The sequence below is a fragment of the Hevea brasiliensis genome, chromosome 2 (assembly GCF_030052815.1).
Source record: "Hevea brasiliensis isolate MT/VB/25A 57/8 chromosome 2, ASM3005281v1, whole genome shotgun sequence".
Lineage (NCBI taxonomy): Eukaryota > Viridiplantae > Streptophyta > Magnoliopsida > Malpighiales > Euphorbiaceae > Hevea > Hevea brasiliensis.
Window position 1 is genome coordinate 87315827 of NC_079494.1, and position 72089 is coordinate 87387915.

Consider the following 72089-nt stretch of genomic DNA (forward strand, 5'->3'; position numbering starts at 1 on the left):
CATCGCTTGGGCACCTACTGTTTGACTTGATTGTATTTTATTTCTAAAATTTTTATTAAATTTTTCTTAATAATATTTGAGTTGATTTAAGTCCCTCACTTAATTTAAAATATTTTTCCGATGTTCTAGCTGTCCGACCGACACCGTCACCGAATTAGAGAATGTACGTAGTTGTTACCGGGAGGGTGTTACAACTCTTCCCCTCTAATTTAAATTTCGTCCTCGAAATTTGCCTGATGCAAACAGTTGAGGGAACTGTTGCCTCATCGTTTCTTCACTTTCCCAAGTTGCCTCCTCGGTGTTGTGGTGCCTCCAAAGCACTTTCACCAGTGGAATCTGCTTGCTCCTCAATTCTTTTACTTCCCGAGCCAGGATCCGTAGAGGTTCTTCTTCATATGTCAAATCCGGCTGTATTTCAATTTCTTCCCTGGAGATGACATGTGAAGGATCTGAGCGGTATCTTCTGAGCATGGACACGTGGAACACATTGTGGATCTTGTCCAGCTCTAGTGGTAAAGCTAGCCTATAGGCCACTGGACCCACACGTTCAATGACTTCATATGATCCAATGAACCTAGGGCTTAACTTACCTTTTCTTCCAAACCTCAGCACTTTCTTCCACGGTGACACCTTGAGAAACACTTTGTCGCCAACCACATATTCTATTTCTTTTCTCTTCAGGTCGGCATAAGATTTCTGTCTGTCCGAGGCAACCTTCAAGTTGGCTTTGATTAATTTCACTTTCTCCTCATGCTTTCACTGTGTCCGCCCTACCGCTTGTCTTCGCCCAATTCACCCAACACACCGAGTTCTACATTTTCTCCCATACAAGGCTTCATATGGGGCCATTTGGATACTAGCTTGGTAGCTATTGTTGTATGCAAATTACGCGATGGGAGGTATCTATCCCAACTTCCCTCAAACTCAATGACACAACTCCTCAGCATATCCTCAAGGACCTGACAAGTATTTCACGTTATTGTTATGATTTCAATTCAATATTTGTATCAATTTCATTGGTTTCAATTGTTTACCTGGATTACTCTTTCTGATTGCCCATCCGTCTGAGGATGGAAAGCTGTGCTGAAATGGAGTTGTGTACCCAAGGACTCATGCAACTTCTTCCAGAATCTCGATGTAAACCTTGGGTCTCGATCAGATATGATGGAAAGTGGTATTCCATGCAGTCTAACTATCTCACTGATATACAATTCTGCTAACCTCTCTAGTGAGTAGTCAGTCCTAACTGGCAGAAAGTGTGCTGACTTTGTCAATCTATCAACTATCACCCATGCTGCATCATGTTTCTTCCGGGTGAGAGGTAGACCACTTACAAAATCAATGGTGACTCGATCCCATTTCCATTTAGGTATGCGTATGGGCTGTAGCAAACCCGATGGAACTTGATGTTCTGCCTTGACTTGCTGACATGTCAAGCATTTAGTCACATAGTCAGCTATGTCTTTCTTCATACCAGGCCACCAATACTGAAGCTTCAGATCATGATACATCTTTGTACTTCCTGGGTGCATAGCATATACACTAGTGTGTGCCTCTTTTAGAATATTGGCCTTCAATTCCCCATCATCTGGTACACACAGTCTTCCTTTGTAATACAGACACCCATTTACCTTCACCTCATAATCAGTTGCTTTTCCTTCTGCGATTTTGCTCATAATGGCCGTTAATTTTCCATCTGCCATTTGCCCATCCAAAATCTGCTGTAGCAGGTTTGGCCTCACTTGCAACTCAGCCAAAATAGCTCCATCTCGAATCAAAGTTAGACGGGCATTCAATGATCTCAAAGCTGTGATGGACTTTCTGCTCAAAGCATCAGCAACTACATTTACCTTCCCAGGATGGTAGTCAATTACACAGTCATAATCCTTCAGGAACTCAATCCATCGCCTCTGTCTAAGGTTGAGCTCCTTCTGGGTTGGCAAGTATTTCAGACTTTTGTGGTCCGTGTAAATGTAGCACTTTTCCCCATACAAGTAATGCCTCCATATCTTCAGTGCGAAGATAATTGCTGCGAGCTCTAGATCATGGGTAGGGTAGTTCTGTTCATGTGGCCTTAGCTGTCTGGAAGCATAAGCGACCACCTTCCCCTCTTGCATCAATACACACCGTAACCCATTATGTGAGGCATCACTATAGACCACAAAGTCCTTTACGGACACTAGCTGTGTTAACACTGGTGCCTCTGTCAACATAGCCTTCAATTTCTCAAAACTGGTCTGACACTTGTCATTCCAGCCAAATCTGACATTTTTGTGTAACAACTTGGTCATTGGAGCAACTATTAAGGAAAATCCCTTTACAAATCTTCTGTAATACCCAGCTAGTCCCAATAAGCTTCTGACCTCAGTTGTATTCCTGGGAGGCTTCCATTCCATCACTGCTTCTATTTTCTTGGGATCCACCCTAATCCCATCAGCTGACACTATGTGTCCAAGGAATGCAATCTCATCCAGCCAAAAGTCACACTTGGACAACTTAGCATACAGCTTCTTTTCTCTTAGGGTTTGCAGAACAATCCTCAAATGCTCATCATGTTCTTCCCTGGTCTTGGAATACACCAGAATATCATCAATAAAGACCACTACGAACCGATCTAGGTATGGATGGAAGATACGGTTCATAAGGTCCATAAATGCCGCTGGTGCATTTGTTAAGCCAAAGGGCATCACCAGAAACTCATAATGCCCATACCGGGTCCTGAATGCAGTCTTGGGCACATCTACATCCTTCACCCTCAACTGATGATACCCTGATCTGAGATCAATCTTAGAAAATACTCCTGCCCCCTTCAACTGATCAAACAGATCATCAATTCTAGGCAATGGGTATTTGTTCTTCACAGTCACTTTATTCAACTGCCGGTAATCAATGCATAGCCTCAAAGTCCCATCCTTCTTCTTTAAAAACAGCACTGGAGCTCCCCATGGTGACACACTGGGGCGTATGAACCCCTTATCCAGCAACTCTTGCAACTGAGTTTTCAACTCCCTCAATTCAGTGGGTGCCATCCTATAAGGAGCAATGGAAATGGGTGCTGTACCCGGCAGTGTCTCAATAGCAAATTCAACTAAATTCAACTTCCCTTTCTGGTGGCAAACCAGGCAACTCTTTGGGAAATACCTCTGGGAAGTCTCTTACTGTGGGTATGTCACCCAGGTTTGGCTTAGCCTGCCTAGTATCCACCACATGTGCTAGGTAGGCTTCACAGCCTTTTCTCATCATTCTTCTTGCAACTGTGGCTGAGATGACATTGGACAAGAAATCTGTCCTTTCCCCCACAACTGTGATCTCATTACCCTCTGAAGTTTTTAGAGAAATTCTCTTCAATTTGTAATCAACTATTGCCTGATGACGTGACAACCAGTCCATTCCCAATATCACGTCAAACTCGTGGAAGGGCAACTCAATCAGGTCGGCTAAGAATTCATACCCCTGAATCCTTAACGGGCAACCCTTGTATACTTTGTTCACCACTACACTGTGACCCAATGGATTAGTGACCAGAATGTCTTGGTCACTCTCCCCTATTAGTATCCCCCTTTCTACGGGTAAGTTGATGCAAATGTAGGAATGAGTGGATCCTGGATCCACCAATGCATGCACAGGTGTAGTGTAGGGGGAGAACGTACCCCTGATGACGTCTGGGGCATCTTGCTCCTCCTGAGCTCTCAGGGCATAATTTCTGGCAGGTGGTCTGTTATCTGGCCTCTCTGCTGGCTCAGATGTAGGCCTCTGAGATGGTCCCACAGCTTCGGATTTACCAGACCTTCTACCCCTTGGTGGTGCAGGAGCAGGTCTGTCTGCTTGTGTTGGAGCAGCTGTAGTAGTTCTGCGTGGATAGTTCTTCAACTGATGCTCTGTTGACCCACACCTCAAGCAAGCACCAGTTACTCTCCAACATTCCCCCTTGTGCCATTTCAGGCAATGCGGACATGCAGAAGATGTTAGGGCTGGTCCCCTGAACCCCATCCCTGGAGAGCTGCCCACTGATGGTGTGGACTGACCTCTCCTAGGGGTGATGTGACACCCCTTACCCGTGTACTGTATACCCGAGTAAGTAATGCCACACGGTGTACCGGCATACTCTAATATGCCTTAATTAATTTTCATCATAATTTTGAATATAACTTGTAAAATATAACTCATTTAAGTCATTTATTGAATTCATAATTTATTTGAGGTTCCGAAAATTTTATAGAAAATCCGGCAGAATACCGGCTAAAAATGGGGAAAATGGTTCTTCAGAACCTGTTAAAAACACTTCCAATAAACAAATTCATTCATTCTCAACTCCAATATCAACGCAAAACTCAATATCAAGATTTCAACGTTTCAATTTCTATTCTCATTCATCACTCACATGTGATGTTCACATATAAATCACAAGTAAACATTTACTTTTCCATTAACAAATACAATTTTCATAATTTACATATACATCAATATACATTACACAAGTTTAATTACATATGAAGAAAAATCAAAATTAAGTTACAAAATGTCAAAATGACACCTAGTGTCCTACCAATGCACAGCAGAAGTTGAGGTGACACAGACATCGAGCGAATCGCGGATGGACTCACCCACCGTGGTCTACTGGGCTCACGATCGTGGTCTCAGTACCTACGCGTGGCAAAAGCAACGCGCTAAGCAATAATGCTTAGTGGTGCAATAATATAATAGAAGAAAATAGCAAGAAAATGAATGTGTATAGAATGTGTATGCTTTCTTTGTTTGGTATTGGTATATCCATTATTTCGTTAACGTTGTTCACTTTTATTCATTTGGTTGCCCCAAGTAACCTACACTAGACGACCGGACTGGATAACGGGTAAACTGGCACTGGGTACCTAGTACCTCGGGCCGTCACACCATCGGTCACATATGCATCTCCCGGTGTAATGCGAGCTAACAAGTCAGAATAATATCAGGCACAAGGCCAAGTCTCAATACAAAGTCAGAATGGCTAAAAGCCATGAAATCACGGAATGGCATATTGCCATGTGCAGTACTGCTAACTGAACCCTATTGGCATGCCAAACTATCCAAATCAATCTTGTTAGGTATACTAGGGCATTTGAAACTTTTAAATTCTTTAATTTGTGAATTTCAAATTTTTGGTGTCACTATTCATCATTGGTCAACAAAAATGTTGACTTTTAGAATAAAAATGTGTACATTGACTTTGGCACTCCCAACATACCACATTTGGTGTTTAAAACTTGTTGGCATTAAGTGTTAATACCATTCCAAAGTGTAACTCAACCCAAGCAGAATTTTCAGTTTTGGTGAGTCAACATCACTGTTCCATTGGACACTGTTACTGTGGGAATTTGACGAAATGTAAAACATAAAAGTTGTTCCTTATTTTGTCTAGTTGAATTTACTTTTTTGAATCACTCCATTCGGAGTTTTGTAGCTCCAGATATGGTCCAAAAACCACAGCTGGCCGGATTCCCATTCTGCAGAAAATACCATATCTACAAGATGCTTGAACGATGAACGTCCACTGCCATTTGTGTTAGGTTCTGGCCATAATTTGGGGTAGGTTCCTTCATGAAAGTTGTTTGTCTATGTCTTAACTTGTAGCTGTAAACATTTTAGGTCAATTGACCATATCTACAGTGAGTTATGGCCAAATGAACATTTACTGTTCATTTGGTCAATTCTGCAGAACCAGTTGCAGGGTATCCGGATTGGGGCCAAGTTTTGGTCCTCTTGCTTTGGTCTTTTGGGCATGGTTTCTTCAGCAAACATGTGCCATTATAAGCCTAGTTTCATGTCCAATTGGCCAAACACCAATTGGACTAACACAGCCCAAGTTATGGCAGTGTAAATGGACTGAATTTTCAGTCCTATGTCGCTTGTCCTAGGGCAGCCTGCAACCTCATTTTGGAATCCTATTTTTCAGTCCATTTGTTGGTAAAATTACCTAAAATGGTCACTAATTAACCATTAAAATGTTCTCTAACAATTTCCTAAGCCAAGTCACATTTTCACCTTTCCAAACCCTAATGTCCAACTAAATTTACTCATAACATTAATTAACATACTTAGTTTAATGTCTATGTATATTAATACCTTAACCATCATTTCTAGCCACTCTAATTTTATTAAAACAATCAACCTCATACTTCCATAGGGTTGCCGAAAATTTAAGGTACCATAACACATGTAATTTACTTCAATTCCTTAAAATTTCTTAGCTCAAAATGATGTTCTAACTAGGATTTAAAAGAAGGAGAATGAAATTGTAGCACTAACCTTGAGTGGCAGAATTTTCCAAGTTAAATCTTCACTTTCCTTCACTTTCTAGGCAGCCAAACACTTTCCCAAGAGATGTGGTTAGGTTTTAATGAAAGGGTTTAGAGTTTAGTGGAGTAAAATCAATGAGAATTGAAGAAAGAGATGAAAAAAAAATTTTTCATGGGAGAGGGAGACTTGATTTCGGCCATGGAGAAGTGAAATGAAGAAGATGGCTGTTTTTATTTTGTTTTTATCTCATTTTAGTTCATTTTTATCTCTTTTATTAATTTGTCAAATTGTGATTGGTGGAGCTTTTTAAATTGCATCACCATATGTCATAAATGGGCATTTTTATGGATTTTTCTTTTCTTTTCATCACTACTCAATTTCAATTTAATTTCTAGTAATGTTTATTCACATTTAATGTTATATTAATTATTTACTCAACTGGACAAGTCGGCTAAAAATCACCTCGGAAGGCGAAATGACCAAAATGCCCTCCGTTTGGCTTAACGGGTCAAAATTGTCTGTACCGATTGAAAATTTTTTCTAGGTATTTTCTTGGCATTCTAATGCCATAGGAACCTCAATGACCCTTCTCTGGAGTCCCAAAAATTATTTTACAATTTTTCCCCCGGGTCTAGGGCTCCTCGTTGCGAGAACCGTAACTTTCCTCTGGTTACCCATCGCTAGGGCACCGGCTCGTTTAACTTGGTTGTATTTTATTTCTAAAATTTTTACTAAATTTTTTTTATTAATATTTGAGTTAATTTTGGTCCCTCACTGAAATTTAAATATTTTTCCGGACGTTCTAGCTGTCCGGACCGACACCGGTCACCGGAACAGTAGAATGTACGGAGTTGTTACCGGGAGGGTGTTACAACTCTTCTCCTCTAATTTAAATTTCGTCCTCGAAATTTACCTGATGCAAACAGTTGAGGAAACTGTTGCCTCATCGTCTCTTCACTTTCCCAAGTTGCCTCCTAGGTGTTGTGGTGCCTCCAAAGCACTTTCACCAGTGGAATCTGCTTGTTCCTCAATTCTTTTACTTCCCGAGCCAGGATCCGTAGAGGTTCTTCTTCATATGTCAAATCCGGCTGTATTTCAATTTCTTCCCTGGAGATGACATGTGAAGGATCTGAGCGGTATCTTCTGAGCATAGACATGTGGAACACATTATGGATCTTGTCCAGTTCTGGTGGTAAAGCTAGCCTATAGGCCACTGGATCCACACGTTCAATGACTTCATATGGGCCAATGAACCTAGGGCTCAACTTACCTTTTCTTCCAAACCTCAATACTTTCTTCCATGGTGACACCTTGAGGAACACTTTGTCGCCAACCACATATTCTATTTCTTTCCTCTTCAGGTCGGCATAAGATTTCTGTCTGTCCGAGGCAACCTTCAAGTTGGCTTTGATTGATTTTACCTTCTCCTCAGCCTGTTTCACCAGGTCTGGCCCTACCAGTTTGTCTTCGCCCAATTCAGTCCAGCACACTGGAGTTCTACATTTTCTTCCATACAGTGCTTCATATGGGGCCATTTGAATGCTAGCTTGGTAGCTATTGTTGTATGCAAATTCTGCCAGTGGGAGGTATCTATCCCAACTTCCCTCAAACTCAATAACACAACTCCTCAGCATATCCTCAAGGACCTGACATGTATTTCATGTTATTGTTATCATTTTAGTTCAATATTTGTACTAATTCAATTGGTTCAATTGTTTACCTGGATTACTCTTTCTGATTGCCCATCCGTCTGAGGATGGAAAGCTGTGCTGAAATGGAGTTGTGTACCCAAGGATTCATGCAACTTCTTCCAGAATCTCGATGTAAACCTTGGGTCTCGATCAGATATGATGGAAAGTGGGATTCCATGCAGTCTAACTATCTCACTGATATATAATTCTGCTAATTTCTCCAGTGAGTAGTCAGTCCTAACTGGCAGAAAGTGTGCTGACTTTGTCAATCTATCCACTATTACCCATGCTGCATCATGCTTCTTCCGGGTGAGAGGTAGCCCACTTACGAAATCCATGGTGACCCGATCCCATTTCCATTCAGGTATGCGTATAGGCTGTAGCAAACCCGATGGAACTTGATGTTCTGCCTTGACTTGCTGACATGTCAAGCATTTAGTCACATAGTCAGCTATGTCTCTCTTCATACCAGGCCACCAATACTGAAGCTTCAGGTCATGATACATCTTTGTACTTTCTGGGTGCATAGCATATACACTGGTGTGTGCCTCTTTTAGAATACTGGCCTTCAATTCCCCATCATCTGGTACACACAGTCTTCCCTTGTAATACAGACACCCATCTGACTTCACCTCATAATCAGTTGCTTTTCCTTCTGGGATTTTGCTCATAATGGCCATTAATTTTCCATCTGCCATTTGCCCATCCAAAATCTGCTGTAGCAGGTTTGGCCTCACTTGCAACTCAGCCAAAATAGCTCCATCTCGAATCAAAGTTAGACGGGCATTCAATGATCTCAAAGCTGTGATGGACTTTCTGCTCAAAGCATCAGCAACTACATTTGCCTTCCCAGGATGGTAGTCAATTACACAATCATAGTCCTTCAGGAACTGAATCCATCGCCTCTGTCTACGGTTGAGCTCCCTCTGAGTTGGCAAATATTTTAGACTCTTCTGGTCTGTGTAAATGTAGCACTTTTCACCATACAAGTAATGCCTCCATATCTTCAGTGCGAAGATAATTGCTGCAAGCTCTAGGTCATGGGTAGGGTAATTCTGTTCATGTGGCCTTAGCTGTCTGGAAGCATAAGCAACCACTTTCCCCTCTTGCATTAATACACACCCTAACCCATTATGAGAGGCATCACTGTAGACCACGAAGTCTTTTCTCGACACCGTTGTGTTAACACGGGTGCCTCTGTCACAACATAGCCTTCAACTTCTCAAAACTGGTCCGACATTTGTCATTCCAACAATCTGACATTCTTGTGTAACAACTTGGTCATTGGAGCAGCTATTAGGGAAAATCCCTTCACAAATCTTCTATAATACCCAGCTAGCCCCAAGAAGCTTCTTACCTCAGTTGTATTCCTGGGAGGCTTCCATTCCATCACTGCTTCTATTTTCTTGGGATCCACCCTAATCCCATTAGCTGACACTATGTGTCCAAGGAATGCTATCTCATTCAGCCAAAAGTCACACTTGGATAACTTAGCATACAGCTTCTTTTCCCGCAGGGTTTGCAGAACAATCCTCAAATGTTCATCATGTTCTTTCCTGGTCTTGGAATACACCAGAATATCATCAATAAAGACCACTACGAACCGATCCAGGTATGGATGGAAGATACGGTTCATAAGGTCTATGAATGCCGCTGGTGCATTTGTTAGGCCAAAGGGCATCACTAAGAACTCATAATGCCCATACCGGGTCCTGAATGCAGTCTTGGGCACATCTACATCCTTCACCCTCAACTGATGATACCCTGATCTGAGATCAATCTTGGAAAATACTCCTGCCCCCTTCAACTGATCAAACAGATCATCGATTCTAGGTAACGGATATTTATTCTTCACAGTCACTTTATTCAACTGCCGGTAATCAATGCATAGCCTCAAAGTCCCATCATTCTTTTTCACAAATAGCACTGGAGCTCCCCATGGTGACACACTGGGGCGTATGAACCCCTTATCAAGCAACTCTTGCAACTGAGTTTTCAACTCCCTCAATTCAGTGGGTGCCATCCTATAAGGAGCAATGGAAATGGGTGTCATGTGCAGTTGTCTCAATAGCAAACTCGACTTCCCTTTCTGGTGGCAAACCAGGCAACTCTTCAGGAAATACCTCTGGGAAGTCTCTCACTGTGGGTATATCAATCAAGTTTGGCTTAGCCTGCCTAGTATCCACCACATGTGCTAGGTAGGCTTCACAGCCTTTTCTCATCATTCTTCTTGCAACTGTGGCTGAGATGACATTGGACAGAAAATCTGACCTTTCCCCCACAACTATAATCTCATTACGCTCTGGAGTTTTCAAAGAAATCCTCTTCAATTTGCAATCAACTATTGCCTGATGACGTGACAACCAATCCATTCCCAAAATCACGTCAAACTCGTGGAAGGGCAACTCAATCAGGTCTGCCAAGAATTCATACCCTTGAATTCTTAACGGGCAACCTTTGTATACCTTGTTCACCACTACACTGTGGCCCAATGGATTAGTGACCAGAATGTCTTGGTCACTCTCCCCTACTAGTATCCCCCTTTCTACGGGTAGGTTGATGCAAATATAGGAATGAGTGGATCCTGGATCCACTAATGCATGCACAGGAGTATTGTAGAGGGAGAACGTACCCCTGATGACGTCCGGGGCATCTTGCTCCTCCTGAGCTCGGGGCATAATTTCCGCAGTGGTCCGTTATCCGCCTCTCTGCCGCTCGAATCTTGGCCTCTGTGATGGTCCAACAACTACAGATTTGCCAGATTATCTACCTCTCTCTGGTGCAGGAGCAGATAAGTCTGCTTTTGTTGGAGAAGTAGTAGTAGTTCTGCGTGGGCGGTTTCACCGATGCTCATCGACCCACATCTCAAACAGGCACCAGTTACTCTCCAACACTCCCCCTTGTGCCATTTAAGGCAGTGTGGACATGCAGAAGATGTTGGGACTGGTCCCCTGAACCCCATCCCTGGAGAGCTGCCCACTGATGGTGTGGATTGACCTCTCCTAGGGGTGAACTGTGGCCTGGGCCCCTGAGACTGACCTTGGCCTTGTAGTTGAGCTGAACTTTGTGCAGGAGGACCCTTGAACTTCTTCCCAAATGCAGGAGCTGAGCTAGACTGACCGGGTCCCCTCTTCTGCTGTCTCTCCCTTCTGGTCTGCTCACTGATTCTCACTTTTTCAACCCTTATTGCCGCTTCCACTAGCTTGCTAAATTCTGTGATTCCCAAGGCAGTGAGTTGTATCTTGATATTGTCATTCAGTCCCTCTTTAAATCTCTTGCACCTTTCAGCTTCATTAGGGACTATCTCCCTTCCATAGCGGCTTAATCGGACAAATTCCTTCTCGTATTCGGCCACTGACCACTGCCTCTGCCTCAGATTAATGAACTCTCTCCTTATCTCTTCCAGGTATACAGTACCCACATATTTCTTCTTGAATTCGAAGAGGAAAAAGTCCCAAGTTACAGCTTCTGGCTGCACTTCACTGGACACAGTGTCCCACCATTCGTAGGCATCGTCTTGTAACAAGGATACATCAGCTTCTAAGTTCTGCTCTGGGGTGCAGTGAAGTTGTTTTAAGACTCTGCTCATTACGTTTCAACCAATTCTCACGCCACCGAGTCATCTTCTCTCTTGCCATAGAAATCCACCGCCCCAAACTTTCTTAGCCTTTCCAGGTGTGATTTTGGTTGTGGAGCTGGTAGTGGTGGTGGTGCTGGCATTACTCCGGCCATTTGTCTAAAGAAGTTGGCCATTTGTTGGAACATGGCCTGTGGAGGCTGAGCAGGCTCTGCCTGAGCTGCCGGAGTAGGTTCTCCCTACCCCAGCCTCACCAAGCTGGTGGAGCATGACTCTCCACTTCCTCCTCAACTGCCCTCTGTGATGTAGGGTCCATATCCTATTCAAAATAAGAAAAACAAACAGATCTGCATTAGTGTCACCTCGACTCTTACAAATGCAATGCATGGTATGGACTCAATCTAGGACTAGAAACGCCTAAACCGTGCTCTGATACCACTAAATGTGACACCCCTTACCCATGTACTGTATACCCGAGTAAGTAATGCCACACGGTGTACCGGCATACTCTAATATGCCTTAATTAATTTTCATCATAATTTTGAATATAACTTGTAAAATATAACTCATTTAAGTCATTTATTGAATTCATAATTTATTTGAGGTTCCGAAAATTTTATAGAAAATCCGGCAGAATACCGGCTAAAAATGGGGAAAACAGTTCTTCGGAACCTGTTAAAAACACTTCCAATAAACAAATTCATTCATTCTCAACTCCAATATCAACGCAAAACTCAATATCAAGATTTCAACGTTTCAATTTCTATTCTCATTCATCACTCACATGTGATGTTCACATATAAATCACAAGTAAACATTTACTTTTCCATTAACAAATACAATTTTCATAATTTACATATACATCAATATACATTACACAAGTTTAATTACATATGAAGAAAAATCAAAATTAAGTTACAAAATGTCAAAATGACACCTAGTGTCCTACCAATGCACAGCAAAAGTTGAGGTGACACGGACATCGAGCGTAATCGCCGGATGGACTCACCCAATGCGTGGTCTACCGGGCTCACGATCGGGGTCTCCAAGACTCTACGCTGGCAAAGCAATGCGCTAAGCAATAATGCTTAGTGGTGCAATAATATAATAGAAGAAAATAGCAAGAAAATGAATGTGTATAGAATGTGTATGCTTTCTTTGTTTGCTATTGGTATATCCATTATTTTGTTAACGTTGTTCACTTTTATTCATTTGGTTGCTCCAAGTAACCTACACTAGACGACCGGACTGGATAACGGGTAAACTGGCACTGGGTACCTAGTACCTCGGGCCGTCACACCATCGGTCACATATGCATCTCCCGGCAGGTAAATGTAACGACTAACAAGTCAGAATAATATCAGGCACAAGGCCAAGTCTCAATACAAAGTCAGAATGGCTAAAAGCCATGAAATCACGGAATGGCATATTGACATGTGCAGTACTGCTAACTGAACCCTATTGGCATGCCAAACTATCCAAACCAATCTTGTTAGGTATACTAGGGCATTTGAAACTTTTAAATTCTTCAATTTGTGAATTTCAAATTTTTGGTGTCACTATTCATCATTGGTCAACAAAAATGTTGACTTTTAGAATAAAAATGTGTACATTGACTTTGGCACTCCCAACATACCACATTTGGTGTTTAAAACTTGTTGGCATTAAGTGTTAATACCATTCCAAAGTGTAACTCAACCCAAGCAGAATTTTCAGTTTTGGTGAGTCAACTTCACTGTTCCATTGGACACTGTTACTGTAGGAATTTCAAGAAATGTAAAACATAAAAGTTGTTCCTTATTTTGTCTAGTTGAATTTCCTTTTTTGAATCACTCCATTTGGAGTTTTGTAACTCCAGATATGGTCCAAAAACCACAGCTGACCGGATTCCCATTCTGCAGAAAATACCATATCTACAGTAACAGGAACAGTAACTTCCACTGCCATTTGGGTTAGGTTTTGGCCATAATTTGGGGTAGGTTCCTTCATTAAAGTTGTTTGTCTATGTCTTAAATTGTTTCTGTAAAAATTTCAGGTCAATTGACCATATCTACAGTGAGTTATGGCCAAATGAACAGTTACTGTTCATTTGGTCAATTCTGCAGAACCAGTTGCAGGGTATCCGGATTGGGGCCAAGTTTTGGTCCTCTTGCTTTGGTCTTTTGGGCATGGTTTCTTCAGCAAACATGTGCCATTATAAGCCTAGTTTTATGTCCAATTGGCCAAACACCAATTGGACTAACACAGCCCAAGTTATGGCAGTGTAAATGGACTGAATTTTCAGTCCCTATGCTGCTGTCCTAGGGCAGCCTGCAACCTCATTTTGGAATCCTATTTTTCAGTCCATTTGTTGGTAAAATTACCTAAAATGGTCACTAATTGACCATTAAAATGTTCTCTAACAATTTCCTAAGCCAAGTCACATTTTCACCTTTCCAAACCCTAATGTCCAACTAAATTTACTCATAACCTTAATTAACATACTTAGTTTAATGTCCATGTATATTAATACCTTAACCATCATTTCTAGCCACTCTAATTTTATTAAAACAATCAACCTCATACTTCCATAGGGCTGCCGAAAATTTAAGGTACCATAACACATGTAATTTACTTCAATTCCTTAAAATTTCTTAGCTCAAAATGATGTTCTAACTAGGATTTAAAAGAAGGAGAATGAAATTGTAGCACTAACCTTGAGTGGCAGAATTTTCCAAGTTAAATCTTCACTTTCCTTCACTTTCTAGGCAGCCAAACACTTTCCCAAGAGATGTGGTTAGGTTTTAATGAAAGGGTTTAGAGTTTAGTGGAGTAAAATCAATGAGAATTGAAGAAAGAGATGAAAAAAAAAATTTTCATGGGAGAGGGAGACTTGATTTCGGCCATGGAGAAGTGAAATGAAGAAGATGGCTGTTTTTATTTTGTTTTTATCTCGTTTTAGTTCATTTTTATCTCTTTTATTAATTTGTCAAATTGTGATTGGTGGAGCTTTTTAAATTGCATCACCATATGTCATAAATGGGCATTTTTATGGATTTTTCTTTTCTTTTCATCACTACTCAATTTCAATTTAATTTCTAGTAATGTTTATTCATATTTTATGTTATATTAATTATTTACTCAACTGGACAAGTCGGCCAAAAATCACCTCGAAAGGCGAAATGACCAAAATGCCCTCCGTTTGGCTTAACGGGTCAAAATTGTCTGTACCGATTGAAAATTTTTTCTAGGTATTTTCTTGGCATTCTAATGCCATAGGAACCTCAATGACCCTTCTCTGGAGTCCCAAAAATTATTTTACAATTTTTCCCCCGGGTCTAGGGCTCCTCGTTGCGAGAACCGCAACTTTCCTCTGGTTACCCATCGCTAGGGCACCGGCTCGTTTAACTTGGTTGTATTTTATTTCTAAAATTTTTACTAAATTTTTCTTATTAATATTTGAGTTAATTTTGGTCCCTCACTTAAATTTAAATATTTTTCCAGACGTTCTAGCTGTCCGGACCGACACCGGTCACCGAAACAGTAGAATGTACGGAGTTGTTACCGGGAGGGTGTTACAGGTGAACTGTGGCCTGGGCCCCTGAGACTGACCCTAACCCTGTGGTTGACCCGAACTCTGTGCAGGAGGACCCTTGAACTTCTTCCCAAATGCAGGGGCTGAACTAGACTGACCCGGTCCCCTCTTCTGCTGTCTCTCTCTTCTAGTCTGCTCACTGATTCTTACTTTTTCCACCTTTATTGCAGCTTCCGCTAACTTGGTAAATTCTGTGATTCCCAAGGCAGTGAGCTGGATCTTGATGTTGTCATTTAGTCCCTCTTCAAATCTCTTGCACCTTTCAGCTTCATTAGGGACTATCTTCCTTCCATAACGGCTTAATCGAACAAACTTCTTCTCATATTCGGCCACTGACAGCTGTCTCTGCCTCAGGTTAATAAACTCTCTTCTTCTCTCTTCCAGATATACAGTACCCACATATTTCTTCTTAAATTCTGAAAGAAAGAAGTCCCAAGTTACAGCTTCTATCTGCACTTCACTGGACACGGTGTCCCACCACTCATATGCATCATCTTGCAGTAAAGAGATGGCAGCTTCCAGGTTTTGCTCTGGAGTGCAGTGAAGTTGTTTTAGTACTTTGCCTGTTCTGTTCAACCAATTCTCGACTGCAACAGAGTCATCTTCTCTCTTGCCATAGAAGTCCACAGCTCCAAACTTCCTTAGCCTTTCCAGGTGTGATTTCTGCTGTGGAGCTGGTGGTGGTGGTGGTGCTGGCATTACTCCGGCCATTTGTCTGAAGAAGTCGGCCATTTGTTGGAACATGGCCTGTGGAGGCTGAGCAGGCTCTGCTTGAGCTGGCGGAGCAGATTCTCTCATGCCCCCAGTCTCAGCTACTGCAGGTGGAGCATGACTCTCCACTTCCTCCTCAACGACTCTCTGAGATGAAGGATCCATATCCTATTCAAAATAACAAAAACAAACAGATCTGCATTAGTGTCACCTCGACTCTTACAAATGCAATGCATGGTATGGACTCAATCTAGGCCCAGAAACGCCTAAACCGTGCTCTGATACCACTAAATGTGACACCCCTTACCCATGTACAGTATACCCGAGTAAGTAATGCCACACAGTGTACTAGCACACTCTAATATACCTTACTTAATTTGTGTCATGCTTTTGAAGCTAATTTATGAAATATGATTTATTTAAGCCATTTATCGAAATTATTATTTATTTGGGGTTCCGAAATTTTTAAAGAAAATCCGGCGGAGTACCGGCTAAAAATGGAGAAAACAGTTCTTCGGAACCTGTTTAAAAACACTTCCAAATAATTTCCAAACAATCCCAACTTCAATTTATCAACAATTTCTCAATATTAAGATCTCAACAACATTTCAATTCCAGTTCTCAATCATCCATCACATGTGATGATCACATATAAATCACAAGTAACATTTACATTTCCATTCACAAGTACAATTTTCATAATTTACATAAACATTAATATACATTACACAAGTTTAATTACATATGAGAAAAACAAAGTTAAGTTACAAAATGTCAAAATGACACCTAATGTCCTACCAATGCACTGCAGAAGTTGAGGTGACAAGGACACTGTGCAGAACTGCAGGATGGACTCACCCAGTCTGTGGTCTACTGGGCTCACGATCGGAATCTCCAGTACCTACGCGTGGCAAAAGCAACGCGCTAAGCAATAATGCTTAGTGGTGCAATAATATAATAAAGGAAAATAGCAAGAAAATAAATGTGTATAGAATGTGTATGCTTTCTTTGTTTGGTGTTGGTATATTCATTATTTCATTAACTTTGTTCACTTTTATTCATTTTGTTGCCCCAAGTAACCTACACTAGACGACTGGACTGGATAACGGGTAAACTGGCACTGGGTACCTAGTACCTCGGGCCGTCACACCATCGGTCACATATGCATCTCCCAGGTAAATGTAATGCCTAACAAGTCAGAATAATATTAGGCACGAGGCCAAGTCTCAATATAATATCAAAATGGCTAAAAGCCATAAAATCACGGAATGGCATTTTGCCATGTGCAGTACTGCTAACTGAACCCTATTGGCATGCCAAACTATCCAAACCAATCTTGTTAGGTATACTAGGGCATTTGAAACTTTTAAATTCTTCAATTTGTGAATTTCAAATTTTTAGTGTCACTATTCATCTTATTGGTCAACAAAAATGTTGACTTTTAGAATAAAAATATGTACATTGACTTTGGCACTCCCAACATACCACATTTGGCATTCCAAACTTGTTGGCATTAAGCATTTTTGCCATTTCAAAGTTTAAACCAACACAAGCAGAATTTTCAGTTTTTGTGAGTCAACTTCACTGTTCCATCGGATACTGTTGCTGTGGGAATTTGAAGAAATGACAAACATGAAAGTTGTTCCTTATTTTGTCTAGTTGAATTTCCTTTTTTGAATCACTCCATTTGGAGTTTTGTAGCTCCAGATATGGTACAAAAACCACAGCTGGCCGGATTTGCATTCTGCAGAAATTACCATATCTACAGTAACATGAACAGTGACTTCCACTGCCATTTGGGTTAGGTTCTGGCCATAATTTGGGGTAGGTTCCTTCATGAAAGTTGTTTGTCTATGTCTTAACTTGTTTCTGTAAAACTTTCAGGTCAATTGACCATATCTACAGTGAGTTATGGCCAAATGAACAGTTACTGTTCATTTGGTCAATTCTGCAGAATCAGTTGCAGGGTGTCCGGATTAGGGCCAAGTTTTGGTCCTCTTGCTTTGGTCTTTTGGGCATGGTTTCTTCAGCAAAAATGTGCCATTATAAGCCTAGTTTCATGTCCAATTGGCCAAACACCAATTGGACTAACACAGCCAAAGTTATGGCTGTGTAATTGGACTGAAATCTCAGTCCATTGCTGCTGTCCCTAGGGCAGATTACACCTTCACTTTACCATACTATTTTTCAGTTCTAATTATGGTAAACTTACCTAAAATGGTCACTAATTGACCATTAAAATGTTCTCTAACAATTTCCTAAGCCAAGTCAAATTTTCACTCTTAAAACCCTAGCTCAAATTCAAGGGTTAGACCAATTACCTTAGTTAGCATACCAATTCATTATACTTGTGTATATGTACCTTAAACATCATTTCTAATCCACTCTAAGTCCAACAAAACACTCATTTCTATTCCTTCAATAGGGCTGCAGAAATTTATGGCATTCATACACATAATTTTTATTCATTTTAGTTACAATTCCTTACTTATTTCAAGTCCCTTAACATAGAAATCAAGAGCTTTAGGTGTATATATGCACTAACCTTGATTAGGGCAGATTTTTCCTCACTCAAAACTTCACTTTCCTTCACTTTCTAGGCTGCCAAAAGCTTGTTTAAGGTGTAGGGTAAAATTTTAATGAAGTGAGGTTAGGATTTTATGGTGAAACAAGGTAGGAATTTGAGCTTGCTTGATTGAACTTCAATGGAGGGTGGAAGGGAGAGGTTTCGGCTGCACTAGAGGAGAGAGGGATGGCTGCTGGTTTTTGGTCTTCTTTAATCTTTATTTATCTCTTTAATTTGTTAGTCAAATGGGTGCTTAATTGTGATTGGTTGGTAATTATAAATGACATCACCATGATGTCATAAATAGCCCTTTTTCCTCAATTTCTTTTCTTTCCTCCACTACTCATTTTCAATTTAATTTCTAGTAATGTTTATTCATATTTTATGTCATATTAATTATTTACTCAACTGGACAAGTCGGCCAAAAATCACCTCCGAAGGCGAAATGACCAAAATGCCCTCCGTTTGGCTTAACAGGTCAAAATTGGCTGTACCGATTGAAAAATTTTTCTAGGTATTTTCTTGGCATTCTAATGCCATAGGAACCTCAATGACCCTTCTCTGGAGTCCCAAAAATTATTTTATAATTTTTCTCCCGGGTCTAGGGCTCCTCGTTGCGAGAACTGCAACTTCCCTCCGGTTACCCATCGCTTGGGCACCGGCTCGTTTGACTTGATTGTATTTTATTTCTAAAATTTTTATTAAATTTTTCTTACTAATATTTGAGTTGATTTTGGTCCCTCACTTAAGTTTAAATATTTTTCCGGACGTTCTAGCTGTCCGGACCGACACCGGTCACCGGAACAGTAGAATGTACGGAGTTGTTACCGGGAGGGTGTTACACTGAGTGGCATAACTTGCTCGGCTACACTGTAGTCGAGTAAGGGGTGTCACATTTAGTGGTATCAGAGCGCGGTTTAGGCGTTTCTGGACCTAGATAGATTGCATATCATGCATTGCATTCATAAGAGTCGAGGTAACACTATTGCAGATCTGTATTTCCTGTTTATTTTAGGTTAAGGTATGGAATAAGAGAGTGAAGAAACAATGAGATAGCGAATGTAGATGAGAAGGAGACTGTATTTAAGATGAAAAAGGATGAGTACATAATTGTTTGAGGATGAGATTGAGACTAAGGAGAAAGTGAAGTAGGATAACACGGAAATGTGAAGAAATAAAGAGGTAGTAGCTCCTCGGCTATTTACACTGGGTAAATTTCGAGGACGAAATTTAAATTAGAGGGGAAGAATTGTAACATCCTCACTTTAGCTAGTCCAAATGCAGTCTCTTAGGTGACGATGTTGGTCGGACAGCTAGAACGTCCGGAAAAATATTTAAACTAAAGTCAGGAACCATAATTAACTCAAATATTAATAAGAAAAATTTAGGAAAAATTTTTGAAATAAAATACAACCAAGTTAAATGAGCCGGTGCCCAAGCGATGGGTAACCAGAGTGAAGTTGCGGTTCTCGCAACGAGGAGCCCTAGACCCAGGGAAAAATTCATGAAATAATTTTTGGGACTTCAGAGAAGGGTCATTGAGGTTCCTATGGCATTAGAATGCCAAGAAAATATTTAGAAAATTTTTTCAATCGGTACAGACAATTTTGACCCGTTAAGCCAAATGGAGGGCATTTTGGTCATTTCGCCTTCAGAGATGATTTTTGGCCGACTTGTCCAGTTGAGTAAATAATTATTATGATCTAAAATATGAATAAATATTAGTAAAAATTTAATTAGAAATGAGTTAAAGAAAAAAGAAAGAAAAATCAAATAAAAAGGCATTAATGACATAAGCTTGATGTAATTAGAACCCCTTAGCCAATCAAATTAAAGGAAGACATTTATAATACCTAAATGGGCAGAAAAAGAAGACCATTTTAGAGAATTTTCTGCAGCTACTCTTCTTCCCCAATAAAACGTTTCATGCTTCTCTTTTCCCTTCTCCATTTTCATGCTTACAAAGCTTGAATCCACACCCTTTCTCACCTCAAAACCCTAAGTTATCTTCACTAAAATTAATCCACACACCCTAAGGAAGATTTTGGCAGCCAAGAAGAGGAAAGAAAGTGAAGGTTTAACAAGTTGGAAATTTTATCAAATAAGGTTAGTGCATATTAACTTCCTAATCTTGTTTACTTATTGAAATTTAGTTTGAATATGAATAAATAATTAAGAAATTGAAGAAAATCATGTGTGAAATTGAAAAGCAAATTTTGGCCAGCACTTATAGGATGAGGAATTGATGAGTTTTATTGGGCTAAAACCTAAATACAAGCTTAGATAATGACATATGAATGATTGATGACCTTAATTGGGATGTGTTGCATGATTCATGGATTGGAAGCTAGGGTTTTGGGAGAGAAAAATTTGATTTGGCTTATGAAATGGTTAAAGAACATTCTAATGGTCAATTAGTGACCATTTGAGGTATGTTGACCATAATTTGAGGTGCATTAGAGTGTTACAAACTGAAATGGTAGGCTGCCTTGTGAGTGCAGCAGGGTGGCTGGAATTGCAGCCCACTTGGACAGCCATAACTTTGGCTGTGTAAGTTCAATTGGTGTTTGGACAATTGGACATGAAACTAGGCTTATAATGGCACATTTTTGCTGAAGAAACCATGCCCAAAAGACCAAAGCAAGAGGACCAAAAGTTGGCCCCAATCCGGACACCCTGCAACAGCACCTGCAGAAATGACCAAATGAATAGTAACTGTTCATTTGGCCATAACTCACTGTAGATTTGGTCAATTGACCTGAAATTTTTACAGAAATAAGTTAAGACATAGACAAATAACTTTCATGAAGAAACCTACCCCAAATTATGACCAGAACCTAATCAAATCATTGAGCAAAGTGAAGTTTACTGTACTGAGATTTCCAGAATTTTCATTTGAGCAGCAATGTTTGGAGGACTATAACTCTCTTTAGAAAACTCGGATTTAGGCGATTCTTGAACGGATGGAAACCTAAGGCATAGTAGAACATTTCATATGAAGAAAGTTAGACCAAATTAGGAACTTAACTTGATTAAATTACTGACCAAAGTTGGATCAAAATCTGCCAGAACCCATGATAGCAGCATGAACAGTGCACGTAAATAGTAAACTTATTTTGGCCATAACTTGAGCTACAAAACTCCAAATGGAGTGATTCAAAAAAAGAAATTCCAACAGTAAATCGACCAATGAAACAGTGCAACTTCGGAGCACCAAAACCGAAAATTGGCAATTTTGCCAAAATGACCCAAGCTTTGAGAAAGTGACCAAAACCAACAAGTTTTAAATGAAAAATGTAGTATGTTTGAAGTGCCAAAGTCAATGTACATATTTTCTATGCAAAAGTCAACATTTTAGTTGACTAATGAAGTGAATAGTGACATGAAAACTTGAAATAAGCTTGGAAATGGATTTGGTAATTGATTCCAACAAGTTTTAAATGCAAAATGTGGTACATCGGGAGTGTTAAAACCAATGTACCTATTGTCTATGCAAAAGTTAACATTTTTGTTGACCAATGAGGTGAATAGTGACACCAAAACTTGAAATTCAAAATTTGAAATTAGAAATGCATCTAGGGGACTTTAAATTGCAATTGGCAATTAATACTAGTAAATGTAAAACTCAAAATGTGGGATCTTGGTGTAATTAGAATTAATATATCCATTAAGTATAAAAAGGTCAACATTTTGGTTGACTAGTATGGTGAATAGTAATCAAAATGATTAGTGAATTAAGATGAAGACCTAGAACCAATTCTAAGCTTAAATGCTTAGAATTGTATGACAAATATGGACTATGCATCCTAGTCAAAATTGTTAAAAAGAAATTTAGGCCATAAATTTGAAATCCATGAAATATTCATGGATTACTTGAAACATGAAAAATAAGTCACCTAATTGATGTGAATAGAAAGTTAGGGCATATATGCCCATCACAAATGGAATTCATAAAATATTAGTAACTCAACTTGAAATATAAAATTTGTAATTACATAAGTAGACTCTTGAATGTATAAATGAGAAAGGAAAAATGTTTTGAATACAATGGTACATGTGAACCATTGTTTAGAATTGGGATCAATATGAAGAACATAATGAATGGATAAATAAACCATATTAATGTATGAATGAGACATTAGTTCTCATTATTGTAAAGAGGAGAAGTATTTTGAGTACAATGGTATAAAAGGATAATTGATGTGAATTGTGATCATATAAATGATCAAATGAATGTATGAATTATGATTGAAATTTATCATGAAATAATGAAGTCATAAAGCACAATATATTAATATTTTAAAGTATCAAATGCCCTAGTATACCTAACAAGATTGGTTTGGATAGTTTGGCATGCTAATAGGGTATTGTTTTAGCAGTACTGCGAAAGGCTTTATGCCCGTATTCATGGCTTTTATGCCCGTATTCATGGCTTTTATGCCCGATTATGTGATATCATGGCTTTTTAGCCATACTGACTGCATACATGGTAGACGTTCTGCGTCCCATGGTATGACGGCCCGAGGCACGCGGTGTCGGTGCCAACGACCCGTTATCGATCCGATTTTCTATTATAGGTTACTTGGGCGATCAATTAAAGTATTATTCAATTCAGACTAAGTTAAGTTAAGTATAATGAAAATCCAGTACAATTAAATTAAGTATTGAATGAATAAGCAAAAGAGATTAGCAAAAGAAAAATAACAAAAATATAAATTGCAGAACCGTACAGACTTGAAATACAATACAGATAGAATAAATTATATACCTGCTAGTATTACTGAAAAGTTATAAACTAAGCACTTCCAAAGAGGAACAAACTAGTATATAAGATCGTTGATACTAGAAATACTATACCAAATTAAATTGATTCTTGAGTATCTAAATTATCATTTATTTCTTTCTTTACTTGTATATATTATTTCTGGTTATATTATTGCACCACTAAGCAGAAATGCTTAGCGCGATGGAATTGCTTCCTCGCGCAGGTACTGAAGGTAAAACCAGTAGACTGTCGATTGAGATTTTTGGAGTCCAGATCTGCAGAAGTGTCAGAAGAGTTCAAGATTGTCACCTCCTCAGCAATGCATGTAGATAGGGCTCATTTTATACATGTTATGTATATTGTTCATTCCTAGCACATTGTAAATTATTTGTATATCTTGTACAAAATAAACTCATGTAATTAACCTATGAATTATGGAAGCTATTCAAAGTAAGTATTTTAGTATGTGAATTGAATTTGAGTTATAATGAGATTATACTTGTGAATATTGAGATATTGAAAATCTAATGAGATTTCTGAGAAATCTGGATACTGTATTGAGATACATTATGTTTGAAAATTTTTGAGACTATTAAGTTTGAGAAATTGAGTATATATTGAAATTGTCTTTGGCAGGTTTAGAAGAACTGTTAGTCCAAATTACAGCCGACACTTTGTCGGATTATCGTTAGAATTTTTGGAATTTCCAATTTAGTTAGATTTTGATAAAAGTAAAAATAGCCTAAATCTTCAATAAAGTTTTTGAATAAATAAATCAAGGACTGTAATGAAATCAGATAAAATAGAGTGCTCCGGCACACTGAGTGGCATAACTTGCTTGGCTACACTGTAGTCGGGTAAGGGGTGTCACATTATTTTTCTTTAAAAAAAATTATGAGCATTTATTTATTTAATCAAAATTTTCTACTAGGCCTTATTGGCCTTAAAGAGTCCAATTTGGTCTAATTAGCTTTTTTTAACAAAATAAATTCCCAAAATTAAAATTAAACAAAAATAAATTTCATTTAAATTTAATTAAATATTTTTTACTCTTCAAAATTATTTTCTCCAAGAAACATGTCAGAATATGATTATCCAATTTTAAAACCTTTAAATATATCTCACAGTCATAGAAATTTGTCATCATTGGACTTTTCACAATCTCAATGTACATGCCCATAAGGTCACACAAACAGGGGTCTACAGTTTGGCACACCCCCCCCCCCCCCTCCCCATTTTGGTGAAATTTGAGATTAATGTGAAAGTATTACTCAAATTTCGTCAAAGTGACAACACAATTTGTTTTTAATAACTATTTGAAAGCAAGCATGGTATCAGCTATAAAGATTGAGTATATCTTGCTTTATCGATATACCATCTATGATACTCGTCCACAAGTGTACAATTTTGTATAAGTAATAAAGAGTGAGTAGAGTGTCGTCCCATAGGAATTGTCTTTAATTATCAAAATTTATGTTAATTTTGATAATATATAAAATTGGAATGAAAGAAATTAAAACAACTCAAGCTAATATTAACTAAAATTAACTAACAAAAGAAATAGAGATAAGAGTTTAAAATCAATTAAAAGAAGGCTAGAGATTTTGACTTCACTTAACCCATTATGTAATTTTACTTAATTTTGTCATATAATTAATTTAACTATCTTAGCAAGGGTAATAACACAAAAATATCTAATAATCCTTTATAGGCATTATTAAAGCATTCAATTAACCAAGATAACCCAAATTTCCCAATAGGAATTATTTGATTAACCAAAGCATAAAAAACCCAAGTTAACAAAATATCCAATAGTAATTAGACTTAGTTTCCACTCTTAGCTAATTAACATAATTAACTATGTTAATGGTTACTCTAATAAGACTCATAAGATACTTCCTAGCCAAGTTATGAATCAAAGATCTTTCAAGCATTATTTCAAACACCAAAAAGCATTAAAATCAAAACAACCATTAATTGCTAAAATAGAGAAAATATATTAAAATTGATAAATCACTCAAAATTGATAAATCACTTAGGTCAAGCTACATCAAAATCTCTAGCTAAAGTATTTAGCCACTCATATTAACAAAAAAAAAAAAAAAAAATCAAACTCTATAAAATCCAAATCAAACATCATCAAATAAAAATGGATTCCTATCAAAAAGAAAAGAAAAGAAAAGAAGAAACCCCATTATGGTTGATGGTGAAAATCTCCTTTTAAGAGCCAAAACTTTAACAAATCCACTCTAAAACTTGATTCTCCTTTTTAGATAAATTCGAGAGAGTATTTAGGACTTTTGGTGTGAAGAATGGTGTGTGTAGCTATTAGAACCATCAAAAACCATTCTGATATCTCTCTCTCCTTTAGAACGCATGTCATGTATGTTATGGGAGAAATACTACTCATTCCATGATTCACGCTCTGGGTGTGCATGAAGTTGCATTTCACACTTGGGGTGTGAATCCTTATATGACCACAAATTCATGCATTTCCTTCATTTTTCTTCAATTTGTCATAAGTCTCACGCTCTGGGTGTGAATTGGCTCCTCTTTCATATCTTAGATATGAAAATTTAACTCTAAAAACTCCCAAATGAACCTAATTATTTCTTTGCAAAATTTTCTTCAATCAATGGCCATTTTTCACTTAGAACAATAAAAAATCAATAAAATCAAACTTAGAACAAATATTAATATGATTACTAATAAAGATAAAAATTAAAATAATCTTTATTTAATAATATAATGGTACAGTCAAATAATTAAACCAAAATTCAATTTAATATAATAATGGTATTTTTAAATAAATTCTTTCAATTATAATAATATTGATAAAATAATGTTAAAAGTTATATTTTATTATTTAAAAAAATTCAGGTTATTACATCAAAGTTGTGCAAAATGACTCAAAACTATAAATCAAAACATATAGACCAAAAATAAAAAATAAATGTACCCCCAAACCTAAATTTGGCATTGTCCTCATTGTCAACACATAACAACTCAAACCCACACTTAATTGAATTTATGCACATTCACACATAATTCATCATATTCAAGCACACTTCAATACCTAAAATCATTCTTTACAATTTCATAAGTCATTACCATCCCAATAATTCAATCATTCAACACATCACATAAACACAATATTTCTCAATCCAACACAAAGCAAGAGATCACCACATCCATTATTTCAAAGCAAAGTTTAGAGACACCCCTCTTTGTAGCTTTCCAAAATTCTCTTATGCTTTACTCCATCCATAGCTTTGCTTTGATTTTCTTTTCTTTTTAGTCACCTACAACCAATCAAATTTAACACCAATCAAGATTTAGGGATACAAAACTAAATTGAATTAAAATTAAACTAAAAATTAACACAATTTGAAATAAATTAAAAAAAATTAAAAGATATCACTTGGATTGCCTCCGAAGAAGCACCTGTTTTAGGTCTTTAGCTTGACCACTTGGATAATTACTCATCAAAGAGTGGGCTCTGCCAATAGTAGTTATCATGTAACACTACTTATGGGTCTTGGTTTATCATGCCCTTAAGATTGGCCAGGTTTAGAGAGATTTTGCATATAGCACCAACAACACTTGGCTTGGATTGATATGTTTGGAAAGAGTACTCTAATTTTTCCTTTAGCTTAGTGAGAAAATAGTATGGTGAAGGCGGTGTCATTAGGAGGTAAGGATCCTTGAATGGTGTATGTGGTAGTACCATCAATGAGCTTAAATTAATGATCTCACAAAAAAAATAAGATAATAATGTAGAAGAATAAAATAAAAAAGGAAAGAAATATCTAGATTACTAGCAAAATTAACTATTTTGATATTAAAGCACCAATCCCTAGCAAAGGTACTAAAAACTTGCTACTTGTCTATAAGTGTACGAATTCGTATAAGTAATAAAAAGCGAATATAGTATCATCCCATAAGGATTGTTTATAATAACCAAAATTTATGTTAATTTTACTTGTATCTAGACTATCAAATCAATTTGAATGAAAGAAAAGCTAATATTAACTAGAATTAAACTAAAATTAACTTAATTAAAAATTAACTAACAAAAGAAACAAAGATAAGAGTTTAAAATCAAATAAAAGAAGGCTAGAGATTTTGACTTCACTTGACCCATTATGCAATTTTACTCAATTTTGTCATATAATCAATTTAACTATCTTAGCAAGGGTAATAACACAAAAATATCTAATAATCCTTCCTAAGTATTATTAAACCTTTCAATTAACCAAGATAACCCAAATTTCCCAATAAGAATTATTTGACTAACCAAAGCATTAAAAACCCAAGTTAACAAAATATCCCATAGTAATACCTTAGTTTCCACTCTTAGCTAATTAACTATGATAATGGTTGCTCTAACAAGATTCATAAAATGCTTCCTAGCCAAGTTATGAATCAAAGATCATTCAAGCATTATGTCCAACACCCAAATGCATTAAAATTAAAATAACAATTAATTGCTAAAACAGAGAAAATATATCAAAATTGATAAATCATTTAGGTCAAGCTACATTAAAATCTCTAGCTAAAGTATTTAGCCACTCATATTAATAAAAGCAAAATTAAAATCTATAAAAACCAAATCAAACATCATCAAATAAAAAATTGATTCTTATCAAAAGAAAAAGAAAAGGAAAGAAGAAACTCTATTGTGTTGATGGTGGAAAATATCCCTCTAAGAGCTAAAACTTTAAGAAACCCACTCAAAAAGCTTGATTCTCCTTCAAAGATGGATTTAAGAGAGTATTTGGGATTTCTTGTGGTGAAGAATGATGTATGGAGCCATTAGAACGATCAAAAACCATTTTGATATCTCTCTCTCCTTTAGAACGCATGTCATGTTCATTATGGAAGAAAGACTACTCATTCAATGATTCAAGCCTTGGGCATGTGTGAAGTTGCATTTCACACTTCAGGTGTGAATCCTCAAATGACCACAAATTCATGCATTTCCTTTATTTTTCTTCAAATTGCCACAAGTCTCATGCCCCAAGTGTAAATGGGCTCCTCTTTCACAACTTGGGTACGAAAATTTAACTCTAAAAACTCCTAAATGACCCTTATTATCTCCTTGCAAAATTTTCTTCAATCAATGGCCATCTTTCACCTAGAACAATAAAAAGTCAATAAAATCAAACTTAGAACAAAAATATTCATATGATTACTAATAAAGATAAAAATTAAACATAAATGACTCAAAATTGATAAAAATTAACCAAATTAATTAAAATAAAAACTATATTTACACCATATATCACTCTATATGAGTTAAATTTAGGACTTTGAGTTATGAGACTAGCTATGGTCTCACAATAGTGAAAATCGAGTGTGTTTTACTTTGTCGATACTCTCTGTGTCATGGAAATAGCTATGGTTTCACAACAGTACAAATTAAGTGTATCTTGCTTTGTCAATACACCCTATGTGTCATGGGACTAACTATGGTCCCATAATAGTAATAACTATGTGATTCAAAATTTCAAGTGTATCTTACTTTGTCGATACCCTCTATGTCATGGGACTAGATACGGTCCGACAACAATGATAACTATGTGATTTGAAAAATTTATGGCTTTGTATTTAAAACTATGATCCCAAACTGCTTACGTATCACCTTTTTAAAGAGGAATCAGACCCACACATAGTTTGACACTTGAAAACTATAGTGATGCATTATTTTCTACGCCTTATGCACCTACAGGTGGCATGATGATGCATGATCTTTTATGCCTCATACAATTATGTCGTATGCCCTAACAAAGTCTAAGGACTTACCAAAAATTTGATTTGTGATTTGAAAATTGAGATGACTGGATCTCAAAAATTATCTATGATCTATGTGCTTTCTATCCTTCGTGTATACATGTTTATTTTCACTAGGCAATATCTTTGAAAATATAAATGGGAATGAATATCACTAGGGATTTTTTAAAAATTTCAAAGCTTTAATGGTTGTATTAGGGAAAACTCACTAGGGAAGTAAGAATCTTTCAAAACTTTTTAAAAAAATGCATACCAAAAGATGACCTCTAGGTCAAAATATAATTTTTCTTTAAAGTTCCTTTTCTTTCTTAATATGGTTTGTTATTCTAAGACCATGTTTTAGCTTATTCTGCTTGTGCATTTTCTTCTTTGTGCCCTAATTTTTTCTTGAAATATTCTTTCAAGTTTTCATTTCAATGGGCTTGCTCTAACTTTGGCCTAAGCTGCCCTTTTGGGTTTTCAACTTAGTGAGCTTTGTTTTTTTTTTTTTCTAAACTGCCTTTTTAGGTTTTCAATTTAGTTTTTTTTTTTTTGACTCAATCTGCTGTCAAGGAATTCATCATTGATTATTCTATCATGATAAAAAAAAAAACTCATTTAGCTGAAACATGCATTCGTACTACTTAATTATTTGATGTATCCTTTTAGACACAAGCATTTGCAATCATAATTAGATAGAATTCATTTCTTGTCATGTGATAAGAAAAACTTTATTAATTTGGGTACAATATTACCCTTTTTGTATTTAGTTTTGCCAAATTTTAACCTTTTAAAGTTAAAAATAAACTTTATAACCTACTGAATGAACTTTTCCAGTTTTTCATCCAGATTTTCACCACTCTCCTTTTGCCTAGATCACCCTTTTGAGTTTTCAGCTAGCATTTATTAATTTTCTTTTCTTCTCTCTGTTTTTTTTATCCTAACTTTTGCCTAGACTGCCTTTTATTGGTTTTCAGCCTAGCAGGCTTATCTAACATATAGTACCTTTTGAGCCTGTCAAGGTTAACTGGTTCCTAGAACTCATTTCCATCCAGGTCTAATATTTTCATGGAACCTCTTAGCAAGATCTTTTTGACAATATATAGGCCATCCCAGTTTAGCTTAAATCTTCCTCTTGGATCAAAGGGAATAGGTCGGGCTTGTTTTAAAACCATATCACCTTCTTTGATCTTTCTTGACTTGACCTATTTGTCAAAGGCCTAGGCTATCTTTCTCTGATAAGCCTACATGTGATGTAAGGCTTTCATTCTCTTTTCATCAATCATGGCCAATACCTTATATCTTTTTTGAGTGCACACATTTTTTGAGACTTTAGTATCAAGCATCACTCTTAAGGATTCAACTTCTATCTCAATGGGTAGTACTGCTTTAGTCCCATACATTAAAGAGAATAGGGTTGGCCCTATGGATGTTATTGTAGTAGTGCAATAACCCCAAAGAGCATAAGGGAGTTTCTCAGGCCAATCGTTATATGTTTTAATCATTTTTCTCAAAATAGTCTTCCCATTCTTATTAGTTGTTTTAACTACTCCATCAGTCTAAGGCCTATATGGTGAAGATTTATGATGCTTGATTTTGAATTTTTTAATTAACTCCAAAAAATCACCCTTAAACTGAATTCCATTACCTGAGACTATCTTGTGAGGTACTCTAAGTCAGCAGATTATATTTTTTCGAGCAAACTTACTCATTTGCTTAACACCCATTACTCTATAGGATTTAGCCTTGACCCATTTAGTGAAGTAGCCAATTGCCACAATTATAAATCTATGGCCATTATAAGCTATGAAAGAAATCTTCCTGATAATGTCTATGCCCCAAACCAAAAATGATCATGACGAGGTCATACTATAGAGCTCACTTAGAGGTAGATCATTCAGATTCCCATGGATCTGACATTTATGGCACTTCTTGACAAACTTAGCACAATCAGTCTCCATGGTAGACTAATAGTAAACCAACCCCAAAAATTTTTCTGGCCAAAACCTTTCCATTCATATGGGGACTACACATTCCTGCATGTACTTTTTCCATTATCTACTTAGCCTGCTTCTCTATCACATAGAAAAGCAAGGGTCCTTTAAAAAACCTTTTATAGAATTGCCCCCAAACTAGAGTAAATTGAGTGGCTAATCTACGAATTATAGCTCTATCTGTTTTGTTGGCTGATTATGGGTATTTCCTTACTTCCAGAAACCTCCTTATGTCTTAATACCATTTTCTTTCATCCTCTAGATCCAAATGTGCTACTATTAATCCTTTATAGCATGGAATCTTACAACCCTCCTCTTTTTCTCAATAGAACTAGTAGATGTTAGGTCACATCATTATGAGTTGGATGTTAATTATTTTTATAATTTCAATATTATTTATATTTTTAAAGCATGCTTATGCATTCACTTCTTATGCATTCACTTATATAAATATGTAAGTAGTTATTATGTTAGGAACATCCCTTATGTGTTAATATAATTTTTTCGTATGTTATGCCACATTAGGAATAAGTTAGAGCTTATATATGTATATATTGTGGATGTAGAAATCTCAAGGTAGGTATGGCATGAGAAATTTACCGACTCCTATGGATATGGATATGAACGGGTGAGACAGGAATGTGCACATATTTGCATTATATTATTGTTAGTTCTCACCACCTATGGAGTAGGTACGTGCATTATATTATTGTTGACTCCCGTAGTATGGACTAAGAGAACATGTTGTATTTCAGAGAGCCAATTTATGGGGTTGGCTCCCAATACCTATTTTATGTGTGTGTGTGTCGCTCTAATTTATCTCCTTGTGTGATGACTTAGGTGACTTAACAGTTTGACACATTTATTAATTTGTAGGAATGCATTAGCGTTAGATAGTTATAGAAAATTATGATTATAATCAATATATAACTCATTGAGTTGAACTCTCACTCCTATTTAATTATTATTCCCAAGTGATAGGTGGATTTTTTTTCTTGAAGTTAACCTACTTTCTTTCTTACTGAAAACTTGAAGTTGATGTATTAATTAATATTTATTTTATTTAAATCTAGAATTCCAAAGTAACTATAGTGATAATCCTTATAATATAAAAGTTATTGTATTTTGATTTATCATGTTGTGTGATATTGGATTTGGGGTGAGCTGAGCTCTCCATTATGATGTTGGATGTTATTATGGTTTATAAGAGTGAGTTGAGCTCCCCAACTATGATTTTGATTATGCTTATAAGTCGGGTGAGTTTTTCTCTAAGTTGGATTATCTATTTTATGGCTAGACCCTATCCATTAGTTTTTATAAATTGGGTCTTCCATTTTGGGCTTGGTTATTAGGTTATAGTTTATGTAGGCTTGCCACGTGCTTCAGGGGCCTTGTACCATCCTAAGTTCTAGTGCCAATTCAACCTAAAAGTCGAGTCATGATAAAGTTGGTATCAGAGTTTAGGCTCTAGATACATGGGAAATATTGTCTTAAGTTTGTCACATGTGGAGTATAGGATCTTGTTTCATCTTTTTTTGTAATTCCTTGCTTTTAGTTTTAGCATTATCCCTCAGTTAGTTTGTTTTGGTGTTTGTCTAGTGTCTAGGGCTTGATGGAGTATAAAGACATGAGATTTGAACTGAAATACTTGTTGAGGTCTACCATAGTGATATGTATCCTAAACAGAAATGTGATTAGTCAATGTAGGGCCATGTGGCGTGCCTAGTTAGTGCAAGGCACGAGTACATAGAAGTAAATTATGGCAGCATAGCTACCCTTTCTAAAGGTGTGAGTACCACTATGACTGTTGTCAATGGATTTTTAGATAGGGTAAGTTTTCAATATTAGTGTATTAGAAAGGGATAAAAGGTCAAGATACATGGTATGTCAGGATGTATTGTAGTAACTTATCCAATGCTTTTGATGTTTGTGCTGTAAGATACAAATTATAATATCAACATGGGATTATTTTGTAGAGCTGCGTGCATCCCTAATGCATTTCACAAGGATGTTTGTAGACAACTTTTATTTTAATATAATTATGCCATAACAAAATTCAATTTTTGCAGAGGAGGTAGGAAACTCCTAATTAGGGTTTAAAGCCCTTGAGATAAAGTATCAAGGGCTACAGTTGGGTGGTAACTAGAGTCAGTGACTTAGTTATTCTAACTTAAGCATAGAGCAATAGTTGCCATGAGATTAGAGGTTTTAATATGATTACAGTGTAGTGATGGCACTTACTAAATGATACCATTTATTTTCTAGTATGGGATATTGGATAATTTTGCCATTATAATGTACATTTTGCTATAAATTAATGAAGATAATATCATCTTTGTGTGGCAACAAGATGCAGAGTATGACTCTTCTCTCTAAAGAGGATAGAAGGTTATAAATAATGTTCATAGCCTATGAAGTGAGGTTCTAGGTTAGGTTACAGTATAATAGGAAAGACAAAAGGTTACTACTAATATAGTGACCTATGGAATGGCATCCTAGATAAGACTGTAGTGTGATAGAGAGCTAGTGGCTTAGGTACCAGAGAGAAGGTAGAAGTTCTACTATGGGAAATCATAAGCAATTAAATCATGATGGATGTAGAACCTTTAAGCTTGTGACATGAATTGGGTACCCAATACCTTAAGATCCAACTGATTAAATAGAATAGAAGATGAAACCCTGTAGATCCCTTCCTCAAGGTAATAGAGAGTAACCTATAGTTTGGCAGAAAGGAAAAGAAATCAAGCAATGAATGCATGGCTATTATTCACTAAGTTCTTTCCTAGCTTTTTGTTGCCTAAGATAAAAGCATCATCTAAGCCGTGAAATGGACTAGGGTGGCAAGTTAGTGAAGAAAAGTCATAGAATACTAGTAAATAGAAGAAGTACAAAAAATGAGAGGTTGGATAGTTGGTTTCAAATGCTGTAGAGAGATAACCCAAATTCTAGTGGAAATGCTAGCCAAAATGATCAAAGGACTAATTGTGGTGTAAATAAATAGTAGAGAAAGTAAAAGGTACAAGGTTCTAGCATAGCTATAGATTAAGAAGAAGATTAGCGTTAAGGGTTACATAAGTCAAAGTGCTAATATGGGCATGGCAAATGAGATGAATTGAAAAGCAAGACTAGAGAGTCCAGAATAGGACCACATTAGTGAGAATAGTGATTTGGGCATATAACCCAGAAGTGCAAGACTTAAAGTATGTTGTAGTTGGGGCAATGCCATAGGCCAAAATGTGGAGCTCAGAGTTGCAAGATTGTATCCAACTCCACCTATTCCCATTACCAAGGTGGGGTAAATAACAATGGGACAAAATCCCTTTAACCTATTGACAACATTAAGATATTAGGTGAGGAATGCAATAAAAGTGAGTAAAAGCCAAAAAGTGTATAATGGTATCCTAAACTGTCCTGTCAGGCTGATAAGTAGATTTAGTAAGTAGTAAGTTGATTAGAGGTCAACATAATAATTCAAATAAGCATGATGAGAGAGAAGAACAATAGATAATGACATAAAGGCTTTAGATTAGACTACATAGATGGTGAAATGGTAGTCAAAGGATGTTACAAGAAATTATGCGGACGTCTTTCATGTAACCCATAGTGTCACTTTATAAGGAAGCATGAGTGATAAAACAATAGTAGGGGATAAAATAAGAAGAGATAGGTATAAGTGGTAGCTATAAATCACTAGGTAGTGTAAAGATACTAGTAACGATAGCAAATATGATTGGAGTTGGTTTTTGAAGAATCTGTTAGTGAAAGGTACCTTCTAAAATGCAACATAAGACATGGACACAAAGACAAATGATAATAGGAATGGAAGCCAAATGGAGTATAAGTAGAAATAATAAATTATAAGATGATATTGTCGTCTAATAGAGGGTTGGTGAAGCAATATCCTATAGAAAGAGCATAATAATTGCAAAGAAGAGGCAAAGAAAAATAAGAGATATAAAGTGCTATTTGCATATGAGATTCAAGGGATGGAACAATTACAATGGGTAATTTGAGCCTAAAGTTTGGAAAGCTATAGGTAGTAGATGTGGCTATGTTAAGGAGAATAAACATGTAAAATATCTTTTCTAGGGGTGTGATAGAACACACATTTACCACTGCTATGTTAGTTCAAGTGGTACTATTAGTTTTAAGGAGCCTTATCTAACCATGATGAGTAATTTCCTATAAAAGGATAATAGGGGATGATGGTGCTTTAATGGTCAAAATGGGGAAAGAGTTATGAAAAGAATATTCCATGGTCAATTGCACGTGTTCCATAATATTGATAGTAGGCTAGGAGCCAATTGTAAAGTTAAAAATCCAAGAGTAATAGAGCTAGCAGTCAAGCTAGGACTAACAAGTAAAAAAAAAAAAAAAAAGGTTAAAGTTGATGATCATGGGATTGACATCTTCAAAGGAAAAGGCATAATGGTGAGAAAGGATAAGATTAAGGATAGACAACTAAGCATTACTAGTACTATAGGCTTGTAGACCCTTATTTTGTGATCAGCATGTGCATTGAGGTCGTGGGAAACCTGATGATGAAAATTATATGATTGTAAGATATAATTGAAAACATGGAACTGAATTATTAATTCCGTGGCATGATCTTGAAAAAAAAAATAATATGCTTTTTGGGAAATTAATTTAATTTAAATAAAATTTTGTTTTGTTTAAATTTAATATGGGTAGTTCTTAAATGGACCTAATTGAGTTTAATTGGACGCCATGGGCCTAAGAAAGCTTAGTTAGGAATTTTAAATAAGACGTGTTTAATTTATTTTTTAAAAATTAAAATAAGAAAATATCTTTTTCTCTATCCCTCTCTTCCTATTGGTTGGAACACCTCACCCATATCCCAGTCTCACCTAAATTCTTCAATCCCAGTTGTTTAAGTTATTTGAACCTTATCACACTAGGACTTCAAACCCTACCACACCTCTTTCTCACTCCCTATTGGTGTCTTTCCCTTTCCTTCTCTTCCCATTGTTGGAAACACCTCATCTATATTTCAGTCTCACCCAAATTCTGCAATCCCAGTTGTTTAAGTTATCTAAACTTTATCACGCTAGGACTTCAAACCTTATCACACCTCTCTCCCAAAACCCTATAAATACCCCACTAATAAAAAATATAGAAATAGAAGAAAAAGAAGAAAAAAGAAAGGAGGAGAAAAAAAAAGGTGGAGGAGAAGACAAAAGAAAAAAAGAAAAAAAAAATTAAAGAGAGGAATAGCCAAAATTCTTTTAGTTCTTCTTTCTTTCTAGTGATATTTCTTAAAGGTTAGTTCTTTTATCTTCTTTTCATGATCTATGCCATGTAATGTTTAATTCTATGTTTCTTGTTTTTAATTTATTTTATATGTTCATATAGATCATGTAATCATATTTAATTTGAGGGGATACACAACTCTATACATATTTAGTTTCTGTCTCTCGTATTTTTATTATTTTTCATTATTTCCTAAATCTGTAAAAAATTTGTAAAAATTATATTCATATTATACACGAAATTCTATTAATTTTAGGCTTAAGAATCACTAAAAAAGCTTTAATATTTTGTAAGTTATGCCTGTCTGAAGTTAGGGTTGCTGTAAAATCCAATTTGCAGGATACCCAACTTGTGGAACCCATATTTTTGTGTAAATCTAGTGTCTAAAATTAATTTCAGAATCTTATGAATCTTTTCCAATTAGTTTTGCATTCATATCTATTGTGGTTAATGAGTTATGAATTTTCCAAAAAAATAGTATGATTCTTTCACTTAGAAAAGTTATGATTTATGCAGATCATTCGGCTAGGGTTTTGTTTAATTTATAAATTTTATGATCTTGTATGATATGTAGGCTGTCTTTTGTAATTTCTTTATGATTTTTAGGCATGTCTAACTATTTTTAAAAAATTGGATTTCTTGCTACCGTTAATCTGCCAGAATTTGGAAATTATATATTTATGCAAGTTCTTGTATTTTCTTGGGTTTTAATTGATATTTGATCCATTTTTATGTGTTCTTTTAATTCAAGAAGTGTTATGAAGTGTTTGGATCATGTTAGAAGACTTAGACCATTAGTTAGTTGTAACTAATTAGGAATCTTAACACTTTAGGAGACTAGAGTTAGAATCTAATGTAAATTGTTATTAATATTTTTTTTTTCTTTTATTTTCTTTAGTTTCTTTATTTTTTATTGCAAACAAAATTAGTAAGTAGCCCTAAGGTAAGTACCAAAGAGGGCATTTTAGTGGAGCTTATGTGAAGCTAAACGGGAGTAAGCCAGGGATATCATTGCCATACTAGAAGAGAAGACCCTTTTTTAAGGGTAGCTTGCCCCAATGATAACTGCATTTACCAACAGGTAATTAGCTCTAAACTCCTCGAATAACCATAGGCATGAAATTGTAGTAATAATAGAATTTTTATTTGGTAAATTAAAATTAACTTTATTTTTATTTTAACTGACTTTTGTATATAATTAATTTAAATAAATACTTTGTAAATTAAAATTAATCTTGTTTATAAATTAAACTAACATTGGCATGTATAATAAATTTAATTTAACACTTGGTAATTGTAAAATAAATTTGCATGTTAGAAATCTTTATTAGGTTGTAATTGTTTGGGCTTTATGTGATATTAGAATAAATTACACATGTACATAATTAACTTAGTTCAATTATCCTTAGGATAACTTGGTGAAAATTAATTAATTAGGTTAAATAGAAATGTAGGGTTACTTAAAATTAAATTTTTTTGTAAATTAAATTCTCAATAATAAATTAATTTTAGCCATCTGGTAAATATCATTTAAATAATTAGCAATCCCATAGATAGGAATTACTTGTGCAAGAAAATTATGTGTAAACCACAACCCTTTTGTGAATTACTTGCATGTGTACGATTAGAATTGCATTTTTTATGATGAAGTTTAATAAAGGAATAATAAACAAGACTTCTAGAAACATTAGTAGAGGACTGGCACTCAAATCAACGAGGTTAGACCAGGCATAAGGGGTGCCTAACACCTTCCCCTTACGTATCCACTATCCCGAACCTAGACATTGGGCTATGGTAATGACGGTTGCGGAAACTCTGCAAGGAGTGAGTTGCCATCCATGACCCTCGGAAGAAACACTGATTATTTCTTGGTTATTACCCGGGTGGTGACTCCTATCTATCTATGCCTTTGTGGCATAAATCCTTAGTACCGTGGTTGTGACACCCCTTACCCGTCTACAGTGTAGCCGAGCAAGATATGCCACTCCGTGTGCCGGAGCACCAATTCATGTTTCAGTTAAAATTTATCCCTTTTAATTCATTTATTTTCAATTTTTGATAAATTTGAATTTTTTCGAAATTTTTATAGAAAATCCGGCAGAGTGCAGGCTGTAAATTGGAAAAATAGTTCTTTTGCACCTGTTTAAAAACACTTCCAATATAATTTCCAAATCCAAACTCCATTATACACATTTCAAATCAATCTCAAAATCTCAATCTCAAATCACAACATTATTTTCAGAATTTTTTTCTTTTCACTTCATTACTGGAAGCACATTCATAAATATTTCTCAACATAATATACAGAAAATTTCAATAATATGAAATTGCATATATTTATATCATCAAATAATTTCAAGAGTTTATAGTTACAATCCCAAACTAATACAAAATACAAAATACAAAATGCTACCCAAAATCCTAATTGTCACACCTTACCCCTCCGTAAGGCATAACATGATCCCGTAGAATACTTAATGAACTACCGAACTTCACCTACCGATAACTCATTAAGTACCCTACAAGGGATTTTAAAACGATTTTCTTACATTTTGGAAGTGGTGAGCATTTTGATGAGAATTAAAAATCATTTATTCAAGTTTAAATACTAGTAAAATTTTTTGTCCATTTTACTTTTGCCGCAATTTTTATAAAAATTTTAACAGAGTTCTGTTTGTTTTTGGAGGAAACCGTTCCTCAATTACCTGAGAAAAACACTCCCAAGATGTTTCACAACTCCCAACCACCAATAATTCTCAAATCAACTAAATTCAAGGCACTTCAAATAATTTCACAATACAAATCAAGATTTCTCATCTCAAAATATTTAATATCTTCATTAACAAAACATAAAGTAGGAAATTCATATGTACAAATATTAAATTATCGTAGAAAATCCAAAATAATATTATTACAATTTATTTACAACTGCTCAACTACATTGATACATACAACATTTCCATATTTACATCAAAATTATCTACAAGGGCATAAAATAATACCCGTACAAAAGCTTGATGTGATCTTCAACTCAGTAGCAGCTCACTCTGCTGCTTTTTCCTTGCTCTTATCTGCGACAGCAAAATAAGCCATCGCTGAGTATAAAAATACTCAGTGGTGCACAATAAAAATTTAAAATGCCATAAATAAATCATTCATTGCCAAACATACTTTAAATATTTCTCAATCACATTTCACAAGTATCCAAGTTCATAATAACACCATTTTGTCAAATAATCTATTAAACACAGTTTAGTCAAACAATTTCATAAACACAGTGTTGCCGAGTCATACACAACTTAAGCCATGACACAAAATTTTCTATCAATGCCGCGTTGTACACCACGACAAAGCAATCTCAACCTCATTAATGAAAATCAATGAGGGAGATGGCTAGCTAGCAAATGAGTACTCATTGGATCTACAACCTCAACTGGCAAGCCAGAGAGGGAGGAAAATAAACGATCTCAACCCCATAAATGGAGGAGGAATAATAAGTAACTGTCATGCTAAGTGTGAATCAAAAATCCATTTCAAACATTTCATTCAAATATTGCATACAAAAATCAAATCAATTTCCAAAGTTACAATTTGATCACAAGGTGGCAACACAAAAGTTCATAAATTCATAATGCGTACTAAATCAATTTTTCAAGGATAAAATGCTTAAACAGGGTTTATTGTGCACAAACCTCAAGCGAGTCGTCCCTTAGCTTCGACTCGGTTCCTCGTGTTCCTTCCCGATATTCTTTTCAACTGAAACACACAATTTTATAATGTTTCAGTGCTAGAACTTCATATAAATCCAAAATTAATTTAGCTTCACAATTACCTAGCTCTAACGTGCTAAATTCGACGTTCTTTAAATTTTGTGTTTCGGGTTAATATTCACTGCACTATTCAAGTTAAATAGTTGACTTTCTAAGGCTTAATAGGTATGGGAACTCCAACTTCACCCACATACCACATTTTGGTCATTAAACTTGTTGGTTTTGGTCATTTTCTCAAAGTTTAGGTCATTTTGGCAAAATTGCCAATTTTCGGTTTTGGTGCTCCGATGTTGCACTATTCCATTGGTCAATCTACTGTTGGAATTTGGCAAAACTTCCTTCATAGAAAATGTTCCTTATTGTCTTAAGTGTATTCTCATTTTTGGATCACCCCAATCGGAGTTTTTTAGCTCAAGTTATAGCCAAAATACAATTACTGTTCACATACACTGTTCATGCTGCAATTTTGGTTCTGGCAGATTTTTGGTCCAACTTCATTCAATAATTTGATCAAGTTAAGTCCATAATTTGGTCTAATTTCCTTCATACGAAATATTCTACTATGTCTTAGGTTTCCATTGGTTCAAGAATTGCCTAAATCGAAGTTTTCTAGAGAGAGTTATAGCCATTGGAACTTTACTGCTCAATGGCAATTCTGCAGAGTTGCAGGTTCAATAATTCAACTTTGCTCAATAATTTGACTACGTTAATGGCATAATTTGGGGTGGTGTTCTTCATGAAAGTTTTAGATCTATATCTTATCTAATTGCTGGTAAAATTTTAGGTCATTTTGACCTTCCTAGCTGGAGTTATGACCAAATGAACAATTACTGTTCATTTGGTCAGTTTGGTGCAGTGGCAGCCTGCTCTCATTTCACTTTGGTCAATTGGTTCACCAAGTTTTAGTCAGTTTTTGGCCATGGTTCCTTAATGAAAATTGTGCTATTTTACGTCTATTTTCATCTCCAATTGGTGGCATATCAATTGGACTTATTAAATTTCTGTTTTGGTCCTTCAAAGTTGGTTTGGTTATGCTGCTACGAATTTGTCTTCCATTCTAACAATTCCCATACATTTCCTTTGGTCATTATTGACCATTTTTCAGTCCACAATTGGTCAAAGATATCATTTATGCATTTCTTCAAAATTTGGTTCACAAACCCTAACATTCAAATCCTAATCTCACTAATTCATTTTATTTAACTACATTAATGGTTTTAATGCTAATCATTCAACTAATTAAGGTTTCTACACTCATTCAAACTCATTAAATTCATGCAATTCATACTCCCTTCAACCAAATCAAAATTTCAGCAATGGTCCTTCACCCATTTTTGTTTCATTTAATTAAGTTCTAAGCTCTCTTTCACAACTAATTATGCATTTAAAGAAGTAAAATGGTAAGTTAGCACACTAACCTTTCTTAAATCCTTCAAACCCTATCTTTAACTCTTCTTTCTTCTTGTAATTCTTCTTCTCAAGTTGTAATAACAAGCTTTAATGAAGTTTTTAGGGAAGTTATGTTGATTGGGTGAAGCAAATTAAGCTTAAAAGTAAGCTTAAAGAAAAAGCTTTCATGGAGGGTTTTTGGGAAGGAAGTGGGGTGGCAATTGGGAAGGAAGAAGAAAGGATTTTTTGTTTGTTTCTTTTTTCTTTTCTTTTCTTTATTTATTTAGGCTTATGGAAGACCACAAAAAGTCCAATTAAATTATTCAACTAATTAATTTATTTTTGGCATCATGCATGAGATCATGCATGATGTCATCACTTTTGACTTTTTCATTTTCTTTTTTTTTCTATTTATTTTTTTCTATTAGTTCTTTAATTTAATTCTCGATTTCGAAATTTTCTTTTCTCCGATTTTATTTGACAGTTAGGTCAGGAGTCAGCTCTCGGGGTCAATTGACCAAATTGCCCCTCGCCGGTTCATCCCGGTTTACAAATAATTCCATATTTCTTCCGGCTCCCTGACCTAATTATTTGACTGAATTAACAGTTCTTTTTCGTGATTTTCTCTTTTCCACTATGTTCATAAGGGTCCTAAGGACTGCAGCGTCACTTTTTACAGTTCGAAATTTGAGTTTAAATTGACTTCGCAGTCGTTCCCGAGGAGGTCACCCATCGCCGTGACTCTTGGCTCGTTTAACTTCTTATGTTCGGTTTTTCTTATTTATACTTAGCCAATTGAAAATCACTAATTATTAGTGTTTATGGTTTCTCTAGTTGTCTTAAGTGTGGTTCTAATTCCCTTAATTGTCCGGACCGACACCGGTCACCGGAACAGTGAAATATACCAGGATATACAAATAGGGGTGTTACAATTCCCCCCCCCCCCCCCTTAAATAAATTTCGTCTCGAAATTTTACCTGGTGTCAATCTCTGAACAGCTGTGGGTGTTGTCTCCTCATGTCCTCCTCTCATTCCCAAGTAGCCTCTTGGCCCGAATGATGGTTCCACAGCACTTTTACCAATGGTATCTGCTTGTTCCGTAGCTGCTTCACCTCATAAGCCAGAATCTTTATGGGTTCTTCTTCATATGTGAGGTCTGGATTCACTTTTATTTCTTCTATTGGTAGTACATGAGATGGGTCTGATCGATACCTCCTCAACATCGACACATGGAAGACGTTATGTATCTTCTCTAACTCTGGAGGTAGTGCCAAACGATAAGCTAAAGGACCCACTCTTTCCAATACCTCATATGGCCCGATAAAACGAGGACTTAGTTTCCCCTTCCTGCCGAATCTCATAATCCTCTTCCAAGGAGAAACCTTGAGGAACATTTTCTCACCCACTGCATACTCAATATCCCTTCTTTTCAAATCAACATAGGACTTTTGACGGTCTAATACAGCTTTAAGTCGACCTCTGATTACCCTAATTTTCTCTTCAGTCTGTTGAACAATTTTAGGTCCAATCATTTTTCTTTCACCCACGTCATCCCAACACAACAGGGTTCTACATTTTCTGCCATACAAAGCTTCATATGGAGCCATCCCAATGCTTGATTGGTAGCTGTTGTTATAAGCAAACTCAATCAAAGGCAAGTGTGTATCCCAACTACCCTCAAACTCAATCACACAAGCCCGTAGCATGTCCTCCAAGATCTGAATTACCCTCTCACATTGGCCATCTGTCTGTGGGTGGAATGCAGTACTAAAGTTCAATCTAGTTCCTAGGGCTCTCTGAAGACTACCCCAGAATCTAGAAGTGAACCTAGGATCTCTATCTGATACGATAGATACTGGCACTCCATGCAATCTCACAATCTCATCGATGTATAACTTGGCCAATCTTTCTAAACTGTAGTCCATCCGAACTGGCAGAAAATGAGCACACTTAGTTAGTCTGTCGACAATGACCCATACTGCATCATGACTCTTCTGTGTTCTCGGAAGTCCCATCACAAAATCCATCGTTATTCTTTCCCATTTCCATTCTGGCACTGACAGTGGATGTAATAACCCAGTTGGCACTTGATGCTCTGCCTTTACTTGCTGACAAGTTAGGCATTTTGATACAAACTCTGCCACATCTCTTTTTAAACCCATCCACCAGTAATGCTCCTTTAGCCCTCTATACATTTTTGTACCACCAGGGTGCATAGCAAAAGGAGACTCATATGGTTCCTTCAAAATGATCTGCCTCAAATCAACATCATTAGGAACACATATTCTGCCCTAGTGTAGTAGTAAACCATCCTTTCTGATTGAGAACTCTGGTTTCTTGCCCTGCCGGACTTCTTCCAACAGGTTCTGATACCTTTCATCATTCTGAGCAGCCATTCTGATCTAATCAATCAACACTGGCTGTACATGCCATGCAACTATTGTTTGCCCCTCATCATTAATCTCTAAACTGGCATGTAATGATCTCAACTCATGTACCAAAAACAAAGGAGTAACCTATAGACTTGTCATAGTCTTGCGACTTAGGGCGTCAGCCACAATATTAGCTTTCCCTGGCTGATAGTCTATCAGGCAATCATAGTCTTTTATTAACTCTAACCATATCCTTTGTCTCAAATTCAACTCTTTCTGGGTGCCCAAATACTTCAAACTCTTATGATCTGTGTAGATGTAACATTTCTCCCAATACAAATAATGTCTCCAGATCTTAAGAGCAAACACAATAGCTGCAAGCTTCAAATCATGTGTTGGATAATTCCTCTCATGCGGTTTTAGCTGGCGTGATGCATAGGCAATGACATTTCGATCTTGCATCAACACACAACCTAACCCGTTGCGAGAAGCATCGCTGTAAACTATAAATTTTTTACCCGGTGTAGGTAAAGTCAAGATTGGAGCCTCTGTCAAACATCTTTTCAATTCATCAAAACTTTGCTGGCATTTGTCCGTCCACTGAAATTTCACATCCTTTCTAAGTAGCTTGGTCAATGGAGATGCCAACATGGAGAATCCCTTCACAAATCGACGGTAGTATCCAGCTAACCCTAGAAAACTGCGAATCTCTGTGACATTTCTGGGTGGCTTCCAATTAAGGACAGCTTCAATTTTGCTAGGATCTACCTTAATACCCTCTGCTGATACTATGTGCCCCAAAAAGGATATCTCCTTTAGCCAAAATTCACATTTCGACAATTTTATGATAGTGCTTTCTCCCTCAAAGTTTGCAGTACAATCCGCAGATGTCTATCATGCTCTTCTGCATTCCTCGAATAAACCAATATATCATCAATAAATACCACAACAAATTGGTCAAGGTATGGTCTGAAGATAGTTTTCATCAGATCCATAAAAGCAGCCGGAGCATTAGTTAACCCGAATGGCATGACCAAGAACTCATAATGGCCATAGCGGGTTCTGAAGGCAGTTTTAGAAATACTCTGCTCTTGTACTTTCAGCTGATAATAACCTGATCTCAGGTCAATTTTGGAGAACACAGCTGCACCTCTTAACTGATCAAACAAGTCATCAATACGGGGCAATGGGTATCTGTTCTTTATTGTCACCTTATTCAACTGCCGATAGTCAATGCATAACTGGAGAGTGCCATCCTTCTTCTTAACAAACAATACTGGTGCTCCCCAAGGTGACACACTAGGGCGGATGAAGCCCTTATCAAGCAACTCTTGCAATTGTACTTTCAATTCTTTTAGTTCTGCAGGTGCCATTCTGTATGGTGTTATGGAGACTGGGTCCACACTAGGCATAACATCAATTTCAAACTGCACTTCTCTTTCTGGAGTTAATCCTGGCAATTCATCAGGAAACACATCCGGAAAGTCACATACAGTAGGAATGTCCCTTAGTGCTGGACTCCCCACTTGGGTGTCTATCACATGTGCTAAGTATGCGTCACACCCTTTTCTAATCATTTTCCTGGCCAGTGCAGCTGAAATGATGTTTGAAGGCAATAACTGCCTCTTCCCATGTATTACTACATCACCATACTGAGGGAGACCAAAAGTGACTGTCTTCAGTCTATAGTCAATCATAGCATGATGCCTGGCTAACCAATCCATGCCCAAGATAATATCATAATCTCTGAAGGGCATTTCAATTAAATCAGATAGAAAAGTATGTCCTTGGATCACCAAAGGACAGTCCCTATATAGCCTATTTACCCTGACCTCCTGGCCTAATGGACTAGTTACTAGCACATCATAGTCCATTGGTACACACTGAATAGCAGTGGAGCACATCACACTAGCACTAACATACGAATGTGTGGAGCCAGGATCAAATAACACATACACATGTTGGTCAAGGATGGAGAAAATACCAGCTACAACATCTGATGTTTCAGCCTCTTCCCTCTGATGCATGGTATACACTCTAACTGGTGCACCACTGGATGCTGGCTGGTTAACAGTGCTCTGACTTCCAGGGGTATTACCAGGACCCCTACCTCTACCTCTACCTTTAGCAGCTGATTGTGATCCTCTAGGTGCAGAAACTTGGGTTGATCCTTCAGATGTGGCAAAAGATCCAGACCGGCGCGGACTAGTGCAATCCTTAGCGAAATGTGCGCTTCCTCCACAGTTAAAACATGCACCAGTAGCCTTGAAACAAACCCCACCATGAGTTCTACCCCACGTTTCACACTGCCGGACCAATAGAGATCCTCGAGAAGCTTGTTGGGTCGGCTGACCAGACCGAGGTGGTCTTTGGCTAGAAAATCTGCCTCTGCCTCTACGGGAGCTAGATCCCCCAAACTGTTTCCTCTTGCCAGAACCGCTTTTCAGATGCTTGTCCAGTAGTCTTTTCAGCCTTCCCTTTCTCTTGTGAACCCTTCTTCACTGCCCCTTCAGATTCTATCCTTTCTAATTCCAAGGCTTGTGAGATCAATTCAACAAAATTCTGATGTCTGAAACCCACAACTTGCATTCTCAGACTCTGCCTTAGCCCGGACTCAAACCTCTTGCATCTGTCTCTGGGGGTGGAGACTAAGCTTCCAGCATAGTGGCTTAGCCTTGAGAAATCTCTCTCATATTCTGCTACAGCTCGGTTCCCTTGTTTCAAACTCAAGAATTCTTGCAACTTCATGTCCACATATGCATCAGGAACCCATTTCTGTCGGAACTCCCTCAAAAAGTCTGTCCATGTTAGCACAGGTGGCTCAACCAGGCTATGGGGGATGGTCTTCCACCATTCAAACGCATCCCCTTGCAACAAGGAAACAGACTACTCAAACTTTAGCTCTTCCGTACATTGCAGCTTTCTGAAAACTCGTTCCATTCTTTCCAACCACTATTCTGCCTCCAGTGGATCCACAGTGCCTTTAAACTCAGTGGCCCCAAATTTCATTAATTTTTCATACTGCCGAGCTGAGGGCTGTGGTTGTGCTACAGGTACTGGCATCTGAGCTTGGGGTGGCACATTACCCGCCATTTCTTTGAAAAAGCGACCATCTGTGCATAAATTGAGCAGGAAGCAGCGATCTTTGGGCGGGCTGGAGTGGTGACCCACTCACATGCAGGTCTTTGGGGCTTCCCCTTTAACCTCAGCCTCAACAGATTGTTCTTCGGAATGATCTCCTCCTTCCATTCCGTTTTCCCAAATTTTCTACTTCCTGAGATTAAACACAAGGAGGTTGACCTCCGTTAGTGCATATTCATGATGTAAATATGTCATATGTATCAATTAAAAACACTTGAGCAGTTGTACTTGTCAATAAAATGTTCATACACATAGTCAAAATTTATTGAAAAACCATGCTCTGATACCACTAAAACATGTCACACCTTACCCCTCCGTAAGGCATAACATGATCCCGTAGAATACTTAATGAACTACCGAACTTCACCTACCGATAACTCATTAAGTACCATACAAGGGATTTTAAAACGATTTTCTTACATTTTGGAAGTGGTGAGCATTTTAATGAGAATTAAAAATCATTTATTCAAGTTTAAATACTAGTAAAAAATTTTGTCCATTTTACTTTTGCCGCAATTTTTATAAAAATTTTGACAGAGTTCTGTTTATTTTTGGAGGAAACCGTTCTTCAATTACCTGAGAAAAACACTCCCAAAATGTTTCACAACTCCCAACCACCAATAATTCTCAAATCAACTCAATTCAAGGCACTTCAAATAATTTCACAATACAAATCAAGATTTCTCATCTCAAAATATTTAATATCTTCATTAACAAAACATAAAGTAGGAAATTCATATGTACAAATATTAAATTATCGTAGAAAATCCAAAATAATATTATTACAATTTATTTACAACTGCTCAACTACATTGATACATACAACATTTCCATATTTATATCAAAATTATCTACAAGGGTATAAAATAATACCCGCACAAAAGCTTGATGTGATCTTCAACTCAGTAGCAGCTCACTCTGCTGCTTTTTCCTTGCTCTTATCTGCGACAGCAAAATAAGCCATCGCTGAGTATAAAAATACTCAGTGGTGCACAATAAAAATTTAAAATTCCATAAATAAATCATTCATTGCCAAACATACTTTAAATATTTCTCAATCACATTTCACAAGTATCCAAGTTCATAATAACACCATTTTGTCAAATAATCTATTAAACACAGTTTAGTCAAACAATTTCATAAACACAGTGTTGCCGAGTCATACACAACTTAAGCCATGACACAAAATTTTCGATCAATGCCGCGTTGTACACCATGACAAAGCAATCTCAACCCCATTAATGAAAATCAATGAGGGAGGTGGCTAGCTAGCTAATGAGTACTCATTGGATCTACAACCTCAACTGGCAAGCCAGAGAGGGAGGAAAATAAACGATCTCAACCCCATAAATGGAGGAGGAATAATAAGTAATTGTCATGCTAAGTGTGAATCAAAAATCCATTTCAAACATTTCATTCAAATATTGCATACAAAAATCAAATCAATTTCCAAAGTTACAATTTGATCACAAGGTGGCAACACAAAAGTTCATAAATTCATAATGCGTACTAAATCAATTTTTCAAGGATAAAATGCTTAAATAGGGTTTATTGTGCAGAAACCTCAAACGAGTCATCCCTTAGCCTTGACTCGGTTCCTCGGGTTCTTTCCTGATATTCTTTTCAACTGAAACACACAATTTTACAATGTTTCAGTACTAGAACTTAACATAAATCAAAAATAAATTTAGCTTCACAATTACCTAGATCTAACGTGCTAAATTCGATGTTTTTTAAATTTTGTGTTTCGGGTTACTATTCACTGCACTATTCAAGTCAAATAATTGACTTTCTAAGGCTTAATAGGTATGGGAACCCCAACTTCACCCACATACCACATTTTGGTCATTAAACTTGTTGGTTTTGGTCATTTTCTCAAAGCTTAGGTCATTTTGGCAAAATTGCCAATTTTCGGTTTTGGTGCTCCGAAGTTGCACTGTTCCATTGATCAATCTACTTTTGGAATTTGGCAAAACTTCCTTCATAGAAAATGTTCCTTGTTGTCTTAAGTATATTCTCATTTTTTGGATCACCCCAATCGGGGTTTTGTAGCTCAAGTTATAGCCAAAATACAATTACTGTTCACATGCACTGTTCATGCTGCAATTTTGGTTCTGGCAGATTTTTGGTCCAAATTCATTCAATAATTTGATCAAGTTAAGTCCATAATTTGGTCTAATTTTCTTCATACGAAATGTTTTACTACGTCTTAGGTTTTCATCGGTTCAAGAATCGCCTAAATCGGAGTTTTCTAGAGAGAGTTATAGCCATTGGAACTTTACTGCTCAATGGCAATTCTGCAGAGTTGCAGGTTCAATAATTCAACTTTGCTCAATAATTTGACTAGGTTAATGGCATAATTTGGGGTGGTGTTCTTCATGAAAGTTTTAGATCTATATCTTATCTAATTGCTGGTAAAATTTTAGGTCATTTTGACCTTCCTAGTTGGAGTTATGACCAAATGAACAATTACTGTTCATTTGGTCAGTTTGGTGCAGTGGCAGCCTGCTCTCATTTCACTTTGGTCAATTGGTTCACCAAGTTTTAGTCAGTTTTTGGCCATGGTTCCTTAATGAAAATTGTGCTATTTTATGTCTATTTTCATCTCCAATTGGTGGCATATCAATTGGACTTGTAAAATTTCCGTTTTGGTCCTTCAAAGTTGGTTTGGTCATGCTGATTGACCTACGAATTTGTCTTCCATTCTAACAATTCCCATACATTTCCTTTAGTCATTATTGACCATTTTTCAGTCCACAGTTGGTCAAAGATATCATTTATGAATTTCTCCAAAATTTGGTTCACAAACCCTAACATTCAAACCATAATCTCACTAATTCATTGTATTTAACTACATTAATGGTTTTAATGCTAATCATTCAACTAATTAAGGTTTCTACACTCATTCAAACTCATTAAATTCCAATTCATACTCCCTTCAACCAGATCAAAATTTCAGCAATGGTCATTCCCCCATATTTGTTTCATTTAATCAAGTTCTAAGCTCTCTTTCACAACTAATTATGCATTTAAAGAAGTAAAATGGTAAGTTAGCACACTAACCTTTCTTAAATCCTTCAAACGCTATCTTTAAGTCTTCTTTCTTCTTGTAATTCTTCTTCTCAAGTTGTAATAACAAGCTTTAATGAAGTTTTTGGGGAAGTTATGTTGATTGGGTGAAGCAAATTAAGCTTAAAAGTAAGCTTAAAGAAAAAGCTTTCATGGAGGGTTTTTGGGAAGGAAGTGGGGCGGCAATTGGGAAGGAAGAAGAAAGGATTTTTTGTTTATTTTTTTTCTTTTCTTTTCTTTATTTATTTAGGCTTATGGAAGACCACAAAAAGTCCAATGAAATAATTCAACTAATTAATTTATTTTTGGCATCATGCATGAGATCATGCATGATGTCATCACTCTTGACTTTTTCATTTTCTTTTTTTTTTCTATTTATTTTTTTCTATTAGTTCTTTAATTTAATTCTCGATTCCGAAATTTTCTTTTCTCCAATTTTATTTGACAGTTAGCTCAGGAGTCAGCTCTCGGGGTCAATTAACCAAATTGCCCCTCGCCGGTTCATCCCGGTTTGTAAATAATTCCATATTTCTTCCGGCTTCCTGACCTAATTATTTGACTGACTTAACAGTTCTTTTTCGTGATTTTCTCTTTTCCACTGTGTTCATAAGGGTCCTAAGGACCGCAGCATCACTTTTTACAGTTCGAAATTTGAGTTTAAAATGACTTCGCAGTCGTTCCCGAGGAGGTCACCCATCGCCGTGACTCTCAGCTCGTTTAACTTCTTATGTTCGGTTTTTCTTATTTATACTTAACCAATTGGAAATCACTAATTATTAGTGTTTATGGTTTCTCTAGTTGTCTTAAGTATGGTTCTAATCTCCTTAATTGTCCGGATCGACACCGGTCACCGGAACAGTGAAATATACCAGGCTATATAAATAGGGGTGTTACACTAATGTCCTACCATATGCACTGCAAAGGTAAGGGGACTCTGGACTCCTGATGCAGCTCTGAAGGCTCACCCTGTCTGATGTCTGCTGGGCTCCCCAGCTAGGTCTCCAGTACCTGCACGTGGCAAAAGTGACGCGCTAAGCAATTCTGCTTAGTGGTGACAATATAAAATAAAGAAAATAAATAAAATAAAGATAAGCAGGTAGAATGCATGTTTACATTTTTGGGTAGACTTAATTTCTAATATTATTTGCAGTATTATTCGATTTAAATTTGGTAAGGTTTATTAATATTGCCCGAGTAACCCATACTAGTCGATTGGACTGGATAAACGGGTAAACTGGCACTGGGTACTAAGTACCTCAGACCATCACACCATCAGTCACATTGTGTCTCCCGATGTGCAACAGAATAACAAATAAGCTGTAATAATTATCGGGGATAAAACCTGAGTATAACAACTCAAATAACATAGCCAAAGGCTATTATGTCACAGAATGGCACAGAAAGCCATGAAACACAGAATGGCATGAAGCCATATGCAGTACTGCTAACAGAACCCTATTGGCATGCCAAGCTATCCAAACCAATCTTGTTAGGTATACTAGGACATTTTACACTTTTAAGTCTCACAATTTTTGAAATTCAAGTTTTAGCTTTACTATTCAATTCATTGGTCAACCAAAAGGTTGACTTTTACATGGACAATAGGCACATTAGTTTTAATACTCCCAACATACCATATTTTGCATTCAAAAATTGTTGGTATTAGTTGCCAATACCATTTCTAAGCTTAATTAATTGGACAGAATTTTTAGTTTTCAAGCTTTTTGTTTACTGTTCCATTAGTCATTTTTGCAGTGGGAATTTGACAAAATGATCAACATGAAAGTTGTTCCTTATTTTGTCTAGTTACATTTCCTTTTTTAAATTACTCCATTTGGAGTTTTGTAACTCTAGTTATGTCCCAAAAACCACAATTGGCCGGATTAAAATTTTGTCCAGAATTTCTGGACAGACCAAATCTACAATACTTAGAACAGTGATTCTAAGTCACTTTTTGAATATGTTCTGATTGTAATTTGGGTTAGGTTTCTTCATGAAAGTTGTAGACCTATATCTCAGCTTGTTGCTGGTAAAATTTCAGGTCAATTGGACCTTTCTACACTGAGTTATGGCTAAATGACTAAATACTATTCATTTGGTCATTTTGCCCAGGCAGAATGCAGGTCACCGGGATTAGGGCAATCTTTTGGTCCACTTGATTTGGTTTTGTGGGCATAGTTTCTTTACCAAAGTTGTGCCATTATGTGTCTAGTTTCATGTCCAATTGGCCTTGCACCAATTAAACCTCTACAATTCATGTTATTGCTGCCCAAACCTGCTAGACTCATGCCCAGTCCTGTAGGTCACCAAGGGCAGCCACACCAAACTCCAATCCCACTACACAATTCACTTCATTTTTTATTTAAATAGAACCAAATGGTCACTAATTGACCATTAAAACCTACTTTCGTTATCACATGGTCAAGGTCTCATTTCCACCCCAAACCCTAACTCACACATTACAATTCATGCATTATCATTGCATTTCTTCAATCCACCTACAAGATGCATATTAAGGGCAGCCACAATAGCATTTTAGTTCCATAGAATTCATCACAAACATACCCCAACCAAGGCTGCCAAAATCTAGGGTTAGCATACCAATGGTATTCAATAATTTTTTCTTGGTAATTTACACTCATTCAAAGTCCTTAACATGAATTTAAAGTGAAATTCAAAGATAGGTCACAAACCTCTATGGAGTGAAGTTTCCCACTTGCTAGGATTCTTGTTTTCCTTTTCTTTTTGCTCCCAAAAGAATCTCCAAGGTGTAAGAACACTTTTTTGTGTTGGGAGTATAAGGTTTAGTGGGGTAGAAGCTAGTGAAATCAAGCTTTCAAAAGCTTGAAAATGGGTGGCTATGGAGAAGGGTCACTGCAAAGAAGAAAGAAGAAGAAAGAGTTCTGATTTTTTTTTTTTTTACAGCCCATTTTGTCTCTTTTAAATAAGTTTATGCCATGTGTGCACATTGGGTTGGTTGGAAGAATCTTAATGACATCATTATGATGTCATATGTCCATTTTCTTTCATTTTCTCATATTTTTTTTGTCTATTTAATTGCAATTAAATTTTTAACAATATTTATTCATATTTTATGTCATAGAAATTATTTATTTAACTGGACAAGTTGGCCAAAAATCATCTCTGAAGACAAAATGACCAAAATGCCCTCCATTTGGCTTAACGAGCTAAAATTGTCTGTACTGATTGAAAAATTTTTCTAAGCATTTCCTTGGCATTCTAATCTCATAAGAACCTCAAGGACCCTTCCCTGGAGTCCCAAAAATTATTTTATAATTTTACCCCTGGGTCTAGGGTTACTAACGACCTTCACCGTCACTTCCCATTCAGGTTACTAATCCCTGGTGTTTCGGCTCATTTAACCTTAGTGTATTTGGTTTCTAAAATTTTTCCTTGATTTTTATGAGCATTATTTAGTTTCATTATAACTCTTCACTCTAGTCTATTTATTATTTCAAACATTCTAGCTGCCCAGACCAACATTGGTCACCGGAACAGTAGACTGTACGGACTAGCTAAAGTGAGGATGTTACAACTCTTCCCCTCTAATAAAAATTTCGTTCTTGAAATTTACCTGATACAAACAGTTGAGGAAACTGTTGCCTAATCGTCTCTTCACTTTCCCAAGTTGCCTCTTCAGTGTTGTGGTGCCTCCAAAGCACTTTCACCAGTGGAATTTATTTATTTCTCTGTTCCTTCACTTCCCGAGCTAGGATCTGTATAGGTTCTTCTGTATATGTCAAGTCTGGTTGGATTTCAATATCTTCCATGGAAATGACATGTGAAGGGTATGAGCGATATCTTCTCATCATAGAAACATGGAATACATTGTGAATTTTATCCAGTTCTGGTGGTAAAGCTAGCCGATAGGCCACTGGTCCCACACGTTTAATGACTTCACATGGGCCAATGAACCTAGAGCTTAACTTACCCTTCCTTCCAAACCTCAGTACTTTCTTCCACGGTGAGACTTTGAGAAACACTTTATCACTAACTACATACTCTATCTCTTTTCTTTTCAAGTCAGCATATGATTTCTGTCTATCTGAGGCAACCTTCAGGTTAGCTTTGATTATCTTCACTTTCTCCTCAGTCTGTTTCACCAGGTCTGGTCCTACCAGCTTATCTTCACCCAATTCAGTCCAACACACTGAGGTTCTACATTTCCTTCCACACAGTGCTTCATACGGAGCCATTTAAATACTAGCTTGGTAGCTATTGTTATATGCGAATTTTGCCAGCGAGAGGTATCTATCCCAACTCCCCTCAAACTCAATGACACAACTGCTCAGCATATCCTCCAGGATCTATAACATAATTCACATTGTTACTATCGTTTCAATTTATTAATAGCAAAAATTCAATTAGTTCTTAGGTTTACCTGGATTACTCTTTCTGACTGTCCATCTGTCTGGGGATGAAAAGCCATGCTAAAACAGAGTTATGTGCCCAAGGCTTCTTGTAACTTTTTTCAGGATCTCGATGTAAACCTTGGGTCTCGGTCAGATATGATGGAAAGTGGGATTCTATGCAGTCTAACTATCTCACTGATGTACAATTCTGCTAGCTTCTCTAGTGAGTAGTCCGTCCTAACTGGCAAAAAATGTGCTGACTTCGTTAATCTATCCACTATCACCCATACTGCATCATGCTTCTTCTGGGTGAGAGGTAGACCACTAACAAAATCCATAGTGACCCGGTTCCATTTTCATTCAGGTATACTTATAGGCTGTAGCAATCCTGATGGAACTTGATATTGTGCTTTAACTTGCTGACATGTCAAACACTTAGTCACATAGTCAGCTATATCCCTCTTTATACCAGGCCACCAATAATGAGGCTTCAAATCATTATACATTTTCGTGCTTCCCGGGTGTATAGCATATGTCACACCCTACCCCTCTGTAAGGCATAACATGATCCCGTAGTATACTTAATGAATTACTAACTTTGTCTACTGATAAACCCAGAAAACTGCGAATTTCTGTGATATTCCTGGGCGGCTTCCAATTAAGGATAGCTTCTACCTTGCTGGAATCTACCTTGATCCCTTCAGCTGACACAACATGTCCTAAGAAGGAGATTTCTCTCAGCCAAAATTCACATTTCGACAATTTGGCGTATAGCTGTTTCTCCCTTAAAGTCTGCAGTACAATTCATAGATGTCTGTCATGCTCCTCTACATTCCTCGAATATATCAAAATATCATCAATAAACACCACCACAAACTGGTCGAGATATGGTCTGAAGATAGTGTTCATCAGATCCATAAAAGCAGCAGGAGCATTAGTTAACCCGAATGGCATTACTAAAAATTCAAAATGGCCATACCGAGTTATGAAAGCAGTTTTTGGAATACTCTGCTCTTGCACCTTCAACTGATAATAACCTGATCGCAAATCAATTTTGGAGAATACAGCTGCACCCTTCAACTGATCAAACAGATCATCAGTGCGAGGCAATGGATATCTGTTCTTTATTTTCACCTTATTCAACTACCGGTAATCAATACATAAGCGGAGGGTGCCATCTTTCTTCTTAACAAACAATACTGGCGCTCCTCAAGGTGACACACTAGGGCGGATGAAGCCCTTTTCAAGTAGTTCTTGCAATTGTGCCTTCAACTCCTTCAACTCTGCTGGTGCCATTCTCTATGGTGTTATGGAGATTGGATCCACACCAGGCATAACATTAATTTCAAACTGCACTTCTCTTTCTGGAGGTAATCCTGGCAATTCATCAGGAAACACATCTGGAAAGTCATATACTGTAGGGATGTCCCTCAATGCTGGACTCCCCACTTGGGTGTCTACCACATATGCCAAGTATGGTTCACACCCCTTTCTAATCATTTTTCTGGCTAGTGCAGCCGAAATGATGTTTGATGGTAATAGCTGCCTCTCCCCATGTATTACCACATCACTGTACTGAGGGAGACCAAAAGTAACTGTCTTCAGCCTACAGTCAATCATGGCGTGATGCCTGGCTAACCAATCCATGCCCAAGATGATATCATAATCTCTGAAGGGCATTTCAATGAAATTAGACAGAAAAGTGTGTCCTTGGATCACCAAAGGACAATCCCTATACATTTAATTAACCCTGACCTCCTATCCTAACAGACTTGTTACTAGCACCTCAAAGTCCATTTTTGTACATGGAACAGCAATGCAATCAATGATGCTAGCACTCACATAAGAATGGGTAGAACCCGGATCAAATAATACAAACACATCTTGATTAAAAGTTGAGAAGGTACCAGCCACAACATCAGATGTCTCGGCCTCTTCTCTCTGTCTCATTGCATAGATTCTGACTGGAGCACTGTCTTGCTCTGATTGTTTCACTGTGCCTTGGCTGCCTACTGGGCTACCTCTATGCCTGCCTCTACCTCTGCTGGGTGGTTGTGAACTTCTGGTGACAGGGCTCTGAACTGACCCTTCTGCAGTAGTAGGAGGTGGTCCAACTCTGCGAGCACTGGTGCAGTCCTTGGTAAAGTGTCCTGTGCCTCCACAGTTATAACAGGCTCCAATAGCCTTGTAGCATATCCCACCATGATTTCTTCCACAAGTTTCACATTGGCGGGGAGGGTAGGAACCTCTTGTACTCTACTGACCAGATAAAGGAGCTTTTTGTCCTGAATATCTTCCCCTACCAGACTTCTTGCCACCTCTGTTGTGTCCCCATGGTTCTTCCTCTTTCCAGTAGGACCACTGGAACTCTGTTCTACTGATTTTCCCTCTTTCTCTGTCTTTTCTGATTTCTTTTTCTCAGGAGCTGCTTCAGATTCAATTCTTTCTAACTCTAGGGCTTGAGAAATAAGTTCAAAGAAGTTAGTGTGTTTGAATCTGACCACTTGTAATCTGATACTGGGCTTCAAGCCGGTTTCAAACCTCTTGCATCTCTCCCTGTTGGTAAAAAGTAGACTTACTGCATAATGGCTCAGGCAGGAAAATTCCCTTTCATATTCAGCCACTGATCTACTCCCTTGTTTCAGACATAGGAACTCTTGCAACTTCTGGTCTACATAAGCATCAGGGACATATTTTTGTCTGAATTCCCTGAGAAAGTCATTCCATGTTAGCACTGCAGGTTCCACCAGACTGTGGGGAACGGTTTTCCACCAGTCATAAGCATCCCCCTGCAGCAAAGATACTGAGTATTCAAATCTGAGCTCCTCTGTGCAGTGCAGTTTCTTGAATACCCTATCCATCCTCTCTAACCACTGTTCTACCTCTAGAGGATCTATTGTCCCCTTGAACTCTGTAGCTCCATATTTCATCAATTTGTCATACTGTCTAGCAGAAGACTGTGGTTGTACCACTGGTGTCTGTATTGGGACTTGAGTAGGCACATTACCAGCTATTTGTTGGAACATTGCAGCCATCTACTGAGCGAACTGAGCAGGAAACTGCGATATTGTGGGGGCTGGTGTTGCTGAACTACTGACATTGTGTAGGGCTGGGGCATCCCCTTGCACCTCAGCCTCTATCGATTGATCGACTGAACGATCACCCTCTTCCATAGTCAATGCGAGGATCTTAGACCTCCTAAACAAATAACATAAGGAGATTTCCTCCCGTTAGTGCATATTTATAATGTAATGTACTGTATGTATCAAAAGATGATATTGAGCAGTTGCACTATGAAGAAAGAATATTCAAATAACATGTGAAAACAGAATTTAAAAACTAGCTCTGATACCACTAAAACATGTCACACCCTACCCCTCTGTAAGGCATAACATGATCCCGTAGTATACCTAATGAATTACCAACTTCGTCTACTGATAACCCATTAAATACACTACAAGGGATTTTAAAACTTTTCTTACTTCTTTTTACAGTGGTGAGCACTATTTACAGGTGTTAAAATTTTTTTTGAACTGAAGTGAAACGGCTAATACATTTGAATTAGTGGTAATTTCTGTAAAAATTTTGGCAGAGTGCCATCTGTATTTTGGATAAAACAGTTCTTCAAAAACCTGTAAAAAGTACTTCAAATATATTTCTCAATCTCAAACTCCAACATAATTCAACACAATATGTTTCTCAACTCGAATCCATAATAATTTTTCAAAGGCAGAGATAAAAGAAATACAGTACAAATTTTACAAGCCAAAATAACTCATAATTTATTTTTACAACTTCAATGTACAATTTTAATTTACAACTGCTCAAAACCAAAAACACTATATACATACAGTGAACATACATTACAATACAAAATGCAAAATATGGTATACTCAATATATCCGATGATCTCTCGCTGAATGTACTAGCAGTCTAGTCTGCTTCCCTGTCAGTCTGCCTACCTGCGACAGCAATGAAAAGCTATCGCTGAGACAATGTCTCAGTGGTGCACAACATTAACCAAATACAACTTTAAATCACAAATCATAAGTCATATAAATAGTGGATACTTAAACCCTAGTTAAATTCAAGACAATGAATGTCATAAAGAATTTGAGCTCCATTTCACAATATCACAATAAATCTCAATATTCAAAACATAGTTAAATTCAAAATTCAGTGAATGTCAATAAGAATTTAAACTCCATTTCACAATCTCACAATACATATCAATAAATCACACACAGCTTAATCATGTTCCAAAGTTCAATTCGTCCCAAAAGCCGATGGCTAATGAGGTATTCAATTCGTCCCAAAAGCTGATGGCTAATGAGGAATAACAAAGCTAGCTAGCAATAATATGAGTACTCATTCTATTCATCCTCAACAAGCACACACCTCAACATTTCAGCCAGAGAGGGAATTCAATTCGTCCCACTAGACAAGCTAGCGAGTAATACAATCAATATATATGATAGTTGTGGTTTCAAACCATTTCTAATGCTTTTCAATCAATAAGTATCCATCAATATCATTCAAACAATTTTTCACAGTTTCAAACCATTTACAATGTTTTTCAAGCAGTAAGTATCCATTCAAACACATTTCCACAATTTAAAACAATAATGTACAAATAGTCATAATTCATTTCAATTGAAAAATTCAAAAGAAATAGCTGTTGTGCACAAACCTCTGATAAATGTCTCCTAGCATTGACTCAGTGTTTCCTTCCCTTTCCCTGAGTTTTTGCTAACTGAGAAATATAATTTGAAGTGTTTTAGTACTCATTTAAATTGTTTCTAACGATAATACTTGATAATTAATTCACTGAATTCTATTATTTGCTTAGTCCACCTAATATATCGACCCTCGATGCATTCTAGGTAAATTAGGTTTTAATGTTACTAATATGTCACATTTGTAGCCTTTTAGGTTTGGCACATGTTACCCAATTCATTTCCATGTATTTTGCATTTTATTGCAATTTGCTGGATTCCGGGATACTAGTTTGACTTAGCCGGACGACCTAGTTCCCTCAGTTTTCGGGTTTCAGTCAAAACTACAAACTTGTAGATCTATGTCTTATTGCACGCGGGACAAAATTTCAGGTTATTCTGAGTTATGTAGACCAAGTTATGGTCATTTTACTATTGCTGGTCAAAATGCATCAAAATTGGTCACTTTAGGTCATTTTAGGTCATTTTAGGTTCGGCCAGTTTTTGGACCCGAACTTGTGCAAGCTGTTTGACTTGCTTATGGTCATTTCTGGGCTTTGGTATCTTCATAAAACTTGTAGATATATGTCTTAACTATTCATGGTTAAAATTTCAGGTCAATTGGACCTGTTTTGAGTGAGTTATGGCCTAAACACTAACTGCTGCCCAAATGGTCAATTTTCAGGCCTTAATTGCACTAATCCGGATTTGGTCACTTTTCAAGTTACCTTACAAGCAGAATTTTGGTAAGCTTCCTTCATGAAAGTTGGCACATTTTGTGCCTAGTTTCACCTCCAATTGGTCTCATACCAATTGGAGCCACACACTTAATGTTCTAGGTCCAAAACATAAACTGTCCTATTGCATTTTGTTTATTACTCATCAAAGAACACTTTTAACAATTACCAAACTACACATTCATGCCAATTCTAGTTTGTACCATAACCTAAACATAATTCACAATATATTGTTGGTCATTTTGGCAGCTTACAATCACCTTCAATATGCACCATTTAGCACAGAATTTTTCAAGCTCAAATTACAACAATTCAATCATTTAACCTAGCTCATTTACATGTCCAACCTCACACCATCATACATATACCCAAGCTGCCATAACAACTATCACAATTCAACATTAATATTCCATAAACCAAACATGAAATAACATCCTTATGGTTCACCAAACCAAGCTGCCGATTCATACATTACACTCCATTAATTTTCAAGCTTCCAATTTCAAATACACATTCACATATACTAAGTATACATCACCCAAATTAATTCCTACACACATAAACATTTAATCAATCTTTTAATCTACCATTTACAAGCAAGAATAAATTGTCCTTAAGGAGTTTCCATGACTGCCAAAAGTACACATCCCCCTTTAAACATCAAACCTAAAAAATCTCTCCACAATTCAAGTACCCATAACATCCTTACAAAGTTTAATGAAACAATAATAAAAAACACAAACTTACCACTTTGGAAATTCTTCAAAACCTCACCAAAACTTCTTAAAATTGCTATCAAATTCTTCCTTGCAAGGTGAGGATAAACTTTAATGAAGACAAGTGTGGGAAAAGATGGCTTGATCATGGAGTTGTAATGGCTTGAAGGTGGGCGGCCATGGGAGAGGTTTGAGAGCTTTCATGCGGCTAATGGGACTTTTCAAGTGAAGAAGATGAATTGCAGATTTTTTAGTGGATATTTCTGTCCACTTATGATATAATATGTTGTATAATGGTCCACTAACATAGTTTAATAATAAATAATTGTTAAACTTTCCATATTCCCACATTAAGTCCCTAATTTTTGCTAATTGAATTAGGTACCACTAATTTAATTTTTCATGACATTTTACAAATATAATATCATGTATTTTTAATGGACATTTAGGTCAAAAGACAACTAGGGGTGTCAAATGACCACAATACCCCTGTTCGGGTTGTATTCTCGATTTTTCGGTAACACCGGGTTTTGTCCGTTTTTCGATTTCTCACTTTTCTTTGTACTAATTAATTAATTTTTCTTTGATATTTCTAATGGCATTTATACTTCAATAGACATTTATTTAAGTCCTAAAAATATTTTCCAGGGTTCCCCGGAGTCCAAGGCTAGTCAACGGTCCACGCCGCGACTTCCTGGTGCAGTCACCCATCGCTAGGGTTCTCGGCTCGTTTAACTTGGTTACATTTCATTGCTATTATTTTTTCTTTATTTTTCTTGTATTTTCTTTTCTTGTATTTCATTATTTTATGTCTCCTTATTCATATCTAAGTGTAGTTCTAGGCATCCTAGCTGTCTGGACAACACTGGTCGTCAGAACAGTAGAACGTACTACTGAACTTAGGTGTGTTACAGCATAAACACTCGTGTGTGCTTCTTTCAGAATACTAGTCTTCAGTTCCCCATCATCTGGCACACACACTCTTCCTCTGTAGTACACACACCCATCTGCTTTCACCTCATACTCAGTTTCCTTTCCCTCTGGAATTTTACCCACAATGGCCATTAATTTTTCATCTGCCCTCTGCCCATCTTGTATCTGCTGTAGCAGGGTTGGCCTCACTTGTAACTCAGCCAAAATAGCTCCATCTTGAGCTAAGGACAAACAGGCATTTAGTGATTTTAAAGCTGTGATGGACTTCCTGCTTAAAGCATCAGCCACTACATTTGCCTTCACAGGATGATAATCTATCACACAATCATAGTCCTTTAGGAACTCAATCCATCACCTCTGTCTAAGGTTGAGCTCCTTTTGGGTTGGCAAATATTTTAGACTCTTGTGGTCTGTATAGGTGTAGCATTTTTCACCATATAAGTAATGCCTCCATATCTTCAGTGCGAAGATAATTACTGCTAACTCCAGGTCATGAGTAGGGTAGTTTTGTTAATGTGGCCTTAATTGCCTAGAAGCATAGGTGACCACTTTCCCCTCTTGGATCAATACACACCCTAGCCCATTATGTGAGGCATCACTGTAGACCACAAAGTCTTTTCTTGACACTGGCTGTGTTAACACTGGTGCTTCTGTCAACATAGCCTTTAGCCTCTCAAAACTAACACTTGTCGTTCCAACTGAATTTCACATTCTTGTGCAACAACTTGGTCATTGGAGCAGCTATAAGAGAGAACCCCTTCACAAATCTTCTGTAATACCCAGCTAGCCCCAAGAAACTTTTGACCTCAATTGTATTTCTGGGAGGCTTCCATTCTATCACTGCTTCTATCTTTTTGGGATCCACTCTAATTCCCTCAGCTTATACTATGTGTCCAAGAAAGGAGATTTCACTCATCTAGAAGTCGCATTTGGATAACTTAGCATACAGCTTCTTTTCTCGCAGGGTTTGCAGAATAATCCTTAAATGTTCATCATGTTCTTCCCTGGTCTTGGAATACACCAGAATATCATCAATAAAGACCACTACAAACTGATCTAGATATGGATGGAAGATGCGGTTCATAAGGTCCATAAATGCTGCTGGTGCATTTGTTGACTCAAACAGCATTACTAAAAATTCACAATGCCCATATCGGGTTCTGAATGCAGTTTTTGACACATCTGCATCCTTTACCCTTAACTAATGATACCCTAATCTGAGATCAATTTTTAAAAATACACCGGCTCCCTTCAACTGATCAAACAGATTGTCAATTCTGGGCAACGGATATTTATTCTTCACAGTTACTTTGTTCAATTGCCGGTAATCAATACACAATCTCAAAGTTCCATCCTTCTTCTTCATAAACAGCACCGGAGCTGTAACACCTCTTACCCAGTCTATAGTGTAGCCGAGCAAAGTGTGCTACATTCGGTGCCGGAGCATCCTATTCTGTCTTGTCATGTATAATATTAATTCAATTATATTATATTATGTGTAGAATTTTTTTTTTATCCCATTCTGTCACATCATTTCTCATGTTAATTGTTCATGTACCATATCATAACATTACTCATAAAATCTTCAAATAAAATAAACTTGCATTTTATTTATATAACATTACTCACAATAATATACAATTTCATATACAATCTAAAATTTAGTTACATCACTTAATTACATACAATACCAAAATGCAAAGTCTAATATGTACATGAGCCCTACCAAAACAACTGATGAGGTGACGACCACTCTTTAGCAGATCTGATCAAGGTCCTGTCTAAGCTCTACTACTGCTGCTGCTGTGGCTCTCCTGTACCTACGCGTGGTAAGAACCAACGCGCTAAGCATAATGCTTAGTGGTGCATATATTGAAATAAAAATAAACAAATAACTAAAATAATTATTCTACGTGTATTCTTATAAGAAAATATAAAAGTTTATGAATTTCTAGGTCTTTTACCTGTTTATAGAACTTTGGACAAAATAAATTAATCGGAATCTTTTTATCATGTATCTTATGTCTAATTCAATGAACTTCACCTTAACAATCTTCTCATGTATTTATTTTAATTAAAAATTTCTACTCATTTCTGTGCCCAAGTAACCTATGACAGACTATAAAGACTGGATACACGGGAGTATACAAGTTAGACAGCCGTATGTCTATCAAGTATACAACGGTCATATCAGGCACAAGGCCAGCGGGCAGGCATAAGCCAGTAATAATAAAAATTGGCACTATGGCCATCGGGCAGGCATAAAGCCAGTAGAATAATCATCTTAGACATATGTTGTCTGTCAATGATTATCTCTGTGGGCAGTACTGCAATATGTAGTCCCTAATTGGTATACCAATCGATCCAAGCTATATAAATGAGTCTAGGTGTACTTTGGGCAGAATAATATTATTAAGTAATTATAATTTCATTAATTCATGTTATTTTTATGCTTAACAATTTATTCTAATTCATTTCATGTCATATGCCTAATTGTTTTATGGACTTTTCTTTACGTCCAGATTTGGTGCACTGTCTTTACATAGCAGATTAACTAGGATGTGGCCACTGTTTGGCCACACTCCCTTCATAGAATTTGTTTCTCTATGTCTTATAGTCACTCAGAAATTTTTATTACAATTTTTCAAGTTCTGTAGAATTAATTATGGCCAAATAACTGACTTGGACTCATGTACCCTGTTCTACCAGGACTCATGTTTAGATTAGAAATTTTGACTCCCATTTCGGGGTTCTTATGTTCATAATTTGAGGACCAATTCTAAAACAAAGTTGGAGCCCTGTTTCTTAGGGTTCCAGATCTGTATGGCCCAACCTAATTGGAGTTTTCTTGTAGGAGATATAGCTAAATGTGTGTTCTGAGGTCAAATGGTTCTTTTGAAAATTTCCAGAATTTATATGTTAAATTAACCTAGTCAATTGACCTAGTTCCCTAGGTTTCTGGGTTTTGGTTAAAAGATCAATATTGTATATCTATGTCTTATAAAACTTTTGCCCTTGGTTTCATTGCATTTGGATTTTTATAGACCAAGTTATGGCCATTTTGCCAAAACTGGTAGGGTGAGCTGTAGTCCAGAAAATTCTGGGCAGAATAGTGCAGGTCAGTTTGGTGTCCCGAATTGAGTCAACAATTTTATTTGGTTAGAGGCATTTCTGGGCTTGGTGTTCTCAATGAAAGTTGTAGTCCTAGGTCTAATCTTTCTACTGGTTAAAATTCAGATCATTTAGACTTGTCTAGAAGAAGTTATGGCCAAATGAACATGTACTGTTCATTTGGTCAATTTTCTGGGTTCAAGGTCTGGACATCCGAATTGGGACAGTAAATTGGTCAACTTATGGACAGAATTTGGGCATGGTTTCTTCATGAAAAATGGGTCATTTTGTCCTAGGTTTCATCTCCAATTGGCCTCACACAAATTGGAGCAACACAACTCCAGTTATAACTCAAACAATGCACTGGACTCAAAGGTCCGATTTTCCTGCATAAAAATCAACACTCCCAAACTCAATTCTCCCAACTCCACAAACTTCATTTAACATATATAGTACTTCTAATGGTCATTAAATCATCTCAACATCATCCATTTCAAGACACACATCAATTTCCTCAAAGTTAGGTAAAAAACCCTAACTCACAATTCTTCAATTCATGTAAACACATGCCAATCAATTTGCTCATCACAATTACTCATCAATATCACTAATAAACACAAATAATTTCCTCAAAACCATCAAACCACAACTCATATAATGGCTGATGAAATTTAGAAATTTTCTATCCCTACAAATTTCTTTTAATTTTATATCAATCTAACTCAATTTAGCAAGCTTGTCATACTTAGAAAAGAAATAGAAATAAATTAGTGCACTAACCTCTTTGGTGACTCAATAAACTTCACTTCTACCTCTTCTTATGACTATCAATAACTTCCTTATGATGTGGTGAGAAATTTTTGTGAAGACAAATTAAGGTTTAGAGGTGAAAAAGCTAAGAAAAAAAGAGCTTGAAAAAAAATGAAAATGGTGGAGCTTGGGATGGGGTTTCTCGGCCATGGGAATGGAAGGAAGAAGATAATGGCCAATTTAATTTTTTTTGTCCTCTTTTAAGCCTTCTTATCCCTTCTTGTAAATTTGTTAATTTTCTATTGGTTCAAAATTTTTAAATGATGTCATATGACATCATAAATAAGATAATTACTTTATTTCTTTTCTTTTCTTTTCTTTTCTTATTTTATTATTATTATTATTTATTTTTTTATAAATTCATAATTTAAATTTATTTTTGGTATTTTTAATCTATTTTATTTTAATTGACATTTAAGTCAAAATTCAACTCTGGGGTTGAAATAACCAAAATGCCCTTCGTTATGCTTGTTGGGTTATTTTTGTCTGTACCGATAAATAAATTTTCCTGGATTTTCTTTGATATTTTTAATGTCATTTATACCTCATTAACCCTTAAATTTAGTCTCGAAAATTATCTCTTGAGATTCCTCACGTGTCTGGGGTCAGTAATTGTCTTTACCGATACTTCCCCGTACGGTCACCCATCGCTGTGACCCTGGCTCGTTTAACCGAGTTGCACTTCGTTTCTTTTACTTTTCTTTAATTTTTCTTAGTCTATATTCAGTAAATTTATGTTTCCTCACTCTAGTTTGAGTGTAGTTCCAGACATTTAAACTGTCCGAACAGAAAATTAGTCGTCGGAACAGTAGAATGCACGGTCTACCCAAAGTGAGGGCGTTACAGGAGCTCCCTGTGGTGACACATTGGGGTGTATGAACCCCTTATCGAGTAACTTCTGCAACTAAATTTTCAACTCCTTCAATTCAGTGGGTACCATTCTATAAGGAGCAATAGAAATTGGTGCTATACTCGGCATTACCTCAATAGCAAACTCGACTTCCCTTTCTGGTGGTAAACCAGGCAACTCTTCAGGAAATACATCTGGGAAGTCTCTTACTGTGGGTATATCACACAAGTTTGGCTTAGCTTGCCTAGTATCAACCACATATGCTAGGTAAGCTTCACAGCTTTTTCTCATCAATCTTCTTGCAACTGTGGCTGAGATAACATTGGACAGGAAATCTGTCCTTTCACCCATAATAGTAATCTCATTACCCTCAAAAGTTTTTAGAGAAATCCTCTTCAATTTGCAATCAACTATTGCCTGATGATGTGACAACCAGTCCATTCCCAAAATCACGTCAAACTCGTGGAAGGGCAATTCAATTAGGTCTGCCGAGAATTCATACCCCTGAATCCTCAACAGGCAACCTTTATTCACCTTATTCACTACCACACTGTGGCCTAGTGGATTTGTAACCAGAATGTCTTGATCACTCTCCTCTACTTGAACTCCCCTCTCTACAGGTAGATGCAAATGTAGGAATGAGTGGATCCTGGATCCACCAATGCATGCACAGAAGTGTTGTAGAGGGAAAACGTAACCCTGATGACATCCGAGGCATCTTGCTCCTCCTGAGCTCTGATGGCATAGGCCTTGGCAGGTACTCTAGTGTATGGCCTCTCAGCTGACTTGGATGCAGGCCTCAGTGATGGACCAGATGCCTCAGATTTACTAGGCTTCCTACCCCTTTATGGTGCAGGAGCAGGTCTGTCAGCTTGTGTTGGAGCAATTGTAGTAGTCCTCTTCGGACAATTCTTGATCTGATGTTCTGTCGATCCACACCGTAAGCATGCACTGGTCACTCGCCAACAATCCCCCTTATGCCACTTTTGATAGTACTGACAGGCAGAAGATGCTGGGGCTGGTCCCCTAAACACCGTCCCTGGAGAGCTGCCCACTGATAGTGTGGATTGGCCTGTCCTAGGTGTGAACTGTGGTTTGGGCCCCTAAGACTAACCCTGACCCTATGGTGGTCCTAAACTCTGAGCAGGAGGACCCTTACTCTTCTTACTGGGAGCAGAAAATGTACTGAACTCTCCCGGACCCCTCTTCTGTTGTCTGTCCCTTCTATTTTGTTTATTGATTGGGACCCTTTCCACTTTTGATGCAGCATCTACTAATTTAGCAAAATCAGTAATCTCTAATGCTGTGATCATGACTTTTTCTTCAAACCTTTTGCACCTCTCTGCCTCTGTAGGGACTATCTCCCTCCCATATCGGCTCAGTTTAACAAACTCACGCTCATACTTAATCACTGACAATTGCCTCTGTCTCAAACTGATAAATTCTCTTCTTTGCTCTTCTAAATACACTTTGCTCACATATTTCTTCCTGAACTCTGTGAGGAAGAATTCCTAGGTGATCCGTTCCGGTTGCACCTCACTGGTTACTGTGTCCCACCACTGATATGCATCATCCTGAAGTAGGGACACAGCACCCACCAGGTTCTGCTCGGGGGTGCAGTTTAGCTGTTTTAGCACTCTGATGGTTCTATCTAACCAGTTTTCTGCTGTAATGGGATCATCCTCCCTCTTCCAAAAGAAGTTTACAGCCCCATGCTTTCGCAGTTTCTCCAAATGGGACTTCTGTGGTGCTGGTGGAGGTTGTGGCTATGGTTGTGGTGGTGGAATTGCCCCCATCATTTGCCGGTAGAATTCAGTCATTTGCTGAAATAGAGCAAACTGAGGTTGGGCAGGTGCCTCAGCTGCTAGTGGAGCAAATTCTCCCCTGCCCCCAGATTCAGACCTTGGTGGAGCATGACTCTCCACCTCTTCAACAACTGCTCTTTACGAAGCAGGATCCATATCCTATTCAAAATAAGAAAACAAACAGATCTGCATTAGTGTCACCTCAACACTTACAAATGCAATGCAATGGTATGCACTCTATCTAGGCCCAAAAATGCCTAAATCGATGATCTGATACCACTAAATGTGACACCCCTTACCCGTCTATAGTGTAGCCGAGCAAGATATGCCACTCAGTGTGCCACTCAGTTACAATTTATCCCTTTTAATTCATTTACTTTCAATTTTTGATAAATCTAAATTTTTTTGAAATTTTTATAAAAAATCAGGCAGAGTGCCGGCTGTAAATTGGAAAAACAGTTCTTCTGCACCTGTTTAAAAACACTTCCAATATAATTTCCAAATCCAAACTCCATTATACACATTTCAAATCAATCTCAAAATCTCAATCTCAAATCACAACATTATTTTCAGAATTTTTTTCTTTTCACTTCATTACTGGAAGCACATTCATAAATATTTCTCAACATAATATACAGAAAATTTCAATAATATGAAATTTCATATATTTACATCATCAACTAATTTCAAGAGTTTATAGTTACAATCCCAAAACTAATACAAAATACAAAATACAAAATGCTACCCCAAATCCTAATGTCCTACCATATGCACTGCAGAGGTGAGGTGACTCTGGACTCCGGATGCAGCTCTGAAGGCTCACCCTGTCTGATGTCTGCTGGGCTCCCCAGCTAGGTCTCCAGTACCTGCACGTGACAAAAGTGACGCGCTAAGCAATTCTACTTAGTGGTGACAATATAAAATAAAATAAAATAAATAAAATAAAGATAAGCAGGCAGAATGTATGTTTACATTTTTGGGTAGACTTAATTTCTGATATTATTTATAGTATTATTCGATTTAAATTTGGTAAGATTTATTAACATTGCCCGAGTAACCCATACTAGTCGACTGGACTGGATAAATGGGTAAACTGGCACTGGGTTCTAAGTACCTCGGACCATCACACCATCGGTCACATTGTGTCTCTCGGTGTGCAACAGAACAACTAATAAGCTGTAATAATTATCGGGGATAAAACCCGTGTGTAACAACTCAAATAACATAGTCAAAGGCTATTATGTCACAGAATGGCATGGAAAACCATGAAACACAGAATGGCATGAAGCCATATGCAGTACTACTAACAGAACCCTATTGGCATGCCAAGCTATCCAAACCAATCTTGCTAGGTATACTAGGGCATTTTACACTTTTAAGTCTCATAATTTTTGAAATTCAAGTTTTAGTTTTACTATTCAATTCATTGGTCAACCAAAAGGTTGACTTTTACATGGATAAAGGTACATTGGTTTTAATACTCCCAACATACCACATTTTGCATTCAAAAATTGTTGGTATTGGTTGCCAATACCATTTCTAAGCTTAATGTTAATTGGATAGAATTTTTAGTTTTCAAGCTTTGTGTTTACTATTCCATTAGTTATTTTTGCAATGGGAATTTGGCAAAATGATCAACATGAAAGTTGTTTCTTATTTTGTCTAGTTGCATTTCCTTTTTTGAATAACTCCATTTGGAGTTTTGTAACTCTAGTTATGCCCCAAAAACCACAACTGGCAGGATTAAAATTTTGTCCAAAATTTCTGGACTAACCAAATCTATAGTACTTGGAACAATGATTGCAACTCACTTTTTGAATATGTTCTGGTAATAATTTGGGTTAGGTTTCTTCATGAAAGTTGTAGATCTATATCTTAGCTTGTTTCTAGTAAAATTTTAGGTCAATTGGACCTTTCTACACTGATTTATAGCCAAATGACTAAATACTATTCATTTGGTCATTTTGCCCAGGCAAAATGCAGGTCACCCGGATTAGGGCAATCTTTTGGTCCACTTGGTTTGGTTTTCTGGGTATGGTTTCTTCACTAAAGTTGTGCCATTATGTGTCTAGTTTCATGTCAAATTGGCCTTGCACCAATTGAACCTCTACAATTCAAGTTATTACTGCCCAAACCTGCTGGACTCATGCCCAGTCCTGTAAGTCACCAAGGGCAGCCACACCAAACTCCAATCCCACTACACAATTCACTTCATTTTTGATTTAAACATAACCAAATGGTCACTAATTGACCATTAAAACCTACTTTCATCATCACATGGTCAAGGTCTCATTTTTCACCCCAAGCCCTAACTCACACATTACAATTCATGCATTATCATTGCATTTCTTCAATCCACTTATAAGATGCATATTAAGGGCAGCCACAATAGTATGTTAGCTCCATAGAATTCATCACAAACATACCCCAACCAAGGCTGCAGAAATCTAGGGTTGGCATACCAATGGTATTCAACAATGTTTTCTTGGTAATTTACACTCATTCAAAGCCCTTAACATAAATTTAAAGTGAAATTCAAAGTTAGGTCACAAACCTCTATGGATTGAAGTTTCCCACTTGCTAGGGTTCTTGTTTTCCTTTTCTTTTTTCTCCCAAAAGAATCTTCAAGGTGTGAGAACACTTTTTTGTGTTGGGAGTATAAGGTTTAGTGGGGTAGAAGCTAGTGAAATCAAGCTTTCAAAAGCTTGAAAATAGGTGTCTATGGAGGAGGGTCACGGTAAAGAAGAAAGAAGAAGAAAGAGTTCTGATTTTTTTTAAATAAGTTTATGCCATGTGTCCACATTGGGTTGGTTGGGAGAATCTTAATGACATCATTATGATGTCATAAGTCCATTTTCTTTTATTTTCTCATCTTTTCTTGTCTATTTAATTGTAATTAAATTTTTAATAATATTTATTCATATTTTATGTCATAGAAATTATTTATTTAACTGGACAAGTTGGCCAAAAATTATCTCTGAAGACGAAATGATCAAAATGCCCTCCGTTTGGCTTAACGAGCCAAAATTGTCTGTACCGATTGAAAAAATTTTCTAAGCATTTTCTTAGCATTCTAATGTCATAAGAACCTCAACGACCCTTCTCTGGAGTCCCAAAAATTATTTTATAATTTTTCCTCTGGGTCTAGGATTACTAACGGCGTTCACCATCACTTTCCCTTCGGGTTACTCATCCCTGGTGTTTCGGCTCATTTAACCTTAGTGTATTTGGTTTCTAAAATTTTTCCTTGATTTTTATGAGCATTATTTAGTTTCATTATAACTCCTCACTCTAGTCTATTTATTATTTCAAACATTCTAGCTGCCCAGACTGACATTGGTCACTGAAATAGTAGACTGTACAGACTAGCTAAAGTGAGGATGTTACAATGGTAGTATTATGGGAAGACGGTACTTACCAGTGATTTGATTTTATTAGGATTGTATGAAGTGCATATCTAGGAAATGTTGTCTAAGGAGGTGGTACTTAAGTGAGACCATTGTGATTCCACCATCTTTCCTGGGCATTACCTGGTGCATTTTATATAATTCTAATGGATGATATTTCACCTCACGCCCCCCTCCCCCCCCCCCCCCTACAATTTGGCGACTCAACTGGGGACTAAATGGATAGTTACTCCAACATATTTCTATTAGTCTAATATTATTTCTCTATTAAACTTTTTACATTGCAATACACTATCACACGGATCACCCTTACCCTTTTAGCCCTATTAACACTAGCCAAGGAGACCATGGTTCTACTCGAGCTATGACAAATTATTGAATCTAGCACTCCATACCCATACCTTCGAGTATATAAAAGAGCCAAAGCTCTGGCCGTTGTGCTTAATGGATAAGCTCTCGCATGGGTGACCCTTTTCATACCCAATGAAACCCATGAGCCAGAGATTTCAACCCTAAGTACCCCGTAGATTTTTGTTATGCTGGATTTATAACCTTACTATTTAACCCATAAGTTATAGTGGTAGTTGAGATGAACTTAGGCCTATGCATAAACCCAATGTGTGTATCGGTACAAGTTCATTTTAAAGCCGGTGTTAAGCAAGAGGGTGCTTACTTATGGTTAAACTTTAAGGAT

At 37.0% G+C, this 72089-nt stretch overlaps 1 long non-coding RNA gene across 1 annotated transcript; it reads right to left on the reverse strand.

Annotated features, from left to right (window-relative positions):
* Positions 1–25157: 25157 nt before the first annotated feature.
* Positions 25158–28006, reverse strand: LOC131170562 (uncharacterized). Its single transcript, XR_009141342.1, has 2 exons — positions 26605–28006; positions 25158–26462 (listed from the first exon to the last, which is right to left on the reverse strand). It is a non-coding gene; the product is annotated as an uncharacterized LOC131170562 (long non-coding RNA).
* Positions 28007–72089: the final 44083 nt, after the last annotated feature.